The sequence below is a fragment of the Zonotrichia leucophrys genome, chromosome 8 (assembly GCF_028769735.1).
Source record: "Zonotrichia leucophrys gambelii isolate GWCS_2022_RI chromosome 8, RI_Zleu_2.0, whole genome shotgun sequence".
Classification (NCBI taxonomy): Eukaryota; Metazoa; Chordata; class Aves; order Passeriformes; family Passerellidae; genus Zonotrichia; species Zonotrichia leucophrys.
In genome coordinates, this window is record NC_088178.1 from 548,646 (window position 1) to 618,929 (window position 70,284).

A 70,284-nucleotide genomic window follows, 5' to 3' on the forward strand; every position below is an offset into this window, starting at 1 on the left:
GCACGTCCTAGCCTCCAGGGTTTGCAGCACCATGCCAGAGGTTTCCCTGAAGGTTTTCCTCTGCTCAGCTCTGGGGAAGAACTATAAAACAAAGGCTCATAAATTAATTACCTAAAAGAGCAGCAGAATGTTATTAGATACTTGGGAGTTAATTGCACTGATGCTAATCACATGTATTTTAAAGGAACCAGCAGAGATGTAATATGTAATTCCACAGGTATTCCACAATAATTTAGCAATTTCATTAATTTCTGCTAATATCTTTTAAATCCCCTGCCCACTTCCTCTCATGTTTCCTGAGGGAAAGGGGGAAGAAACTTTTCCAATCGGCTGAATCTGTTGCAAACTCACTTTTGTTGGCAAAGACACTGTTTTATTTCTCAGTGGATTTAATTAACATTAGAGTTATCCCTCTAGAGAGGTGACAGGGTGGCCAAGCAAGACTGCAATTGCCTAGTCCTAAAATTGGAAGTCTGGATCAGGGATGGTTGAAGTGTTTTGGACAGATTGTGATGGGCTGAGAAGATGGAAACTGAAATGATTTGTGGATTTAGGTCAAACTCAGTAAGCAGAGCCAGGGGAAAATGTGGGAGAGAAAATGTAAACAGCACCAGGCATTTTATTCCATCTCCTCAAAATGCAACATTTTCTTTAGAAAAAGCAAAAATATCCCATTTCAACGTGTTTGAGATGCAGGTTTTCTGCTTGTCTCCTTGTGCCTCCCCCAGGGTCAGGCAGCTGGAGAAATGATTCCTTTCCTTTCTGGGCCCACTGCTCAGTGAGTGCAGGGCACCAAACCTCAGGACGGCACCTGGGAGTCCAGGGGAGGTGGACAGAAGCAGAGACAAATGATCTGGGCTGTGTGAGAGCTGAGCCCCACCCTCCCCATGCTGGCACAAAAGAGACCACCAGAAGCCATTGCTCTCATGGGGCTTTTATTGTTTGGCTGGCCCTCGCCTCCCACCCTGGCTGAGCCCCTCAGCACCACCCACCTGCCTGGGGCAGCACATTCTTCCCAGCTCTGTTCTGGGGTTTGGTTGGGTTTTTTGTTCTTCTTTTTTTTTTTTTTTTTCCTTTTTTAATATTTATTTTAAAAATATAGTAGCTGTGGAAAGCAGCCTTCTTTATAAATGCTCGCTGGCAGAGTGAAATGCATCCTCGCCATCCTTGTTCCACATCCCTCGTGGGTGCCCCTGCCTGCCAGCAGCAGTGCTGGGGCTGGGGAGGCTGCTCGGGCTGCTGCAGGCAGGGAGGCTCTCCATGGCAGGGAGAGAGAGAGACAGGGACCCTTCTAAAAATAGAAATATTGTGCTGAGTCGTTTGGAGTGAACGAAATACATAAAACACCAGCATTAGATTAGCCCTAGCCCGTCAGATATTGCTCCTGGCAGAGCTGGTGCAGGGCGCTGGTGGAGGCTCAGCCCTCCTCAGCCCGGGCCAGGGCAGCCACGCCAGCCCCAGCCCCGCTCCCCACGGCAGGGCTCCCTGCTCACCCACCTGGAGGACACTGTCCCCAGGGCAGCCTGAGAGCCCCCGGAGCCGCTATAAATAGGAAACTGTAAACACAACCATTGGAGATAAGAGACATCTACGATCACAGGGTTTACTGCTTGAAACGCCCCACCCTCCCCCCAGTCCGCACCCCTATGCCCTTGTCCCCGCCCCGTAAAAAGGTCTCCAGTAACAAAATCTTCGATCCAGGCTTGGAGTAAAGGTGAGGTGCTCGGGGAGTAAAAAGGGACATTGCAACCTTAGCAGTCTTTGCTCGGGAGGGGAGATGGTGGCAGGAGGGGGAGAGAGGGTCAGCTGGTTCAGGTCCTTCGCAAGTCCATTTGGTTTGTGTGGAGGACTCCTAGGGTTGTACCTGAGATGAAGACGTCTAGAGGACACTCCATAGCTCAATTGGAACGCTGTTGGTGTTCCTGTGCCCAGAAGAGCCCTCACTGCCGGGATTTGTCTGTCGTGCTTGCAGCGGGCAGCAGGAAAGCAGCGGCATCCCCCTTCCGCTCGGCACGGGGCCGTCTGAACCACCGCCGGCCCGGGGCACCCTCATGTGTCCAGGATCTCGCTGGTGGGCGACGGCTCGTGGGGGATGCCCTGTGCGCTGTGCAGGGTCTGGTTGTGCGAGAGGGAGTTCTGCTGGAGCTCCAGGGCGATGGCGTTCTGCGGGAACTCCTTCACCTGCCGCTTGTACTCCAGGAAGGTGCACGCCTTGGTGGCGATGGCGATGATGTTCTTGCCGATAAAGATGGTGGAGACCCTGCTGTCCTGGAACAAGATCATGTTGATGGCCCGGATGAAGATGGTGACGATGTTGATGGTGACCAGGCTGAGGACGGGGTAGAGCATCATTTTTTGCGGGGCAATGTGCTCCCCTTGCATGCTGATCTCACTGAGGGACACGCAAGGCAGGATCAGGAGGAGTATGTAGCAGTAGAAGAACATGAGCCCCTCTGCCCAGATGGGCAGGCCGGTCCTGTGTGGCTCCCACAGGTTGGCCTGGATGTCCAAGATATCCAGCAGGTCGAGGGCCACCCAGAAGAGGCGTCCCCGCAGGTCCTCTTTCTTCCGAAAGGTCCGTATGTACTCCATGCTGTCCAAGGCCACCAGCACCAGGTAGAGCCCCGGCACACAGATGGAGAGCAGCAGGGTCAGAGCTTTCCTGGCCACCGTCTCCAGGTTCTTCTTGTCCGCTTTGTAATTCTGAAAGATGAAATACAGCTTGATCTCCAGCACGAAGATGTAGAGGAACCACAGGATCATGGCGTAGCCCCGCTTGGCCGTCTTCACCTCGGCGCCCACCCACACGGCCACGTAGCGCAGCACGATGAGGAAGCAGATGTCCCCGACCAGCACGATGATGCAGACGCCGATCTTGCGGGGCCCCTGGTTCTGCTCCACCAGGTAGGCGTCCATGAAGGCCATGCTGGTCATGATGACGATGGTGGTGAGGCAGACGTGGCGCCGGTCGGGCGGCGGCAGCACCATGGCGAGGCGGGCGGCCCTGCGGCCCTCGGCGCTAGGGGAGCGCTCCCGCCGGCGCGGCGCGGGGGCGCATCCGCGGCCGGCCCAGGGGCCCAGCGCCGCCCTGTCCCCCGCCGCCGCCCCGGGGAGAGGCGCCTGCAGGAGCAGAGGCTCGGCTGGCAGCCCCACCGTCCCGGGGCTCGGGGCTGCCCCTGCAGCGCCCACGGCAGCCCTTCGCCCCTCAGCGGCCGTGCCCTGCAGGCACCGTGCCTCTGCCCCCAGCCCAGGGCTGGCTGAGCAGCCCAGCCCCAGGCACCCTCCGCCGCCAGCAGCCAGGGCTCACGGCTGTGCGGGGCCTCCTGGAGGAATGGCCCTCCTCGCTGGCGGGTCCCCCATCGCTGTCAGGCTCTCCAGCAGTCCTATGGCACTAAGACGCCTCCAGGCTCCAAATCCTGGTGTAGATCCCTGAAAACACGGCAGGTGACGGGGAAGAGGGGGAGCTCTCCCTGCTCCCAGTGAGATCCCACGTTCCTCCGGGCTCTGGGGGGCTCCTGCTGTGTCCTCACAAGCAATCACCTCCAGGCCTATCCCCGCAGGGCTGTGCTGGTGTCCTGCTGCTCCCAGCCGTACCTGCATCCCTCCATTCCTGCAAAAGACAGCAAAGAGCGAGCGTTAGGCTCCCTCTGAGAGCTGACCATGGATGGTGGCAGTGACACTCCCGCAGCTCCAGCACACCACGGTGTAAGCCGGGCTCCCGCCAGGCGCCATCCCACCATGGGGCACCCACCGCAGCCCGGCCTGTGTGTGAGGGTGCAGAACAGCTTTTCACTGAGCCCAGACACAGCACAGGCTGTGTGTGAGGGTGCAGAACAGCTTTTCACTGAGCACACACACAGCACAGTCTGTGTGTGAGGGTGCAGAACAGCTTTTCACTGAGCACACACACAGCACAGTCTGTGTGTGAGGGTGCAGAACAGCTTTTCACTGAGCACACACACGAGGGTCCAGAACAGCTTTTCACTGGGCACAAACACACCCCAGCCTGTGTGTGAGGGTGCAGAACAGCTTTTCACTGAGCACACACACACCCTGGCCTGTGTGTGAGGGTGCAGAACAGCTTTTCACTGAGCACACACACACCCTGGCCTGTGTGTGAGGGTGCAGAACAGCTTTTCACTGAGCACACACAGCACGGGCTGTCCTGAAGGGATCACAGCCTGCTGCCCTTCCACAGGCACTGCCTGTCCAGAACTCCTCAGCAAGCTCACACCCTCTGTGCTTCTGCTGTTCCAGCTGCACCAACACAAAGCCACACACCTGGTGGGCACCCACAGGTTCACAGCATTCCAGGTATCCCTGCTCCAGCAGGGACACAGACCCACAAGTTACTGCAGAGGTCCCAGCCTGGACAGTTCTGCTTAACTACGGCCCTGGGATTCCACCAGTTCCTGAGCAGCTCCCAGGGTGTGGGGCACATCCCTCCTCGAGCAGGGTGAGGTCAGGGCTGGCACAGGGGACAGGGCAAAGCTGTCCCCAGGCTGTCGTGATGTCCCAGCAGCTCTCTGGACTGGTTCAGCTGCTTGTGGGCACAGCTCCTCCTTGTCATGCTGTGCTTGCCTAATTAATTTGTTAATCTTTTCTGTGCAGGGAATGCACTCCCAGAAATGAACAGGTAGGTCCCAGTGCATGCAAAAATGTCACCGAACTGCTCACGTGGAGACAGACCCTGATCACAGCCACAGAGGCTGAAGGGAAGAAGCCAAGCTCAAGGAGGTGTAAGCCATTAAAAACCTGCCCTACTTTGCAGCTGCTTATGTTTATAGGGCCTCATTTAAATAAGAGCTGGATCCTTTCCTGCTTCAGGGAGACAAGAAGAACAAAGAAGAGAAAGTGGGAAGCCAGATGAGTCAGAGCCAGCCCTGCCTTGTGCCTGAGTAGGTGGACAGGAGGGATGCACGTACCTGTGCCCTGGTTTAAAAAGGATGTGGTGCTCAGCAAACGTTAGCAAGGGACTTAAGGCTGCTGCTCCAGCCAGGACCCTCGGGATGCTCTTCTGAGTCTGCCAGCAAGGAAAACTGGCACGTTAAAATAATTTCTCAAGCAGGAATTGCTCAGAAAGAAACCGAAAAGATGTGGTGGGAATTCATGAGAAATGCTGCATGGTGCTTCCCAGGCAAGGCAGTCCCTGCAGCCCCACTTGCCAGCGTGGCTCTGCAACAACTCAGAGCTGCCGTTTGGGGCTTCAATTTGTTCTTTCTCGAGGTTTTGGATAAAAATATACGGTCACTGCTGCAACTGGCTCAAAACTCATGCCAAGTTTTACAGAGGATTTATAGCCAAGGATAGACAATTCCAGATAAATTAGCTCTTTCAGGAGGGAATGGTGGCTTTTTTTTTTCTTTCACCCTGTAAGTATTTATGCCTTCAAAAGACGGCGGTTATTTAAAGGGCAGTGGGTCGCATCACAGCACAGCAAGGTACAGAAGCAGCTTGCTTGTAAATCCTGCCCCCGTGCCCTGGAGTTCCTGATGTGCTCTGGGGAGCTGGGGGAAGGCACAGCTCTCTCCTCATGCCTACATGAAACCAGACAGGAAACCCTTTGGTGCCTCCTGGAGAACACCCAGGGCACCGAAAGGTGTTAATTCAGTGTTTACAGCAGAGGCCAACAGGTCTTTAACCACCGCTGCTGAGCAGATCGTTTGCAGCAAAGAAAACAGGCTCAGATGGCAGATCCTTCCCCGCTGTCTGCTCCTGAAGGGCTCACGGCAGCCCGGGCTGGGTCTGACAAACATTTCTGGTGGTGCCCTTTGAGAGGGGAGGAAGGGACTGAGTCACAGCGCTCGGGGACTGCTTCCTCCCCGGTCACACCACGCACTGCCCAGGGTGAGCACCTCTCTTGCCTTGTCCAAATTGTTTCCAAGCATTTGCTGCAGTGCAAGCCCTTCTCCTGCTTTCCCAGGAGCTGGTGATTCCCCCACCCCTCACTCCCTGGTGTCCTTTGTAGATCCATGGAGCAGAGCTCGCCAATGTGAGTGATGCCTGACCAGCCTGTCGGGAGGGGGCACATAAAACTCTCCTGGGAGGACTACTAGACAAAAGCAGGTCGTTTTTAAACAATCATTACCTGGTAACCTCTAAATGACCACATTGGACAGTACATTCAGGAAACTGCCTGAGAACTGTGCTGAGTAAGCAAGACAATAACCACGTCAGACAGCCACAAAGCACATCTGAGGCAAATATTTGTTCAGACGAGTATTCACAAAACTTCCTTCCTGCAGGAATTCTTGTAAATAAAAGGCAGCCCACCTGAACACAATGGGCTTGGAGTGCTATGGATATCAGTGAGCCAGGCTGGCAGCTTCCTAGAGAAGGGATCTGACAGCTTTGGCATCCCTCTTGGTGCCAGGACTCCCACAAGCAGGTGATGAAGCGATGCTTCAGTCTTGGCAACTACAGGCCTCCTTACCAGGACAAAATTCAATCCCTAATTGCTTCTTCTCCTCTACTTCTACCCTACCCAAACAGCCCCAATGCACTGGAGTGAGCAAATGACCTCAGTGACACTCAGTGTGTCACCAGCTGAGAAGGCAGAGCCCAAGGCCAGCATCCAGCCCCCCCAGGGAAGGGGAATGGGAGCAGCAGCCTGTCCCCTCTCCATCTCCAGGGTGTGCTTGGGGACACCCCATTTCCCAGCCCAGCTGCCCTGCAGGGTGGGAGAGGCTTCAGTGGGAATGGAGGGGGCTGCTGGTTTCCTGGAGAGACTCAGGGGTCCTGCAGATGAGTCCAAAGCCGGCTGAAGGGCAAGGTTTGCACTCTCACCGCTGCCCTGCTTCCTCTGGCACCAAGGGACAGCAGCAGCATTGGTGCAGCCAGACCTTGCCCTATTCCCCTGGCACCTCTACTCTGACTCAGAAGTTATTTCTTGGTCTTGCACTTCTTTTTCCCGGCTCTCCTGGATCTACAAAGCACTGGTGGTTACCCAAGGACGTGTGGTCACAGCCTTGCTCCAGCACCAGCCCAGGTAGTCTGGAAGAAAACCAAACTGTGCTTTTGCCTGCGATGCCTGTGGCTAATTGCGGTGATTAATTACCGCTGGCTCTGCCCTTTCAGGCTGCCCATCACCGAGCCCTCCTCTCCTGCCTCTGTTCAGCCCCTCCCTGCAGGATCCGCACACAAAACCCCAAATCCCAGCCCGGGAGCCTCGGCTGCAGACAGCCTGCAGGGCTCCTGGAGCCCCTGCAAAACATCGTCATTAACAGCACTTCCCAAAGCCCAGCTCTACCTGGCAAATTAATTTAAATTATTTATGTAATTTGGATCCTGTCTATTTTAAAAAAGGGAGTGAGACAGAAGTATACACAACGCGCTTCCCAGGTAATTAGGATGCCGCATTGCTTAAAGCTTCATTTGCACTTTAATTGCTTTGATTTATTCCACTTTTCCCGAGTGTAAATCCAAAGCTCTCCCTCACTTGGCCCTTCAGCCCTCTGGAGAGCTGCTGCTCCACCAGGGCCTTCTCCCACCTGGCAGCGTGGGCTGAGAGGAGGTGATGGGCACAAAAACCTCTGCACAGGACTCCAGGGCAGCTGTGGCAGAGGCACCAAGCGATGGCACCACTCCCTGGCAGCGGGCTGTGCCCCAGGGAGCTGCAGCCAGGGCCCTGAGACCCAGACTCCCTGAACCTCCTGTGACCATGCACCACGCTGCTGCTCATTGCTTCCACCATTTGTGACTCCCTGAACCGCCTGTGAGTGTGCACCACGCTGCTGCTCATTGCTTCCACCATTTGTGACTCCCTGAACCACCTGTGAGTGTGCACCACGCTGCTGCTCATTGCTTCCACCATTTGTGACTCCCTGAACCACCTGTGGGTGTGCACCACACTACTGCTCATTGCTTCCACCATTTGTGACTCCCTGAACCTCCTGTGAGTGTGCACCACACTGCTGCTCATTGCTTCCACCATTTGTGACTCCCTGAACCAGCTGTGAGTGTGCACCACGCTGCTGCTCATTGCTTCCACCATTTGTGACTCCCTGAACCAGCTGTGAGTGTGCACCACGCTGCTGCTCATTGCTTCCACCATTTGTGACCCCCTGAACCAGCTGTGAGTGAGCACCACGCTGCTGCTCATTGCTTCCACCATTTGTGACTCCCTGAACCACCTGTGGGTGTGCACCACGCTGCTGCTCATTGCTTACACCATTTGTGACTCCCTGAGCCTCCTGTGAGTGTGCACCACACTGCTGCTCATTGCTTCCACCATTTGTGACTCCCTGAACCACCTGTGGGTGTGCACCACGTAAGGATGGCGCTTGCAGGCAGGGCAAGCTCTGTGTTGACTAAGATGAAACTCTAAACCAGCTTTTCCTCGAGCCTCTGCAGTTCAGCCTCACTGACCTGGAGGTGAGGTTCCACCTCGGCCACCCCAGGCAGTCTCTGGGGACCATCAGAGGCAGGCAGGGAGGCAGGGAAGGGGGATGCTGCTACCCTGAGGAACAGGGAATGTGGTATTGCACTAAATATCGCAAGGGAAGGTCGCTGTGGGCAGCGGCTCTGCCCCGCCTCCTCCAAGGCAGCACCGGGCTCTCCAGCACATCCTGTGAAGGAAATGAGATTGAGGAAGATTTTTCCGGACCCTGCCCACTAATTGTGTCTGAAGGAGGAAGCAGCCCACTTGCTAATGACTGCAGATAATTTACTGTGTAGGCCCATCAAGAGATGGAGAGAGAGCTGCAAACTGTTCCTAGATCCTGCTCAAAATCAACAATGCCATATCAGACAAAGCCAGCTGCTGCTTATACCAGTGAGTGCATCAACTGTGCTCTCCTGCTGCAAACACCCTCAGTCCCCTTGGGGTTCATTTCAGCCCCCTTTCCCAAAAACAAACACAAGCAGAAGGTACCAGAACTGTTGCCTGAATAGGAAAAAAAACTCCTAAAATTACCCTCTCAATCACATTGCTTTGGTGATGGGGTGGGGAAATGCTGCTTGCCCAAAGCAGAGCCCTGCACAGGCTGGCTGCATGGACAGATGGATGGATGGACAGATGGCCTTTTTGTTCCCAGATTTGTCCCCCACAGCCATCCTGGTCAGGGCTCTTCTGCTGACACAGGCAGCCGCAGCTGCTGGGAACATCTCCCCATTCACAACCATGCTGAGTTTGATGATATTTGACAGACATGTCAAAAAAAAGGTGCCTTTTTACATGTTCTGGGTGTTTAAAAATAGTTAAAGGTAAATGATTCATTTTGACTTGTACATAAATTGTGAAATTGTAATACTACATTTTGGTTTTACCAACACAATTTACCATTTTCCCAGCAAAAATGCTTCTGCAGAGGAATTTCTTGGCGTTTCCAAGTTGGGTGCATTTTCAAGATTTTGATCTAATCTGGACCAAACCCCAGATATAAAAGCATCGAAATCCCCCACAGTTCATTGGTTTGTTGCCAAAAAGGGCACAATTGGCAAACATCTGTCTGAATATGTTTGCCAGAGTGAGAGATGCACGTGGAGTTCAGGGAGTGCAGGTTCTGCTCACTGAGTTATCCCCACCCTCCTGCAGGCTCCTCGCACTCTTTATCCCTCTCCAGCAGAGCTTTGCCCACTGGTCCTGGGGCATTTCCCTCTCTGCTACCTCGGGAATCCTCCTGGCCTTGCTCCTCTGCCAGATCATCAGCATCTCCCTGTACCGCTGCCCTCCAGTGCCAGTGCTCCTGCAAACGCAGGATTTGCCCCTGCTGGGGGAATTTGACCCAACTAAACTCTCTTTTTGTTTCCTTGGTTTGGGGTTTTTTGTTTTCCAGGCTTCTCCCTCCTTTTTGGGAGATGCTGTTGGATTTTACATGTTTCCTCCAGCACACTCCCAGCTCACCCCAGAGGGAGCTGTCTGCAGCTCAAACCAACACCCTCACTGCTCCTGTCCCTGCCCACGAAACTGTTTGGCTTTGCTCTGAAGGAGCTGTGCTATCAAAAAGGAACAAAAGGACTTCCTGCCCCAGGCGTGGCAGGGCTGAGAGTGCACCTGCAACTCGCAGTTGGACAAATCACCTCACTAAAACCCAGCAGCACACCACCAGCTCTGACCCCTGCTGGATACAAAGGTCTCTGTCTCTTTCTGTCCAGGCCCTCCTCAAGTGGTCAACAAGTGTCACCTGCACACAGAGACCACAGCTTGGATTTTTCCTGTGCCATCAGTAGGCATGAATGCAAACACCAGGAGCGGAGCACAAAGCTTGGATCCGATTTCAGTAGCCTGAGGATGTACTTTGGTGTGTGACTCACAGCCATGTCCTCAGATAACCTCCCACTGTCAGTGCTGGGGGAAAGGAAATCATGGAGCCAGAGCAGAGTCCTCACACAGATGCCTTCCCCCAGTGCCTGCTGGAAATCCCTGCAGATGGAGGATGGAAAGCTTCCTGCTCTTGCTCATCTTGTCCTCACTCTCCTGGGTGCTGGCAGAGAGGTACAAACTTTGCTGAGTGCTGCTCCCAGCACCCTCACCCAATGCACTGGGTGCCTGAGAGCAGGTGGGAGAGGGAATCAGCTAATTAAAATAAAATGAAAACTGGAGTGTGAAGCTATAAATAGGAGAGCACTGGGAGTTTCCTGGTGCTAAAAACATGCTTGTGGGGAAGGAGATGCTGGAAGCTCTAGGGCAGAACTCTGGAGATCTACCAGGGAAGATGCATCTGAGCTCTGCTGGCACCTCCTGCCTGTGTGAGAGGGTGCTCAGCCAGGGATGACTCTGCAGGACAGGCTGGAAGGATCTTCCCCTCTCCCTCTCCCTCTCCTCTCCTCTCCTCTCTTCCTCTTCCTCTCCTCTTCCTCTCCTCTCCCTCTCCTCTCCTCCTACACAAAGCAGGTGGCACCTCTGCCCTGCCTGGGAGTGGCATCCAGCTTGTCCCTGCTGCCAGGCTGTGGTGGCACAGAAACAACTGTGCCCCTGTAATTCCCTTTGCCCCCAGCACAGGGTTAGTGGAGGTGGGATGAGCTTGGCAGGCTGCTGCTGCTGCTGCCACCAGTCTGGCCTTTGATTAAGAGTGATTGTTCTGCTCCTAATTAACAGGAGGCAGCTGCTGGCTGTTCTGGTGGAATGGAGAAGCAGAGCAGGGGCTGTGATGATAGGAGATTGTGTCTGCTGGCTCCCACTGAGCCCGGCACGGCCATCCTCTGCCCAGCCACACACCTGGGCTGTGGGACACGTCCCTGGCAGGGACTCAGCACTCCAGGGCTCAGCCTCTGCAGGAGCAGCAGATGTGGGCAGCCAGATGATCCTTGGGGTGATTTTGCTGCTCTCTGTGCTCCCAGGCTACCCTGAGGTGGAATGCTGGTGATGCCTGCCTGGTTCCACAGGGTTTATTTCCCAGTCTGCCCCTCAGAGACCCTCCTGTGACAGCAGCTCTCGTCCTCTGGTGACATGTGGCATCCTGCTGCTCCCCCAGGCCTAAGGCAGCCATCTGCCCTGGGAGCAGCCATGCTGCTGCTCAGCTTGCCACGCTGACAGCTGAGCCAGCTCCCCAGGACATGAGAAGGCATCTCAGCTTCTTCTGCTCCCCAGGGCACTGACTCTTGAGCAGAAGCAGGGTGTATCCCAGTAAAAGCTCCACCATTAACATCATGGCATTTTCCTGAGTGGAAAGCTCACCTCAAACCTTTGTAATACAGGGACAGCACACAAGACAGAAGTGATGGGCAGCCTGTGAAATCAAAGGACCTTTGCCTTGCCATACGGCTGCTGAATTTATTTTGGCAAGGCTGGTGCAATGTTAATTATTGATGTGAGCAGCTCGATGCTGGTTGTCAGGAAGCCTGAGCAGCTTGAGAACTGCTGGTGGTGCACCCGCAGCAGACAGCTGGGAACCTGTCTGAAATCACAGCTGGGGCTGCACATGGGCCTCAGGGTGCTCTGCTCTGCACTTGTTCTCCATCATGAAGTCCATGTGAAGCCAGTGCCAGCTCCCTCTGGAACAGCCTCTCTGGCACTGAGCTCGAGGTCACCCTCCTCACCCTGCCCATGCCTCAGCCTCTGGGATGGGGCAGTGCTGGCATCTGCTGCTCTGCCATCACCTGGGAGATGACACTGCACCCATCTGACACAGTGCAAGAAAAATAATGGCAGCCCTGGGGTCACTGGGAAGACACTTCTCTTCCTCTGGTTTCTAGCCTTCTCTCTACCAGCCATCTAATAAATCTAATAAAATCTGTCTTGTTGATGTCTAATTCAATTCCAGCAGCCAGAGACCAGGCCCCTTCTATCACTCAGAGACCTAACCAGCTCCCTCCTTGGAATATGAGCCAGTCCAAGGGCTGCTACAGGCCACTCCAGAAGAGAGCAATCACCTGGGCTCAGGACTCACTCTCCCAATCAATTACATGTTTATAGGTTTTCCTTGGGTCACACCTAATTGAACTTTTAGCTGCTTGAACACTGTGCTCAGAGGCAGCTGGTGACTTCTAGGCTGAAGTCTGGGAACTAAATGAGGTGCCTTGAGTGCCACCTGAAAGGAAAGCCACCCCAGCACCTCCTGCCCATCCCTGGGAGCCAGGCAGGAGCGGTGCTGGGAGCTGCCACAGCCCCTTGCACATGTGCCAGCCCAGGAAGGGGCTGGGGGGCTGAGACAAGCATGGCCTGGGGGATTTGAGGCAATAACTTGTGTATTCCACTATTCCCTCTCAATGACATCCATCCCCAGCCAGGTGGGGACGATTCCACCAGAGCAGCTCAGACCAGCACAAGTGCCCCTGCAGGGGCGTGAGCTGTGGGTCAGACAGCACCCCAGAGGGGAGTGCTGCTTTTGGGACTGAGGCTTTTGTTTGCACAAACTTGGCTGTTCAGGCTTTCCTTGCTAATGAAACTCTTGTCCTCCTTTAAACAAACCAGGAGCAGGGGCCATGCCCGAGGTGTGGGAAGCTCCCAGATTGCTCCTTGCCAGGTCCTGGGTGAGGAGGAGCTCAGATGGGAGATGGGAGATGATGGGAGATGGGCTCCCCACCTGACAGCACAGGCAGGTCCTGTCCCCAGGAGGATGTGACAGGAGGATGTGGCAGGAGGATGTGGCAGGAGGATGTGACACTTTGCTGTGCTGGAGCTTTCTGCCAAACAGATCAAATATTTACGGCTGCTCTCTCCAGCAAGCCACAGTGACTTATTTGTTACAAATTTACATGCGTGCTTAAAGACATCTTTATGTTCCTCCTAAGTATAAAAGGTATATTTCTCCATGTAGCATTTTGCCAGTCAGAATCAGCCACCCCATCCAGTATGTGACTGCGTTTGTGCCCAGCTTCAGTGCTCATTTTCCTCTTGGTAATGATTATCATTATATGAAGAAAAATGGGTCATTTACAGCGGTTTCTCCCCAAATAAAAGGCTGTGGGATACAGGATATCATTAAAATTCTAAACCTGACTTCCAACCTCAAAAGCAGGCTCTTGCTATTCGGGTCTCTCTGTGGAGGGAGGGAGGGAGGGAGGGAGGAGGGGAGGTGGGAAGAGGGCTCACGATGAATGTGCTTTGCCCATGGAATCTGTGGCAAAATAAATGTGCTTTGCCCATGGAATCTGTGGCACCATAAATGTGCTTTGCCCATGGAACCTTTGGCACAATAAATGTGCTTTGCCCATGGAGTCTCTGGCTCAATAAATGTGCTTTGCCCATGGAGTCTGTGGCACAATAAATGTGCTTTGCCCATGGAATCTCTGGCACAATAAATGTGCTTTGCCCATGGAATCTCTGGCACAATGAATGTGCTTTGCCCATGGAATCTCTGGCACCATGAATGTGCTTTGCCCATGGAGTCTGTGGCACAATAAATGTGCTTTGCCCATGGAGTCTCTGGCTCAATAAATGTGCTTTGCCCGTGGAGTCTCTGGCTCAATAAATGTGCTTTGCCCATGGAGTCTGTGGCACAATAAATGTGCTTTGCCCATGGAGTCTCTGGCACGATGAATGTGCTTTGCCCTTCCCTCCTCATTCCTGATGGCAGGAAGATGTTCCCTGCGCCCATGCAGTGCTGGCTCTGGATGTGGGAGCAGATCTCCCACCTCCATCCCTGCTCCCCAGCATGCTGCTGCCCCACAGGCTCATTTCCATCTCCTGGCATCCCCAGAAGGGGCTCCACGGGGAATGTTTTGCTTGGAAAGGCTATGCAGCTCCTGTGCAAGCCTGAAATTGCTGTGTACAGAGCTGTAAGGCAAAGCTAATCCATTTTGCAGCTTAGCCAGCTGCTGAAAGATGCTGCTTGAGAGTGAGGAGCTGCTGTTTTCCTCCCCTCCATGAAATGGGAGGGACAAGGGATATTCAGAGGATGAGAGATGGAGACTGACCCAAAATGGCTAATTTAGAAGCATCTTTTAAAAAATGAGACTTGCCCTGAATTGTTAATTTTTGAAGTCATTCCTTTCTAAACATGCTCAGAATGGACTAATTTTTCATTCTCTTTTCCAGCATCTGAAATCAAATTGTGCATGGGAAGCTGTCCTGCTGCTGATGCCAGCCAGGCAGTCAGGCCATGGCAGTGAGGGCACCCCCAGCTCCAGGGGACAGCCATGGGGCTGTGAGTGCATCACAGGTGGGGTTTGGGGTGTCCCCAGGGCAGCACAGGGAGCATCTCCCCTCCCTGGCACTGCTTGGGGGTGTCAGAATGACAAGTTAGTTTTGGTCTGGCAGAGAGGCTGAAAATTCAATATAAATTATTTCTGTTTGGCAGTCATTTAATTATTTGCACTTGGGGTTTGGAGCAAAATAAAACAACTACAAAGAGTGGCTAGGAGCAATCCTGGGATGCTTTGTTCAGCCTCAGAAATATTTCCTTTCTCTCTGGGGTCATTTTACCCTCCCCTCTGCTGATAACTTTAGATTGCATTTGAAGTAACAGATGGCTTGGACTTTTCAGGAACAATGAATGTGGTTTGCTAGAAAACACAGATCCAGGGGGAGAGGATTCAAACCTCACTCCCAACTGATGCCAAACAAAGGGAAGAGCAATAAAACCCCTTTCTATCTACCAATGGCCACAAAGTCATTACACATATTCTCCCTCACTGGGAGGGAATCCCTTGCCTGGGAACGGGGGATGAAGTGTGGAGTGGAGACATTTCCCAGTTTTCCAGAGAGAACATGTGTGGGATTTTTTGGGGTCTCCAGATGAGGGAAGGAAATGATGAGTCTGACTCCATGTTCTTAGAAGGCTGATTATATTATATTATATTATATTATATTATATTATATTATATTATATTATATTATATTATATTATATTATATTATATTATATTATATTATATTATATTATATTATATTATATTATATTATATTATATTGAAAGGATACAGACAGAAGGCTAAACAAGATAATAATGAAAAACCTGTGACTCTTCAGAGTCCAACACAGTCTGACCGTGATTGGTCATTAAGTAAAAACAATTCACATGAAACCAATCAAACAACCACCTGATGGACAACCAATCTCCAAACCACATTCCAAAGCAGCAAAACACAGGAAAAGCAAATCAGATAATATTGTTTTCCTTTTCCTCTGAGGCTTCTCAGCTTCCCAGGAGAAGAATCCTGGGCAAAGAGGATTTTTCAGAAAATATGATGGTGGCAAACATGAAATGTGGTAAATGGCAGGTGTTTCTCACTGAATTTTCAACTGCATGAGGTAGAGGAAAGCTGATGTTTGCAGAGCATCCCTCGTGTACAAAACAGGCAGTGCTGAATCCCAGCTAAGGATGTGGTGAGATTTGGGGAGGCTGTAGGGACCAGGGGGACACCAGGGCCACTGCTGGGCTGGCAAAACCTCACCTGGCTGCAGAGGCACAGTGAGTGCAGCTGCCATCAGCTGCTATTTGAATTTGCATTCTGAAGCTGCTTCTGGCAGCCCTCCCCAAGCACCACGCCAACGTCTTGCACTGATTTTTGCACCATCATTTCCCTCTCCCACCCCTGCTCAGCCCCAGCCTTTCCCACCCTCTGGCTGGGATCCCTCCCATGGATCCCCGTGGCCTCACGAGGCAACAACCATTTCTGCTCAGGGTTCCTGGAAGCCCAGGTGCCCCTGGAGGAGGTGAGAGCCGGGGGATCCTCACCACCACTCCTCCAGGGGAGCTCTGCTGTGTCCCTGTGCATTTCAGCTCTTCCCTGTATTTACAGATCTGCCTCATTAAGGATGGCCCCGCTCTGGGTGGTTAATTGCTCTGTAATTAGCTAGCCAAGGTCTGTCACATCATGCCTGCACCTTGCAGCCACCAGCAGGCTCAGCTCTTCCCTGCAGGGGCATCCCCACGTCCTCTGCGAGCCCAGGGGGGCTGGGAATGAGCACAGAGGCCAAATGAGGAACAGAAAATCACGGATTTCTGTGGTCTGTGGGGTGCAGCAGGAATTGTGCAGCTGAGAGGGGAATCCTCCAACCCTGGTCCTGCCCCAGTGCCTGGCTGGCCCCTCTGGGCTTCCTGGGGCTGGGGCAGGCACTGGCCAAGGACTGAGCTCACCACAAACCCAGTGCCAGGTGTTCCCACCTTGGAAACAGAGCTGAGGGCTGTGCAGCTGGAACAGCTCTTCCAGGGCAAGCACCAGCAGCTCTCTGCTCTCTCCAGACTTGGAGCATCTCTGGCCCCCCAAGGACTGGTTCCAATGTGATTTCTGTTATTTCAGCTTTGCTGAACCAAGTGGATGGAGAATGCAAGCTGGGTGGTTTGCTCCTGGCTTGTCTGGGGGTGCCGCAGTCTGGGGGAGGACAGTGCTCCTCTTGTGGGGCTCCTCAGCTTGGCTGGGATGCTCTGCAGGGGAAGCTCTGCTTTTGGGATGGAGCTGCCCCACTCCCCAGCCAAACAAAGCCCTGTAGGAGTGGTGGGACCCTGCTTTCACCTTGTGCTGTGTCCTGCAGTGCCCCCTGAATCCCTTCTTCCCAAACACCTCTTGCCGGCCCCATTGTGTGTCACAGTATCCCCCTGCTCCTGTGGGATGGGCTGGAGCTGGAGGCTGTGCCCCATGCCTGTGGGGCCAGCTGGGGGTTTGTAAGCACATCAGCAACCCCTGATGTCCTGCCAGGTGAGCTGGCCCAGGCAGGACATCCTTTCCACCTCCTGGACTTGTTTGTCCACAAGAAGTGAGGGCAGCTTGCAGTGAGAGCTGGGGGGTACAGCCCCTCTGCAGTGCTCAGCCCTGCCTTGTGGCTAGGGCAGGGGGTCCCTTGAGCCTCCAAAGCTCCCTGGTCCTGGGGGAATGAGGAGCACACTGGTCTGTGTTCCTACGAGAATACTGAGCCACCTATGGCTCTTTGGGCACATCTTTGTATTCTCCTCCCATGGAAAGCTGATTTCTTTGTGCTGCGCTCCAACACAGCTCGAGTACACTTGCAGGAGAGACCACAGCGAGCTGGCTTTTCTCTCCTCTGAGGGGGAACACAAGGGAAATTGTGCATGATGTTTGTGTGAGCTGTGCCCTGCAGGACCCCTGTAAGCCTCGGCGCCTGGGCTATGGCAAGATGGGGAGAGCACAGCCAGAGTCAGCCTGGCACTGATTTGATCTCAGCTCAGCTTTAAACTGATTGGGACACACACAGTGCAATGCTGATTTACTCCAGATTATGCTTAAATAATAACTATATACAGCTTTTTTGAATGAATTACACGTGTGTAAACACACCCCTTCTGTAAATCCAAACAAGGGCTTGAAAAACAGCTAACCATTCATCACCACAGAAATCTGCCACTGGTGCTGGGATTCCCCTCCTGTGGCTCCTACACAGCCTGGCCTTCAGCAGCCAGCTGAGCACCACCAGCAGGAGGACAATGCAGAGAAGCAGGAGGGAGAGGGGGAACCTTGTACAAGAAACACGGGGCACATCTGTCCCTCCCTGCCAGTGCCAGACCTGCCACAGCAACCCCAGCTCCTGGGAATGAGCCATCAGTCATCCCTGTGTCCTGCTGGACAGCACTGGCTGCAGGCAGCATTGGGGACAGCCTGTAGGAAGGGATCCCACATGGTGACATGCCACCATCATATTTTCTGAAAAATCCCTTTGCCAGGATTTCTCTCCTGGGAAGCTGAGAAGCCTCAGAGAAAAAGGAAAACAGTAATTATCTGATTGCTTCTCCTGTGTTTTGCTGCTTTGGAATGTGGTTGGACATTATTTATCTAACATGTAAATTGTTGTTACTTAATGACCAATCACAGTCCAGCTGTGTCAGGACTCTGGAGAGTCAGGGGTTTTTAATTAGTGTCTTGTTAAGCCTTCTGTAAGTATCCTTTCTCTATTCTTTAGTACAGTTTTAGCATAGCATTATTTAATATAATATCACAAAATAATAAATTACCCTTCTTAGAACATGGAGTCAGATCCATTCCTTCCTCCTCCATCCAGGAACACTGAAAATACCCCAGTGAGCTTCTCTTTGTGATGGTGAGCTCCAGAGACAGGAGGCTCCTCGGTGCCAAGCCAGTTTCTGTGGGCTGCAGTAACCCCCAGCAGCAGGGAGTGTTTTGGGATCCTGCAGCAAGGAGCAGCATTACTCATTTTGGGCAGTCCCTGGAAAAGTCTCCATTTTTGGTACCAACACTACGGATCAGGAACATGGGAATGATTCATGAAGTCTAAGCTGAGCAAGGCCACTCCACCTTCCCTTCCTCTACTGCACTGAAAGTAACAGAAAACAGATTTTTGGTTTTTCATTATCAAGCTGGAAAAAAACCCCAAAATGAAACAATCAGCTGTGGGCTCTGAACCTGACTCTTACACTGCATCCCCAATTTAGCCAGGAACCAGCTCATTGCCTGAGAGCACCCAGCAGCCAGCAGGGTTTTGCTGGCAGCTGCTGCCTTTCTCTCTCTCTATCCCTGCATACTAATATGAAGTAAAATGGGATGGTAATTTAATCCTATGCCACTAGAAGCAAAGCATCACACAAGCCTGCTCATCCTCTCCTCTAAGTTTAGCCCAACAGTGTATTAAAAAGCTGCTACTGGATTCTCGCCAGCCCCTACTTAGCTAAACTACCTGACTCTGCAGAAAAGCAGAAAATTCTCCATTCTGTGTTATTTCTGATCCTTGGGAGAACGACCCACATCCATCAGGGAACTTGACCCCCCACGGGGCCTGCAGGAAGCCAGTGTAATTTGGAGAAATGTGTGGAGTGACAAAGGCTTTCCTGTGGCATTGGGCATATTTCCTGCTGCCTGGAGCTGGGCTGCAGGAATCTCAGCTTGGAGCTCCTTCCATGCCTTTGCTGCAAGCCCATACACAGTAATGAATAAATCTGTCCCTGCTCACTTATAAATAGTTTATAAAAGGTTCATAAATAATTTCTAGATGTTTTAATGAATAGTTAATCAATTGTTGCCGGGCCCAACAGGTCAGCAGATTGCTTAAATCCATCAATTACAACGGCTGCTGATGAGCTTATGAGCATCAGTAGGACACCACCGACGTCTGTGATGGGCTTGTAGTGGCTATAAAGGGTTAATAAGTAATTAATAAATTATGTGAGTGCTCTTTTAATTAAGAGCTGTAGAAGGCCATTGAAAAATGCATTCCTGGAAGAGCCACAGGCAACACAGCAAGCAAACATCTGGGCCTGGTTTTGTAACCCTGCCTCTGAGGAGCAAAGCTGGCAGCGAGGTGCCAGCCTGGCCCAGCAGGCAGGAGCAGCACATTTCCCTCTCTCAGGCAGATTCCAGAGCAGCAGGGCCTGTTCCCAGTGCCCTCTTGGAGCCTGGAGCCTGCAGCAGGGAGCTCAGCCTGCCCATCCCCACCTGCTGCAGGAGCATCCTCCGTGCTCTGGCTGCCACGGGTGAGGTACCAGAAAGGCAGGGGATGCATGGATGCATGGAAAACAAGACAATTCCTGGTTTACAGGGCTCTGGCCTTGCTCTTCCCTGCTGGGGGGTTTGGGGTGAGCAGCCCTCTCTCCCCAAGGGTGGGTGGCACATGAGATGCCACACTGAGGAGTTGTGCTCTGGCAATAACACACTTGGTGTTTGGCCTCCTTAGCAGAGGCTCTTTATTATCATTAAGCACTGCATATTTCTGGATGATAAAAGCAATTAAGTGTAAAAAAAGGTAATGATCCATCCCATATTGCATCCAAAAGATATGAAAATCCCTCATAAAATTATCACCCTACTACAGAATGGGACCTAAATATCTTTATAATGTAAGACAGAGAACTTTGCTTACAGTCAGAACATTTATAAGGCATTCAATTAGCCACCAGAGGGTTTCTTAGTATTACCCAATTCTCCACGAGCACAGAGGCAATTACAGCAGATTCTAACTTTTTAAATTAAAGACAAAAGGCAGGAGAATTTGGATAAAACCTCTTCCAAGGCTCACCCTGGAACATACATGCAGAGGAAATTTCATGCAGATCAGGCTTAATTTACTGCACAATTTAGCTCAGAGCAAAGCGAGACTCTTCCCACTCCTTTGCTGGAAGATCCTTCTGCAGGGGAAGGGGACCAGTACACAATGTACTGCACTGTGATCTGGTCCTGGGGATGCCAGGGCAGGGTGCCAGCCCTCATGCCACCCCCTCTGCAATGTCCCCAAGCCCTTGGGCAGGGATCCCGACCCCAGCTGCTCTGGGGGATCCATCCTGGGCACTCCTGTCCCCCTTGTTCCTCTGGATGCTGGCATTGGGTGCCTGTGCCTTCAGCCTGGGCTGGCCCAGGGCCACTCAGCCCCTGCACACTCCTCCATGCATCACTGTGCCATCCTGCCCTGCCCAGGGACCAATTTAGGCTGGAAATAAGGTGTGTGTCTGTAACGGGCAGTTAATGGTGAGGGTAATCAATCACAGCAGCAGATTAGCGAGGACATGATGGATTTCCTGATTCCGACACCTTTAAATCACAATCAGTTTCTGCTTCCAGAACTGCTGGGGCTGAGCCAGAAGGGATGGGCTCAGTGATGCATCACCCAGTCAAACCTGCCCACAAACTGGCGCTGTGGTGGGAGCCCCCATCCACACCCACCTGCCATGGGGTGCCAGGGCTCTCCTGCCCTGGGAGAGGGCAGCAGCAGGAGGAGAAACCCTCCCTGCACGGGGGGCTTGGATCACTTCCTGATCTATATTTTGAGAACATTTCAATGGATCAAGGTGTCAGATCTGTAGGGCTGCCAGCAAACACTATTTTCTTTTAATAAGGAGAGAGCAGCAGGTCATTTCATCTGCTGTACCTGCTCTGCTCCTCTGCTGGGGAGGCAGGGCTGCACTAGCACCTCTCTTCTCCTTTCAGGGTGGCTGGGACTCCCTTTCCCCTCACCAGGAAGGCAGCAGCATCCCAGCCCTGCAGCTTGTGAGGCTCCACACCCCCTACACATTCCTGGGGGTGTTTGCTTCTCCAGAGCTGCTCCTCACCACCACGGCCCCACAAAAGCACCAGTGGCTGCTCCCAAGCAGGAAAACATCACTGTTCCCTACAAGGTACAGCTGAGGAGGGGTTGTTAAAAATTAAATTTAAGAAAGAGGGTAAAATAACTCTTAAGTGTCTGTAGGGAATGCTGTGGGCAATGGAGATGTGGATGTGTTCTTCTGTGCTCCGGGCAGGAAGTGTAAGCAAAATGTGGAAAAGCCCTGATAGTCTGTGTGGGGCTGTGCCTGCAGATTCCTATTCCCCGATGAAATGCTCTGAAATTTGTCCAAAAGATCAGAAATGGGCTAAATCAGCAGCAGTGCTTCTTTTTGTGACTCAGCTGGATTTCTCTGGCTATTCCCTGCATCCCCTGGGCTGCAGCTGGCCAGAAACATCCCTGTTCCTGGGGCAGGGGGAACAGGGGAGCAAGAAGGGACAAAAAGAGAGAAACCATGGCAGGAGCTGGAAGCAGATGTCTTTAAGATCCCTTCCAAACTGTGCTCCCCAAGACAGGCGTGCCGCGAGCGGCTTCACCATCAAGGCAGGAGTCTACAAAGGGATCCAAAGCCATGTCTATCGCTCTGCTTTTGGCTCCCCAGCTGCCAGCCTGGCTTGGCTCACAGGCAGGGCCTGTCTCCAGCCACCAGTGCCAGACACTCCTCGCTGGCTGCCGGCGCAAGCCAAAATCCTCCCGCGGCCGCTGCAGCCTGTGCCTCCCCAGGAGAAGGGATCACAGGGCCCCACATCCCACAGCAGCTGGGCAGGAGCAGCTGAGCGAGCCCCAGCACAGCTGTGTGTGCCCTCAGGCTGGCACAGAGCTCTGGGAACCACTGCGTGGTGGGGAGGGAAGGACAGGCTCCTCCTGGCACGGCACATCCAAACTCTTGTGAGGAACCAGCCCTGCTGGAGCAGTCTGGGCTCTTCCTAGGACAAAGTGTGCAGGGGAGGGAAGCAGCACAGAAAGGTGAAGTGAAAGTTAATACAGCTGCATAAACCAGCTCTGACACCGCACGGGGAGGACGCAGGAAAGCGTAATGCCAGAAAGGACTTCTGGGCTTTTTCTGAAAAGCAAAGCTCACCACTCCTTTTTCCAAAGCACTTGGAAAACCTGAGCATATCATGACTCCCTCAGGGCATTCCCTCACAACCTCTGGCATTCTCTCCACGGGTACCAGACAAAGGGCATGCACACTGATGAATCCCACGCTGAAGAGCATTTTGATGCTGCTCTTTTGCCAGCACTGAGATCACTACAGAGGGGCCAGCTGTGGGAGGCAGGGCTGCAGGCAGCATCCATCCCCTGCCAGCATCCCCAGGGCCTGACACCCATCAGCATTTCCTTCTACCCAGTTATCCCAGTCAGCACTACAGCCGTGCTTTGGCATTTCTTAGCTGCTGCTGCTCAAAGAAATCACGCTGTGAATAACATGGGTGCCCATGCTGCCTTCCCCATGCCCAGGCAAGGGAGAGAAGGGCTGGGAGTGTGCAGAGATTCCTCACTGAGACAGCAAGTCCTGCCTCTTGGGGCACTCAATTCAGCAAAAAAAAATAGGGAGGGGAAAAGAGCGTGTTTACAAATCTATATATTCATACCTATATGTATGCCATTATGCTAAGTCATGGTGAGACAAAGTGGATTGGCCACAGTCTTGACGTGCTAAAATTAGGTTTTATGTAAAATAAGTATTTGCTTCATGTAGGGCATGTTGGTATTAAGATTTATTTTCATCCTGACTTACATTACTGCTTGGTATGATTGGGCAAAGCCCAGGGCACATGCATATCGTTTCCATTCACAACATCTACGTGGATTCATGACCCAGCCAGCTGAATTGCCTTGCAATCTTTTTTCCACTGCAGAAAGCTCAATAACCGTATCAGTCTCAGAGCAAAAAGAGACCCCATGTATTTGCTCTGCAAGAAGAGCTCTTGAATGGAGTTGTAGGAGGCAGGGAAAGCATCACAGCAACTCCCTCACTCCCACTGCCCATGTGGACTCATTTCCCAAGCAGGTGTCTGTGGGACTAACAGTGGATGCCAGGACAGCAAATGTTAGTGCAGTGCTTGCATAAACTCCAGGACAGCCCCAGAAAAAAAATTCCAGTGAGTTTGTTTACTTCAACTGTTTAACCAAGTGGCTTTGGCAGTTTGCTGTTGTGAAGAAAGCATGAATTGAATGCTTACAGACGTGGGCTTGAGGGCCCTGTGCTCCCACAGCCATAGAAATAGCTGCCATCAACAGGTAAATAATGTTAAATAATGACTTTTATGGCCCCTGGGGCTTTCCTGAGGAACCTCCCCTTGCTGTGGGGGAGCATGGGTGGTGGGGACACAGCGTTTATCTCATGGGAACAAAAAAATCCATCACTAACAGCAGCCAGGGAACTGCGGCTGCCCTGGGGAGCAAGGAGAGGGGATGAGAACAGGGTGGGAAGAAGCACCTGCTTATCTGCACAGGAGGGGAAACAGGCACAGTTTGGTTTGTGCTGCAGAGGCAGGGGTGACAGGAAAGGCACCAGGTGCCTTCCAGAGACCCCTGCTCATCCTGCAGAGAAAAAACGCCGGCCTGCAGGTGGGAGAGTCACAGTTAGTGCAGTAGGAGGATGGTGTAGGTTTATAGAAAGCCTTTCTCAGATGGGCAGAGAGATTCACAGAGGGCTGGCTAAGCCCTGGGTTCCTCAGGTCAGGGCTGAGCTGTGACAGCCTGATGAAGTGAGAAGATGAAGGTGAACTCACTGAGAGAGCCTGGCCAGGGCTTTGCAGGAACTGGCACCCTCCAGTTTTGTGATAAAAGGACACACTGAGGGTTTGCTATGCATCCCCCTGAGAGTCATTTTGGAGCACTGCTGCTCCAAACTCTGGAACACTGAAGGGTTTGCAGGAGGCTTCTTTCCAGGTGGAAGCTGAGGTGCAGATGCTCAAACCAGCTCTGCCTGGATGTGGCTGAAGAAGGCTTTTCATGTGCCAGTTACAGAACTGACATGAGGACATGCTGCTTTTGTTTGCTTTTTAAGAAAGAATGTTATCCAAAAAAGCCAGCTGCAGAGAATAAGCTTCTATTGGATACTCGTGGAGCAATCACCACTGGCTTCAGTGTAATTCAACAGAAAGGTATGAAAAACAGGCTGGTAGTGAGGGCTTCATCCTGAAGAGGAGAAAAGCGATGAAGGGATCTCCAGCCTCTCCCCTTTGGCTTGTTGCCCACTTTTCCAAGGATGCAGCACCCGGGGCACAGGAGCTGTGGGCTCTACAACCCCAGCAGCCTCAGCCCACAGAGCTGCTGTCCCCTGCCATGGCTCCCTGCCCTCCTGCTGCTGTCCTGGGGCCGGGGGCTCCCTGCAGGACACTGCAGCCCTGCTCCCACCGCCCTGGGACACACCAGCACCGCTCCATTCCATACACGTGGCTGTTTAAAAACATCCCTGCCGTTCCCTCCCAAGTGTCAGCATCGACCTTCACAGCTGCCATGGCAATGAGCACCACAGAGGAGCCTATAAATAACATCAGTGTGCCACACACTGGCCCTTTTATGAGCCCCACTCTTTTTGATTTACTTATATGCAAGATATTTTACAGGACAACCCAATTAAGCGTGACAGACGGCTGACGATGAATTCCCAGTGACGACTCGCAAACACTTGGTTCTAAACCAAATAAAAGGATGCAGGAGACCAGTGGAAGCTACTGGTGTGATTTTGTATTACCTCTACACTGGAGAATACCCCAGGGGAGGAGATGGGTAGAGCTCACCAGGCTGGAAGTTCAGGAGGGTTCTTTAGCTCAGGGCAAGGGTCCCGCTGAGTTTCTAGGGTGCTACAAGATCCCTGCAGCCTGGCTGCTCCCAGTTTGGTCTGCAGCTCGACCTGAGCAGGTCACTGTGCTGCCAATGGAATGCAAAACGTGCTGGGCTCCCCTGTGCAGGACAGCAGGCATGAATTTTGTGTGAGTGGAACCAAAAGCCCTCACTCAGGGGTGCTTTGGTGGCATCAGCACACACTGTGCACCCAAACTCAGGCATTTCCCCTGCAGCCAAGCTGCTCATCCAGGCTTCCACCACTTCTTCAGCATGGGCACTCCTCACCCAGCAACCACCAAAAGCAATGCTTCACTTGGCTGCTTCACCTGACACTCTCCCATCCCAGCAGTAATTCCTGTATTCCAGATCTATATTTCAGATCCAGATTCCAGTAATTTCTATATTCCAGATATCAAACAGAAGAGCCAGGGCTTGCATGGCACATCTCTCCCAGCCCCTGACAAGTCACAGCTATCCTGGGAAAGCCTCTTTCACTCTCCAGACCCGCTTCCATTTTCTGGCCCAAACAAATAAACAGCCCTCATCCCAGAGCTACTCCAGTCTGACCATTTTACCATGATAGCATCTTTCTCATGTACACCACTGTACTTCTGGTTCAGGGGAGAGCATTCCCCCAGATACAGGTGGAAAAAAGGGGTTATTCACTGTAGGAATTACTGAAGTTGCTTTCTGTGTTCCTCTCTGGGCAAGGCAGTGCCTGGATCCTGCCTGAGCCCTCTGTGAGGCAGGGGCAACAAAGCCCCCATAGCACAAGGGGAAAATACAGAAAAATACAGGCTCCTCACTCACAAACAAACACAGCAGCATTTTTCAGCTCTTATTGGCTGGAGCCCAAATATCCATTTTTAGATTTTTGATATTGAATGATTTAACAATATTGAGGAAGGCAGGGGGCCTCACGAAATCCCATTCAGCCTCTTGAAAACCCAATCTCCCCACAATTTTTCAAACAGAGGAAGTTTTGATCAGCTGTGGTTTGGTGTTGAGTTGACACCTGAACCCAGGTGGCTGCAAGGTTAATGAAGATCAATGAGTCCCCACAGTCACCTAAACCACCCACGCTCTGTGATTACTCGGCTCCAGGTTTATAAATTCCCCCCAAATCCACATTAAGGCTGTCAGTTCTCCCCTCCCATTCAGCATTTTCTCCCTTCATGTCTACAGCATTTTTCTCCACTCTTTATTCCCTTCTCCCTGCGTAGTTTTATTTGCCTTTGCCAAGGAAATGGAGCGTAGTGCAACTTTGCAAAGTTCTTTTGCAACTATAAATTTCCTATACTCCCCCTGCCAGACTTGGGCGTGAAGAAGGAGTTCAAAGCAATGCTAATCTCATGAAACTCCTCTGAATTTGACACAAGATCTGTGTAGGACTGCAGGGATTCATTGCCAAAGCCTGTTTATCAAGAGGACAGAATTATTTATGAGGTTATGAGCCCCACCATGACCTCCCCCCTGAGCGAGGGAGGCACAAGCATTGCCCGAGGTCTGAGGGCACACAGTGCTACCTGAGGGGAAAAACTGCGCTGGTTATTGGTTTGGATGAGTTGTGTAGCTGCAGAAAATGTGGGAAGATCAGAAAAGCCAAGAAATCAAAGGAGGAAGCAAAGACAACACGAGATTGATTGCTGTCAGGGAAATAAGAAGTGAACAAACCAGTGATTGTATTGCTGTACCTTGCAGAGGGATGGGGAGGAGTGGAAGGAAGAGGCTCCCATTCCCAGGGAGCCCAGGGTGGTTTGCTGCTGTGCTGCACACTGAAAACCAGCAGTCATGCTCCTGAAATTCAAGATAAATAAGGGGAACTCACACAAGAGTAAACAAGAAGCTGGGTGTTTTGCAAACTGATTAAAAGAAAGCTTTAACACAGGAGCTCCCAGCTCCACAGGTGAGTGAATCATGTGGAGCCCCCCAGGAAAAGGATGTGTGGCAGCAGCACAAACTCCAGTGGCACCCCTGGTGCCAGGATTCTGAGGGCAAGGGGAGGTGCTGCTCCCAGAGCCACCATGCAGCAGGCTCTCCTGGAAAGAACAGGGAAGCTGCTGCCGGCCAGGACCTTGCTCACAAACTTCAGCAGGAGCTGAAACCCCAGTTCTAGAGGAGAACCACAAGGTTCCAACCCACAGCAGGGAGCACTTGCTCGGACACAGACCGTGACCAGCCTCAGCACGAGGTGCTGCCAAAACATCTACAGGAATTTCCTTTGCTTTTAAATGCAGGCATGCACGCCCACAAGGGTCAGCCCAGGCTGTCCTACCTTTAATAACCCAGGAGCTTTAATGACAAAGTTCATTTCAGACTAAATTGGGCCTCTGTTGGGAATTTAGCTGACTAGAGACTGGAAAAGTACAAAGCCGTGGCTAATTCCAAATCCTGCACCTGCAAGATAGCGTGTCCTTGGGCCTAGCTGGGTATGATAACGAAGTGGACAGAGAGACGTGAGAAGTAGAGAATGTAGGCCCAAAGGAATGAGGAAGAGTTGATGGTATAGTTTAACCAATAGATTGCTTGGCTTACAGAATATTCATAAGCTTATTATTTGCTGTATAAGTGTTTGATGCTTTCTTCAATAAACTGGACCTGTGATGAACCATCTGGTGTCCTGGTCCCCTTCCTTCGACAGGCCTCACTTTGGGAGTGACAGGCGAGGGCAAGGCGCGGCTGTAAAGGAGCGAACCCACACGGCCTGGCTGTGCTGCTGCTGCAGCAATGAGCCCATGGGAAACAGAAAAGTCATCCCAGGGCAGCAGCAGGGGCAGCTGGAGCTCTTTGCTAATTGCTGAGGACGAGCAGGGACCTGCCATTTGCTGTGTGTGTGTGTGGGAAGGGTGAGGGCACGCTCGCACTCTGCCTGGTTTGCAAACAGCACAGGGGGAAAAGTTCAGCTGGAATGCCTGAGCTGGAAAAAAGCAGCTACATATGAGGATTAGTAACACAGCTTTCTTCTTAACTGCAGCTACTGGAGGCTCCAGAGATGTGCTTGCCTAAGCAGGGGATGCTCTGAGCCATTCAATGGTGCTGGCCCAAAGCAGCTCTGGGGGCTGTAACACCTGGGGAGAGAGCGAGGCCAGAGTGCCCCAGCACACTGAGCCCTGCTCCAGCTGCTCCAGCAGGGAGTGAACACCAGGAGTGTGGCATGGCCTGAAAACACACACCTCCCCACCTGTGGTGGTGTTCACAGGCGTCTCAAGATGAGGGAAGAGACAAGAATGTTGACTCCATGTTTCAGAGGGCTTGATTTATTATTTTATGATATATATTATATTACAACTATACTAAAAGAATAGAAGAAATTATTTCACCAGAAGGCTAGCTAAGAATGGAAAAAGAAAGAATTAATAACATAGGCTTTTGACTCGGACAGAGAGTCCGAGCCAGCTGACTGTGATTGGCCATTAATTACAAACAACCACATGAGACCAATCACAGATGCACCTGTTGCATTCCACAGCAGCAGATAACCATTGTTAACATTTTGTTCCTGAGGCCTCTCAGATTCTCAGGAGAAAAAAACCCCAAAGAATAGATTTTTCAGAAAATATCATGGCTACACCCATCTGCCTGTGCAACAGCCAGTGCAGCAGTGGCACATGGAGGGGCTTCTTTCTTTTGGGAGGCCAGGGTGTTCCTCTGACCCTTCTAGCCCTGAGACCATGAGAAGTCTGGATGCTTCCAGTGTGCTCATCTGTTTGTTCACTCCAGCCTCACGACCTGAGGAGCCCACGTGAGGAACCCAGGGAAGCTGAGGATTTGTTACCTCCATGGCTGCAAGGACCTGGATCTGCTTCCAGATGCCTCCTCTGGGAGAAAGAAAAGGTGTGATGGGCTCATGCAAACCAACAAAGATTTCCTTATGTATCCCAAGCACCAAATCCACATTCCAAGCAGGCTCTCTGTGGATGCTCTGCCCAGCTGGACTCTCACATGGGTTTGTCTGCAGAGCTGCCACAGTCTCACACTCTGCTCTGCAGCCAGATTTTTGTATTCTGTGCTGATTTCCCAAGGGTCTCCATTTGGGCTTATCATGCCCACAGGGATCAATAGGGCTGCAGCTGCTGTCCTGGCACCTGCAGCCAGCTCTGCTGAGCAGCACTGTGGTCTGCTGGATAGAGCAGGGGCTGGCAGCCAGGGGCATGGAGAGCCAGCCCAGCAGTGCCAGGAGCCTCCACTGAGGGCTCAGTCAGGCTGATCAGTGTCCTCAGAGCCATGCCAGGCTGTGCCAGCCGGGCACTGACACGGTGACCTCGTGTCCTGATCACCAGGGACAGCCCTGCGGGTGCAGCAGGCAGAGGAGAGCAGGCAGGGTCCATTCTCCCACCTCAGCCTTCCCTGGGCTGGTGAGGCTCAGTGCTGGAAGCCTACAGCATCCATGGCCAGGATCAAGTGAGAGGAATGGAATGAAAACAGCCAGGGCAGGCCTACACTGTGGCAATGGGCAGGTGGCTGAGATATCTCCTCTGCCCCAGCTCTACATTTTGGGACAGGCCTGGGAAGGAGTCCTGCAGAGAGGCCTGGTGGCTGCAGAGCCATTGCAGAGCCTTTTCAATCTCCCTGAGTGCTTCTGGCCTTTGCCAGCCTGTTCTTGGAATTACAATTCCATGGAATTACAGGTCCAGCAACAGCCATAGCAGAGAGCAGGAGCCACCTAAAGTGATGCAGACCCATAACTCTGGGTTAAAATCTTGATTAGCATCAGCTGCATTCCTTTTTGTGGTGATCCTGTGCTCCACAACGGATGCACGCTTCATGTTTCACCACCACCTTCTCAATATCTGTATGAATGCCTCCCTGTGCTCCTTCACGCTTTGCTCCATGGTCCCTGTGCTTGGATGTGCAGTGCAGGCACTGCCCAGCACAGGCATTCCAGCCTGATTGGCAGCAGCAAAGCTTTGTTATTACAGCTCTGTAATGATGCCATGCCTTCAGTCTGGAGGAGCTGGACCCACAGTGAAGCACCCTTGTCCCTCAGTCACTGCACAGAGCCACAACAGCATCACCTGGGGTGCCACTGGAGCCAGGCCCACTGGCACATTTCCTTGCCACCACACTCCTTCAGCTGTAATAACACTCCAGTGGAAAAATTATGGATGCACTTTGCCAGGTGCCTGTGTTTGCAGTGATGGATTCTGCATCTGGTTATTAACCTCTTGCAAAAGCTCGGTGTTATCTTGCATGGAAGTAATATTGAGTTAAACAGCTGGTGATAACTTATCTCCCATTATCCACGACTTCATTCAAGGCCAGTATTTACTCACATCCCAGAAGCATTGCTGCATTCCCAATGGCACTGTTTGTGGAGTCAAACGAGAGCAATTTTTAATAGGTCTTAGGCACTCAGAGGACCATGTTACCCAAGTGCCTCCTAATCCTGAATGTGCAATACGAGAAAACTCTGCAGGGGTTTTACAAGGCCTGGACACAGTGCACATCTGCAGAGGAAAGCTAATCTGGAGGAGGAAACCCAGCTTGGGGAGCACCTCCTGCAGCCACAAAGGTGCTGACCCGAATTCCCCACCGCCTGCATCCTGCCCCAACCCTTCTCCATGCTGCTGTTTCTCATCCCTCCTCCCTCACAAGGCAGTCAGCCATGGGCCAGCAGGTCCCAAAAGGTCCCAGCCACCAGTGTGACTCTTTCACTTCCCTTTTTCATCCTCTAATTCAAGCAAAGGATCAGAAGAGACACCCCCTGGCACTCCACTCGGCCACTCAGACGAGTGTAGGTTGGTTACTCCCAGCTGAACAAAATCATTCCCTGGGCTCTCACTGCAGACACCGTCAGGAGTGTGTCAGGGGTTTGCTCCACAGTATTTTTCCAGGGAGCCCATTCTCTTCTTTATTACTTTTGCTGATGCTATCACAGTGTGGCAAAGCCTTAGGCAGACTTAGACCCTGCTGTGCTGGACGTGGCAGAAGGAATGATCAGAGAACAGAATTTGCATCCAAAAAAATTAGATCTCTGCAGTATAACTTCTCCCACCACTATCAAAAGGACTGGGATGGAGACTGGGCATTCTGAGATGAGTTCCCAGGCATTTCCCACCCACACAAGCACTGCCAGGCACTCAGCAGAGCTCCTGCCTCAAGTTTTCAGGTGTGAAGGCAGTTTCCCAGTGAGCTGCACAGCCCGGGCTCCACTGATGACCTCTCCTCTCCTCCACACCACCACTGCTCCACACTGCAATGAAAAACCAGATTGTGGTGAGCCCTGGAGTGTTTTATGATGCCACTGGAGCTGGTGGAGCCAGCGGGGCTGAACCCTGATCTGTGAGCAAGGGCAGCCCCTGGAATGGCCAAGGACTGGCAGGAGACTGCAGTTAATGCTGAGCCTAAGCTGCAGGTGGCAGGTACATTTAAGTGTGTCCCCTGACTCAGTACCCAGCTGTGGTGAGTTTATAGCTTTTGATACTGTTACATTCATCACAAGGAATCTCCCAGTTCCTTGGAAATACAGCATCAAGCTCTCCAGGGCTGGATTCAGTAGTTTTATTCCCAGGTAATAGCCCTCCCTCATTTATAGCTATGTCTAGACACATGGTGAGGAAGGTGCTATAAATGCTTGATGGAAAAACCCTGTCTACCTCCTAATTCCTGCATTTCACATCCCTAGAAATTCACAGAGTACATGGTTATAAAGGCTGTGCTCACACACATGGCACCAGCCCAGTGTCACAGCTCGCTGTCCCTGCCATGGGGACACAGCTGGCCCAGCCCAGAGGGTGGCAGGGGCAGGGGGCTCTTTGTGCCAGTCCTACAGGGGCTCTTTGCTCTGGTGCTACATTCTGCCTCGAGAAAATGGCCAAGTGAGAAGGAAAGAAGGAAGAGAAGCAGCAAATCCCCTTGGGAAGATGCAGCAGGAGCAGCTCTGCTCCTCGTGGCGTTTCTCAGCACTGCCCTTCCAAGCACCAGGCAGGACAGTGTGGAGAGGAAGAAATTAAGCTCATATGTAAACAAGAGGAAGGAGAGGACATGTTAATTCCTTTTTTTGGGGATGCTGATTCAATATTAATCAAAACCAAGAAAATTAACATAACGGGATGAAATCCTACAATGTTCAAGGCCTCTATGAATGTCAAAAAATCACTCACTAGGGTTAAAGGCTGTGTTTAATGCACCCATAATTCCAGTGGCATAATTCCTTGTGCAGAGTGAGTCTGACTACCTGTTTTACATCTCCTCAGGGCACTGGAAACAACTGGGGCCTCTGAGCAGGGTGAGAGTGGTCAGGGTGAACAGATGCTGAAGCCTGGGGATGATCCCATGTCCCCGAGGGATCAGGGGACATCACAGGCAAGGAGAATTAAATCACAGCCCCGTGGAAGATGATGGTGGTGCTGAGCAGGACCAAGCACACACGAGAAGGGGCTTGGGGTGGGGCTGATCCCATCCCACCTCAGCCAAAACACTGAATCATAGAATCATTTAGACTGGAAAAAGCTGCTAAGGCTGTAGAGTCCAACCACTAACCTAGCACTTCCAAACTCACCACTGAATGACATCCCTAAGTGGCACATCATTTAAATCCCTCCAGGGATGGTGACTCAACCACTTCCCTGGGCACCATGTTCCAGTTCTTGACAATCCTTTCTGTGAAGAAGTTTTCCCTAATATCCATCTCAAATCCCTCCTGGTGAACCTTGAGACCATTTCCTCTTGCCCTATCTTATTGCCTGGAAGAACTGGGCAACTCCCACCTTTTTTTAGAGCCTCTTTTCAGGTGGTTGTAGAGAGCTGTGAGGTGCCCAGTGAGCCTCCCTTTGTCCAGCCTGAGTCCCCCAGCCCCCTCAGCCACTCCTCATCAGATGTGTGCTCCAGACCCTTCACCACCTTTGTTGCCCCTCTCTGGATTTGCTCCAGCACCTCAATGTCCTTCTTCGAGTGAGAGGCCCAAAAATGAGCTCAGACAAAGCAGAGAGGCAGGCAGGGACTGATGGTGAGTGAGCTGTGACCCACCTGGGGTGCTCTGCTGCCAGCAGAGGTGGTGGTGCCAGTTGTTGCCGACTGCTTTTCAGCTCTTATGTGTATTAATGCACTGCACAGCACTTGCAGCCTTCAAGATAAAAGGTACTTTCACCAGCACTTCAGTGGCTTGTTTCCTATTATAGGTCTGGTTTTGACACTCCCCCACCCTCTTATCTAACTTTCTCTACAAAGCTCTTCTCACTTTTTCATCTCTCTTCTGTGGTCCCTAGCCAGGGAAAAAAACAAAACAACAAAAACAATACCTACACATTTGTTTCCTTTTTGGAGAGCTTGAGCTTAGTCAGACACAGTGATCTAGAGACCGGAGACTTTCACAAAGGTGATTCTATAACAAAGAAATATGCATCCTTTGCTGTAAACTCTTCTCTTCAAATGGCTTGGTACTTAAGGAAAAAAGGCCTTTGTTTTTTTTCTTTATGTTTTTAACGAGCCTAGTGAATGTTTTAATTAAGTTGGATAGAAATTTTCACAGTGACTTGATGTGAAAATGTGAGCCTTTAAGAGTCGCCTTTGATGCTTGAGTTATGTTTTAAACACTTGATGAGTCCTGCAGAGCTGGTAATCCTTTTAGCATAGCTAATAGCTGTTGCTGGAGTGCTCCTGCAATCCTGTTTTGTGTCTGTCTCCCGGGCTGGAGGCCCCTCCAGAATGGCAGCGCTGCACCCTGGAGCTGTTGGCAGCTGCCAGAGCCAGGAGCCCCCACAGCTGAAGGCTCCAGGGCTGGTGGATCTCTGCTGGGAGCCTTCCCACACTCACAACAGGCTGATGCTGGACAGCTCCGGGATCCCTGGCAGGAATGACACGTCTCTGGCATTTCAGAGTTGTGCCAGGGACGGTCAGAGGAATTTATGAGACCCTCCTCCTCCCTATCAGCCTTCTGGATGGGTCACCTGGTGCAGCAGGAGCTCAGGAACGCTCCCCCGACCCTGCACTCAGCAGTGGAGCTCACACCGCAGCCTGTGTGTGCCATCCTCTGCCGTGTTCAGTGTTGCTACCTTAAAATAAGACTTTTCATTATCAAATATTTTGAGTTCGGTTCTCTCCAGACTTGGCAAGCCACCCCACACCTTGTAAACAGGCTTTCCTCTGCTCTCTAGCTCTGGGTTTGCTTGAAGGATAGGTAGCAAACTGACTTTGGGGAAATGCAAATGCCTTCCACAAAGGATGCTGCAGGGAGAGATGAAAGCCAACTCCATTTGCATTAGTTCTGTAACTGGATGTTTTCCCTCTCCCGTTTAGACTGTAGTTCACACACCACACACACACACGCACACATTTTCGCCACTGAGCTGTTTGCTGTCAGCTGCTCCTCCCAGGAGTTTTGAAGAAATCCCCATTTACACACAAAGCTGCTTGTCAGGGCACCGGCAGCAGGCTGCCCAGGCAGAAGGAGCATCCCTGGAGCAGGGATTCAGCAGAGCCCTGCCGTGGCCTTTTGGGCAAGTGCCCCCTTGCTCTGCAGCCCTGTGCACACCCCAAGCCTGCAGCAGGACCCTCCTGCACCGCCCCCGGGTGTCAGAACAACAAGAACACCAAGCTGAGGAGCCCCAGCCCGGTGCACAGGCTGTGCTTTAAGGTGTCCCACAGCAAAACAGCAAGCTCTCAGTCTGGATCCATGAGCCAAATAACAGAAGGAGCAGGGCTGTCTCACAGGCTGGTGTGTGCACAGCACTCCTGGGATGGATATTCATTCACCCCACTGCTGCTGCTTCTCCAAGCAAGGCCCAGAGCCACCCTTGCATCTCCTGCAGGGCACAGTGAGGCACCAGAGCCCCAGCAGGACACGGGGAAGCAGCACTGGGGCCTCACTCGGTGCCACACCGAGCTCCAGCTCAGCTGCTGTGCCAAGCCGTGCTCGCTTCCCTCAGCGCATCGCTCTGAGACCCTCCTCCACCATTTGCACGGCTTTTTGTACATATTGCCTTTATTATTTTTGTACTTATTCCCTTTATTATTTTTGTACATCTTCCCTTTATTGTTTTTTAAAGGGAGCAGGGGATGCCTCTCTGGCAGCAGCCAGAGGAGTTTAAGAACAGTTATGTTCAGGCAGCCTTGGAAGCCACCGAGGTAAAGGGGATGGGGCTGGAGATCCTAGAACTGCTAGCGTCCTAACCAGACGCATTTTCTGACTTAAACAGGCAGCCAAACATCTGCTTTCATTCTGACAGCAAGAGCTTCGCCTTGGGAAACGGATAAAAACCCAGGGAAACCCATAAAAACCCAGTTTATATTCAGTCCCGTCTCCTGTTGGTTGTGGCAAAACCCGTAGAGAGCCCTAAAATTGCAGAATCTGTGCTTATTTCACCTTATGTCAGCGATGCTCAGGAGAAGGGGATTTCTGAAGGAGGATTTCTGCACGCAGTGATCAGACCCCCGTACTCACATGCGTTCTTGCAGATAAACCCAGGGCACCCTTAGGTACACAACAGGCAGCTGGGGGAAGCCCGGTGCCACCTGCAGTCCATGCCCACAGGGCAGACATCCCGATCCATCCATGCCCACAGGGCAGCCGGGATGCGGCCCCAGGCAGGGCCCGCGGAGCACAGCAAGCCGGGGAGCTGTGCAGGGGATCCTGTGGGACTGAGCACCCACGAGAAGGCGGCTCACAGCTAGAGCCAGCCAGGTTCCCGGCACAAACCACCATGGGACACCTAAAGGCTCGTGCCAGCTGCCCAAGGAGAAGCGTGACAGCGGCATGTCCAGAGGGAGGACCCCAGATGTGACGGGTCCCCAGAGCGATGAGCTGGGCTGAGCACACCTTCCCTTCCGCAGGGCACAGCACAGATCGATACCCCACGCCCACGGCAAGTCACAGCTCAGCCGCACAGCCCGGTCGATGGCGACAGTCTGCCACCGTGCAGGGAAAAGAGGGAAGAGGCTGCAAACAGGGATTTTCCACGCACAGGGAAGCGCCCCGGTAAAACCCGCACCCGGTGCACCCCAGCAGCACCCCCGGCCCTGGGGGCACACCGACTCCGCCGGCGGCAGCGCCTCCGCGGCCGGGGAAGGAGGGGGAAAGTCCCGCTCAGAAGGCGTTCAGCGCTCCAGGGAAACCCGACCCCGTTCTGCTGTCTGTCCCCGGCTGTGCTGCCTCTCCCGGGGGCTATGTCCCCTCTCCCACACTCGCTTTCTGAGGCCGACTGCGAAGGGAACGCGATACCAAGGCGGAAACGGGAGCATCCCGAGCCTGCCGGCACTCAGCCCTGCCACACGGCTGAAGGAGTCCGCGTTCCCTGTGGAGAAGCGAGCTCCAAAACGCTGCTCAGCCTCCAGCCGAGGCCTAGCGGGAGCATCCCCAGGAGCGGGACGGGCTCCGCGGGGCGAGACACCCGCACCCGGAGCAGCAGCGGGCTCCGGGCATGTCCTTCGGGGCTCCCCCGTCCCACCGGCCCCTCCCGGGGCTCCCACGCCGAGGCCAGGCTCCCCGAAGCCAAGTTTGGTCCAAGAGCAACAGAACCTTCTCCCGCAGCAGCCCGAGCAGCCGGCCCCGCTCTCCGCCCGGCCCCTCGCCGCTGCGGCCGCTCCGAGCGGGACCCCGGGCCCCGGCGCTGTCCGGCCGGGGTAACGGGGCTGCGGCCGCGCCGGGGAGCGGAGGGGAGGGGAAGGCGAGCGGGGGCGAGGGCGCGCAGCCGGGTCAGCCCCACGGCCGCAGCACCCGCCGGGGGAGCGGGGAGCCGGTGCCCGCTGGGACCGCAACGGGAAAACTTGCGGCGCGTCGGGAGCCCGGCGAGGATGAGGGGGGATGCGCGGCGGCACGGCGAGGCCCCCGGTGCCGCCGGCCGTGCCTTACCTGCCGGGCCGCTCCGCAGGCTGCGCTCCGCGCCGTAAATCCGTGTGCCGGCTGCGGAGCCGGGTGCGGCGCCGGGCGGGCGGGCGGGTGCCCCCCCCGGGGCCGAGCAGCCCCGGCCGCCCGGCGCTCAGCCCCGCCGCCCCCGCCGCGCTGCCCGCCGCCCCGCCTCGCCGCCCGCCGCCCCGCCTCGCCGCATCGCCGCCGCTGCCGTCGGGGGCTGCGGCCGCCCCGCCGCCGCTCGCCGGCCCCGCGGCCCCGCGCCGCGCTCCGCCGTCCGCGGGAGGCGCTGGGGGCGGGCGGGGGGCGGCGCGGCGAGGGGGCCGTGCCCAGCGCCCCTCCGCCCCGCGCTGCGGGCAGCGGCCCCGCCGGGAGGCGCCGGCGGCACCCCCGAGCCCGCCGCCCCGGCCGCAGCCCCGTCCCCCGGGGGCTCCGGGGGTTCCTCCGCCGCCGCCCCGCAGCCTGGGCCCCCCATCCCCGCTCTCGGCGTCCGGGAGCCACCCGTCCTCAGGGAGCCCTTCCCTTTGTCGCTGGGTCAGGGACTTGTCCAGGAGCTCGGCACAGCCGAACCCATCCCTGGGACCGAAGAGCGGCACCAGAATCCAGAGCCTTTGCCTCCTTCCCCCCGCCTCCATCCCTGCGGGCCGCGGTCAGTCCCCGAGCCCCCGAGTCCTCAGCGCCCACCTCTGAAGCCGATGCCGCTGCCAGAGCCCAGAACTCGCTGTCCCCACCCTGGGGAGCCCCCTGGACACTGGGGCTCTCCTGGCCTTGCCCCGCAGTGGCTCGGCAGCTCCCAGGGGAAATGGGCAGTGTTCTCCCGGCCCCACGGCCCCACAGCAGAGGTCGCACACCGTCCCGCCGCTGGCACAAGCCAGGCTCATGCCCTGCCTCAGGGCCCCTCCTGCCGCAGCTCTGAACTTCCCACCGCTCCCAGCCCTGGCCAGGCACAGGTACGATGCTTCCCCGGGAACATTGCTGCAGCAGCTGCAGCCCCAGCGGCGCCGAAACCAACCTGTCATAGGTGGGCTTTGCGTGGGGGTGACCGGCACGGGAACGGATACTGCAGGAAATCTCTTAACTCCACAGATTTTGGCTTTTGGCAGCAGCATCTGAAGAGTGGTGAGTTCTGCCCTAGACATCTAGCCTCAGACTGAGTGTTTTCCTGGGGTGCAGAACTGGTGATCCAGGAGAAGTGACTCTTCTGGCTGTCCTCCTCAGTGAGGATGTGCAGCACTGAGAACCGAGGGGCAGAGGGACACCAGGCTGAGCCCTGCTCGCAGCCTCACCCACTGGCGGGCTCACAGCTCCTCACCGACAGGGAACCACATCACCTTCACACCCTGCGAGGGGAAGAACTGTGCCTTTGTGCAGGAATGGGGGACCCTTCTGTATGCAGAATTGTCTGGCCCAGGAGCTCCCACTCCTCCCAAGCTGCAGCTGCCCCTGTCAGGGCTGGCTGCCTCAGCTCCGTGATGCGGCTACAGTTCTGGGATTTCAGCACTGGGATGCTAACTGTGGGAGAGTTAGCAAAGCCAGAGAAACCAAGTGCTCCCGGAGGCAAAGCCTGGAGGCTGCTCTGCACCAGCTCACCATGCAGAAGCTGGGTGTCTTCACAGCCTCTCGTCTGTAGCCAACGCTGCTCCAACTGAAAGAACCCTGTGGAGTTATGGATGGGGCTTGGTGAGAAGGGAGCCCTCCCAGGCAGTGGGATGAAAGCAGATTAAGGCTGCAAGTGTATTTAGACGAATATGAGCTTAATCCACTAACCAGATCAATCAAAGCTGCAAGTGATGCTTTTGCCCTGGAGTGTCTTGCTGTTCTGTGCCAGTTCACTGCAGGAAAAGAAGCTCTGCCTGGCATGTACAGCAGCTTTCCTCCTACATCTGGACTCACTTTATCTGTGCAAGCCAGCCACAACTCTAATTTCCAACCATATTAACAAGCAGTACTGTAGATTGCCATGAGGGACCTGTGTCCATGCCAAGTATGGCAGGCAGGCCTCACTTCTCAGTTGGAGCACCAGTGTGGCTGGCATGGGAAGTCTTGCAGAGCAGGGCAATTTGGAGATATCTCTGTGCAGTTCTGGTCACTTATCACACTTATGCTGAATTATGCTTCGCTTTTACAAACTCTAATGGTGTTACTCCAGCGAGGCAAAGCCAGCTCTTATGCTAATTTGACTATTTGTTAGTCTCATAACCCTTACTTACATTTACTGTGCAGCTTAATATTGTCAACATGCCTTAATTTTGGTGTGAGAGTGGTTTTATGGGGAATTATAACAGTAGAGGTTAAATTGCACAAATGCAACTTCCCAACAGGTCCATACCCGTGGAGTTTATGGCTGAAGAGATTTGTACATCGTCACACCTGACCTTATGGACACCACTGGTTATTTCTGCCTCAGCTCTTGTGTTTGACTTGGCCATATCTACTAATTTATTCATCGAGGGGTGTTTCCACATCACTTGTGAGCCCTGTGAGAGCGTGTCTCTCCACACCACAGGTCTGCACTGCCTCACCTCCCAAGAGTGCTGTGACAGGAGACTTTGCAGAGCAGGGAGCACACAGGGCATGAGCTCACAGAGCTTAACTGTGAGTCAGCACGGGGTCATTTGAGCCAGTGCAGAACAAGGTTTATGGATCTTAAGGGTCCTTGTTTGGAAATACACATTAGTTGGTTGTCTGTGTCATAAATCTCCCCATTTATCCCGCTCGAGCTGGATGAATAATTGGAGAGAGGTTTGTGGCTAATTGATTTGCTGATCAGTGGAAAGAAATCATGAATAATTTATTTGATGAATATTCCTCAACCATCCGTAAAGCTGGTCAGTTACTGAAAATAATTAGTTGCAAACACTCAATTTTTCAGCCAATGGCTTTGTTCATTGGTAAGAGCACCTCACACTTCCCACCCTCCAGAGTGGATCCCCATGGATTTCTGGATTTCTCCTGAGCTCTGTGCAGGTAGAGGCTGTTCTTCAAAGCAGCCAGGGGACTTCACCATGGCAGTTCTGTCCATCCATCCTTCACAGCTCACACTGCAAAGCTCCCTTTTCCTCCCGTGTCTTCCAGGCTGCACAGAGCTTTCCAAGCAGGCTTCTGCTGACACCTCCCCTTGGGATCAAGGCTTCCAGCAGTTTTGCCAGTGGAAGGGGAGTTTGCAGGTGCAAATGTCTGTGACACCACCAGCTGTGACAGCATCAGCTCCTGGCTCTTTCTGCATGGCAGTTTTGCTGTCTTGGATGAGTCCCACACAAGGTGGGACCCGTGAATCCAACCTTTGGAGCAGAGGTGCTGCCTCTCACAGAGCTGGGCCAGCTAAGGGACGGAGCAAAGGCACAACAGAGGAGGAACATCCTGCACCAGCCAAGCCCTAATTCCTTTTTCTAAGCATAAACCCTTAAGCAGGCCACACAAGCGTGTCATTTTTCCTGTATCTGCACGAGTCCTGGTTCTCCCTTTGCAGGCATCCTCGCAGCACCTGGCACAGTAATCAGGCAAGGCCTGCATGGCTGCCTCTTCTGGGTGCTAAAAAAAAAAAATAAAATAAAAGAAGGAAAAAAGAGACTCTTTGGTTTCTCTAAAATTGCTGTTTATTTGCCAGTTTTTGCATGTTAAGATTTCTGAGAAAACAAACAATCTCCAGAGGCTTCTTGATGTTATTTGCCTTCTAGCAGAAATCCTATCAGCTTCTCCTGTGGTTTTCAGATGTGGCGGGGGCAGCTCCCTCCTTCCTCTTTTTTCACCCCTAAGCAACACGCAGACACCCTCCCCACTGAATTAACATCATCTTTCCTCTGCAATATCGTCTGGGAGTGACTTTCTTGGCTCGCAGTCGCACATTTGTTCTCTCCCGTGCTGGGGATTCCGAGCAGCAGGAGTCAGGATCTGCCGGCGGTGTATGAATCCTGTGCCAGGCTGCGCTTGTTTGGGAATGAGAATCTCCCAACCTCCTGCTCCCGTGGAGCGATGCAGGAGCCCCTGCAGAAGGGCTGCTGTGTTTAAGCTCAGTGGGAATTGGACACTGAAGAGCGCAAGAGCTCCCTCCCTGTGGGAAGCCCAGGACTTTGTGCCAGCATCCGCAAGCCCTGTGTGCCATGGGGCAGTGATTTTTGTGGGATCTCGGCAGTGCCCAGCCTGGGCAGGGCTGCTGAGTGCCCTGGGAGCTGAGCTGGCTCTCGGGGGGCCGAGCCCGCCCGCACAGCCTGGCACCGAGGGGCTAATTTCATTATGCGATATTTGGAGCCAGAGCCAGGACTTGAATTATGGCTTTGCTCTCCTTGCTGGCTCTCAGCAAAGTCACGTCTGCTCTGCTCTGTGCGGTGCCCGTGAGAAAGCGGGGCTGTGACACAGAGGCTGCACATCCCAGGGGCTTTGAGGCTGCTGTCCCTGCCTCGGGTGCTTAACCCGCTCACCGGTCGCTGTTACCAAACTGGGGATTCGCATGTGGCCATTGTGAGCCGGAGAGAGGGGACGTGTCCCCGTGTGTCCCTGCTGCAGCTCCGCCGCTCTGAGCAGCCCTCAGGGCTCGGGGTGCAGCCCGGGGTGCGCCCCAGCTCTCGCAGCAGTACCCCCTTCTGCCTTCTTTTCTCCTTCCTTCCTTCCTTCCACTTCTTTCGCTTCCTCCTTCCTTCCCCATTCCTCCCTTCCTTCCCCTTTTGCACTCGCACTCCTTCCGCCACTTCCGCCACTTCCTTCCTTCCCTTCCTTCCTCCTTCCTTCCTTCTCTTCCTTCCTTCCTTCCTTCCTTCCTTCCTTCCTTCCTTCCTTCCTTCCTTTCCTTCCTTCCTTCCTTCCTTCCCTTCCTTCCTTCCTTCCTTCCTTCCTTCCTTCCTTCCCCCCTTCCTTCCCGTCCACTTCCTTCCTGCCGCTATCTTCCTCCTTCCTTCCGATTCCTTCCGCCTCATTCCTTCCCTCACTTCCTTCCCCAATTCCTTCCTTCCTCTTCCTTCCTTCCTTCCTTCCTTCCTTCCTTCCTTCCTTCCTTCTTCTTCCTTCCGCCACTTCCTTCCGCCACTTCCTTCCGCCACTTCCTTCCGCCACTTCCTTCCGCCACTTCCTTCCGCACTTCCTTCCTTCCTTCCTTCCTTCCTTCCTTCCCTTCCTTCCTTCCTTCCTTCCTTCCTTCCTTCCTTCCTTCCTTCCTTCCTTCCTCCCTTCCTTCCTTCCTTCCTTCCTTCCTTCCGCCACTTCCTTCCGCCACTTCCTTCCGCCACTTCCTTCCCCACTTCCTTTTCCGCTCACTTCCTTTCCGCCACTTCCCTTCTTTCCCTTTCCGCCACCTTCCTTTCCGCCACTTCCTTCCCTTCCTTCCTCTCCTTCCTCCCTTCCTCCTTCCTCCCCTTTTCTCTCTTTCCTCTCTCTTCTCTTCTCTTCCTCTTTCTCTTTTCTTTCTTTCTCTCTTTCTTTCTCTCTTTTTTCTTTCTCTCTCTCTTTCTCTATTTTCTCTATTTTCTCTATTTTCTCTTTTTTCTCTATTTTCTCTATTTTCTCTCTTTCTTTTTTTCTTTCTCTCGGGCTGTTCTCCCCCTTGCTGCTCGCAGGGATGGCCAGCCCTGGCTGCTGCCGGTGCTTGAATGGATTCCTCCTTCCCCTCGCAGCAGAATCTCCTGGAAATCAGCGCCGCAGATGAGACTCCTGGCCCTGTCAGCCTTCGCTGTGGCCCCAATAAAAGCACCAGGACATGCCCCGGGCTGAGCTGCGAGGGCAGCAGCTGCCTCCAGCACAGCCCCTCAGCAGAGAGGATCCTGCAGCCTGTGCCGGGCTTGGGCGAGCCGGGCTGGTCCCCAGAGCAATGGAGAGGAGCTGACTTGTGTGCGAATCCTTCCTGCGGGGTAAAGGGCTCTGCGAGAGATGTCCCGAATGCCCAGCCCGCCTCGTCGCCTTTATCTTCGCAGCGCTGTGGAGAGAGCTTGCCTGGGAGCAAAGCACTGATGCGTGGGCATTTTTCACCTTCAGATTTGCCGCTGAGCTTGTTTAGGTGGAGGATGGGCTTAATGGTCCAGGCTTAGCAGAAAGAAAGGGGAAAGTTTGCTCAAGACAACCTAATTGATCTTAATGAGACAGGAAGGGCTTTGTGCTGCAAACACCAGTGTTTGTTTTGTGAGTTTAATGCATTTTCTGGCTGGGTTTGATTACTCGGGGGAAGTCCTCTGGCCTAATAAACGGAGCCACAGGGAATTGGAACTGACAATTTCAGTTGTTGCTCTCAGCCCAAAAGAGCTCGGCCTTCCAGGGGGGGAACAGAACTGGGGGAAAGGTAATTGCAATGGATTCAATTAGCTGCCAATTATCAGCCAGCTTTGGCTCTGGTGGGTGGGCAGCAGCCAGGGCAGGGTGCCCAGGGACAGGGCACACCGCCTGGTGTCCTCCAGCGGGGTGACACCGAGGCCTCATGGGCGCCCAAAGAGCCAGGAAACTGCGGGAAGCTTTGTGGGTTTTACGTCCAGCTGATAATGATCAAAATGATTGTTGTCAGAGGGAAAATTCATTTTCAAACCCTGGGCTTTTGGATTGTGGCTTTCCTAGAAAATGGTGTATTTTCTGCTTTCCTCTACATAGAAAAATGGAGCCACAATGTGGTTTTGTGCTTTTTATTGGTATCTCCTTAAATGGAGGGGGAAAAAATGACTTTGAATCTCACAGCTGCTGCTGAAAAGGTGGTTCTCTGGAGAGCAGTGTTTCCACGGAGAGATTTCTTCATGCCTGTTAACAGCTGCTTGTCCCCATGGGTTTTCTGCGGGGGCAACCATATCCAAAGCTGTCCCAAGCCAGGAGTGGGACAAGGAGGTGCTGTGCTCACGCCAGTGATGCACCTTGCTGCTGAAACGGCCCTGGAGATGCCAAGGCCTGGCTCGTCCTGTGGAAACAAGGGAGAGCCAAGGAGGAGGGGAGAGCCAAAGCACAGCAGGCAAAGCAAGGCAAGGCAAGGGAGGAATTGATAAGGCAAGGTAGTGGAGGGATAGGCAAGGAATGGTGCTGGGGAAAGGCCAGCACAGCTCCCACAGCATCCCTCCAGCCACTGGGGTCAAGTGATGCCTTCTTATGGCAAGGCAAGGAGGTGGTGGAAGTGCAGCAGCTTCTTAGTGCTTCCCTTCTACACAAGAAAAACATGGAGAAAAAAATCACTGCAGCCTTTCCTTTCCTTTCCTTTCCTTTCCTTTCCTTTCCTTTCCTTTCCTTTCCTTTCCTTTCCTTTCCTTTCCTTTCCTTTCCTTTCCTTTCCTTTCCTTTCCTTTCCTTTCCTTCCTTTCCTTTCCTTTCCTTTCCTTTCCTTTCCTTTCCTTTCCTTTCCTTTCCTTCCTTCCTTTTCCTTCCCTTCCCTTCCCTTCCTTCCCTTCCCCTTCCCTTCCCTTCCCTTCCCTTCCTTCCCTTCCCTTCCCTTCCCTTCCCTTCCCTTCCCTTCCTCCTTCCCTTCCCTTCCCCTTCCTCCCCTTCCCTCCCCTTTCCCCTTCCCCCCTCCCAGGGCAGGGTTTGAGCAGTGCCCAGGGGCTGTCCCAGGGCACACCGTGCCTCTGCATGCCAGGGAGTGCCATGGGAGGCAAGAGGGTGAGAGATGACATTCTGGTGCGTGCAGTTCCGAGCTGCATGGAGGCAAGCTGTCCTGAGGACAGCATGGCTGGCTGCACATGGAGAAAGCAGGAATAGTCATGCCATGCCGCCTCTCCACTCAGAGCAGTTCCGCTGGCTTCGGCAGTCCCAGCAGCCCATGGCTCAGCTTCCTTCAGAGGGGAAAATTCCCCTCTGCTGCTTTCCTGCCTCCTTGCACAAGAGATTTGTTCTGCTCATCACTTCTGCTTCCCAGACTAATTTGCTGCTTTTCACATTGATTGCTGTCTATTTTCCCTCTCTGCCTGTTGGTGGATTTGGGGTCTTTACTGCTAATTACTCTTCTTGCTTCTCTGCTGGGGGAAATACTTCCCTGTCCATTTTTAACTGACGTTAAGGGCATGAAACAATATTTACTAGAGATAAACATTTTTAAATCAGTCAGCTTGGACAGGCTGCTTTGGCTTGCAGCTCTTGTCAGAGGCTAGTGATGCCCTGAAATACTTCTTGTACCCAAACCTGTCAGGGCTGAGACAAGGCACAGTCTCACTTTGCAATTTATGGTTTGGAGAGCAAATGCACGGCTGGGGACTGCAGGCGAGACAAAAGCTCCCTGCAGAAGCCCAGGCAGCTGCAAAGTTGGGCTATATTTAATTTCAAATGCCTGGAGGGTTCCCGTTTGATTTCTGGGAGGATTTCAGGCTGAGAGCTAATAGGGATATAGTTGAGGAACATGTAAGGCTCTTTGCAAACAGCGTACAGGCACCTGCTGGGCTTTTCAGGGGAAGCTGGGATGGTGCTGATTTCTCTGCTCAGCGAGGAGTCCCAGGCAGGAGCAGTGCCAGGGGAAGGCAGATGGCACAGGCCAGGGTGACTGCAGCACCACACAGCCCCCAGGCAGGGCAGTGGGCAGGCAGGCACCACAGACTGCCCAGGGACAGCCTTGGAGACAACCAGCGGCCTCTTGAGGCACCTAAGGAAGAGACAAATGGTTCAGGCCCAGAGATGTCTGAGTCCCAAGAACTCCTCTTTTGTGAGGGAGATCCATTAGTGAGGTTTATTATTCCAAACCCCTGGCTGAAGCCAGGCCCAGGCCCATGATATTTTCTGAAAAATCCTTTCCTTAGGATTTTTCCTCCTGAGAAGTTGTGAGACCTCAGGAACAGTGTAAACAATGGTTATCTGCTGCTGTGGAATGCAACAGGTGTATCTGTAATTGGTCTCATGTGGTTGTTTCTAATTAATGGCCAATCACAGTCAGCTGGCTCAGACTCTCTGTCCGAGTCAAAAGCCTTTGTTATTAATTCTTTCTTTTTCCATTCTTAGCTAGCCTGCTGATGAAATCCTTTCTCCTATTCTTTTAGTATAGTTTTAATATAATATATATCATAAAATAATCAATCAAGCCTTCTGAAACATGGAGTCAGATCCTCATCTCTTCCCTCACCCTCAGACCCCTGTGAACACCGTCACACTTGGGGGCTTTGCAGCCACTGGAAACAAAGAAAAGAGGTTGGGAAATCTCGCCAAACTCTCTGTTAGAAGGTTGCAAGCTCAAGCATCAGAAATTAGGCAGGGCTGGTTTTATGGTAGTTGGTTTGACCTCTGTTCTGCCCCCGTCGACATTGCCATGCAGAGTTTAGTTAAATGATCACTTACTCCTTCCTCCTGGGGCTTTTCTCTCATTTCAGTGCACATGGAGCAAAATTAAATTGCATGGGAACCACAAATCTGGCCTTTCCCAACATCTGAGGACTTACCTCACTGCCTGAGAGATGGTTTTTTAGCAGAGCTTTTTGTCTGTAGGATCCTAAATGATTTGGTATCAGTTGCAGTCCCACTGAACTCAGTGGCTAATCAGCTCCTGGCTGTAAATGAGCAGCACATGGCATTGCTGCCTTGCTGCCCCCAGTGCAAGGCTTTGCGTGTGGTGGGGCTTTTTCTATTAAAGCAGCCTGGCTGGTAAATGCCCCAAGAGGCTCCTGATTCACATGCTGCAGACCAGGCTTCAGCATTAAAAACTCATTTAAAGTTCCCTGGCAAAGTGCGTGAGTCAGAAAAGCTAAATTGTGTTAATTCTGTCTGGAATGTCCCAAGGATCAGCCAGGCCAGGACGCTGCTCTGGGTTCCATACCCTGCTCTGTGCTAATGTGCACTAATTTTCCTGGGGAGCTGGAGATATCACTGTTGAGCAGGGCTATTACAAATAAGTTCCTGGAGCCTTGTGCAGGGGAAAATGGGTTTATTTTCTGCAGAGAGCATGGGGAATTTGCATCTCAATGAATGCTTTTTCCTTGAAGGAATTTTTCATTATAGGAGAAATAAATTCTTCTCGTGGGTAAACTGCTCCAGCCACCTCACCTATGGGATGTGTTTTCCCAGAGATTGCAGCCTCATCCCAGAAGTGCTGGCAGGGAGCTCTGTGCTCTGACTGCTCTGCACAAGGGGCTGGAGAGGATTTCTCTGATGGGCAGAGCTACCCAGTGTCTACCTGAGGCTGAAAATACCCCAGCAGCTGGAGCCATGGGGGGCAGAGGGATGGGGGCTGGGAGTTTTAGCTGCATGGGAAGACATGGCTCTGAAAGCAGCAGATAATCGTGGTGCTGATGAACTGCATGAATCATTTAGAAGGATGTAATCTTGCGCCATATGTTACATGTCAGTATGTGGAGAACGTGTCACATCCATTAGGAGAATAATTGCACAGTTCATCTTTTTTTGGAAAAAAAAACCAATTAAAATCATTCCTAGACTCGGCAGCATTTGCAGGGCAGAGCCAGGCTGTGTTCCTGTGGTGGAGACTGGGTACCAAGGGCAGGCACCTGAGGAAGCATCAGGCTGGGTCAAAGAAGAAGAGAAAGAAACAGCTGGGTGGAAAGGAGGGAGAGGAAATACTGCTGCAGAAGGTCAAGAGAACAAAATAAAACATGAGCCTTTCCCTAGGTATCTGTGAGGAGGTCAGGATGGATGCCAGGCCCTGGGTGTAGGAAAGCCAAAGCTTTTGAAGACTCACATCTTCCCCATTTCCAGCCAAAACTGCTCCAGACTCTGGATGTTGTTAAGGCTTTCCTGTGAGATGAAAAGCAGCCCTGCTGCTAGAGATGCCCCCTTGCCAGGCAGGGCTGTGCAGCCCTGGGGAGCAGGGTGGGTGGCACAGGCACGGGGTGAGCAGCTGTGTCCCCAGAGGACCCCCAGGCTGTGGGGGCTGGCAGCTCCTGTGGGCAGAGTGTCCAGCAGGGATGGATGGCCCAATTGTCCTCCCATGGGTGCCAGGAATTAGTTTTCATTAGCAGTTTTCCAGGCTTTTAGGCAGTCAAGCAGCCATGCCTGAAAGACTCTGGGGTGAGCTGTCATTACTGCACAAAGGTAGCTAAGCTCCCAAATCCTATTAGTGCAGAGGAGAGAAACGCTGGGAGTGACCTGAGGCAAGGCAGAACCCAGCTGTGACAGCCAGGGAAGGGCAGCATCACCTTCCTCACGCCTCTCTCACCCCACACCAGCAAGGCTGGTGGTTCTTTCTGCCTCAGGCAGCTGACCTGGTGCTGCCTGCACCCCTCCAAAGCCACCTGACCTCTGTGATACCCAGCATCCTCGCTGGGACTGCCCACAGCATCCACCTCCTGACACCATTCCCCAGGCTCCTCTGCCTGCTCCTCCCTCCACAAGTGCCTTTATACACGGAGGAGCTAAAATCCAGCCCCAGGCTCCCCCATCAAGCACGGCTCTCCTGCTAACATTGGCTTGGCAGGTGAAGGTTACTGTGCAAATTAATTGTATTTAGCCCCCCAGGTTTTTGCAAGCCACTTGATTCAAGCATTGCGTGACATTTCTATTTTTAAACAATAATGCTGCCTAACATCAATGAAGCTGAAGTCAAGAGGCAGAAAAATTGGCCAGGCTGGAAACTGCCACGAGCAGGGAGGGAATCATCACCCGTGGCTGCTGCCCTGGCCCAGAGAGGCCCTGGGATGTCCCAGACCAGGGCAGGGAGTGATGCCAGGTGGTGAGCAGTGCCCAGGGTGGTCCCTCACACACACACACGTCACAGACATGTTTTAGGAAAAATCCTTAGGATTTTTCCTCCTGAGAAGCTGAGGCGCCTCAGGAACAAAATGTAAACAATGGTTATGTATAATGCAGCTGTGGAATGCAACAGGTGCATCTGTGATTGGTCTCATTGGTTGTTTCTAATTAATGGCCAATCACAGTCCAGCTGTCTGGACTGTCTTGGTCAGTCACAGGATTTTGTTATCATTCCTTTTCCATTCTTAGCTAGCCTTCTGATGAAATCCTTTCTTCTATTCTCTTAGTATAGTTTTAATATAGTTTTACTATAATATATAGCGTAAAATAATAAATGAAGCCTTCTGAAACATGGAGCCAACATTCTCGTCTCTATCCTCATGCTGGGACCCCTGCAAACACCATCACACACACACACACAGAGCTGCTGGATGGGACAGGGCTGCAGTGTCACTGCAGGAGGCACAAGGAGGGCTCCTGGGCACAGCCTCTCCTGTCCTGTGCTGCCAGGAGCTCCCTGCCCTCTCTGCAAGTCCTGCTAGCAGCACTCACTGAGATACTTCTGATTTCTCAGGTTTAATTCACCCCCCTGCTCCTCCCCCTGTCCAACAGCATTAGCCCAGGAGGCTTTTAAAAGTGCAGCAGCATCAGGGCACCTTCAAAGAAACACATTTCCTGCAGTGAGCAGGCAGCAGCTCCTCTTCCCCAAAATCCCAGCAGTCAGAGATGCTGAATCCCTCCCAGAATGAGCATCCCTGTGGGACAGGGCTCTGCTGGGCTCCCACACTGCCATCTTCCACCTTCCTGCACTGACTTTTGGGTCCAAAGGGCTGAAAAGAGTCACAAAAAGGAACGGTGGCTGATTTTTCTCTCCAAGCAACTTTTATACTTCTCTGATTGCCTGGACTGTCCCTTGGGCTTTTAAGTGATAAACTGACCAAAAAACCCCACAAAACCCCTAAAAAACTAGTGGGGTTTGCCATTTTTGTTTCCCTCTTCATGGCAGAGCCATGCAAAGGGCTTAACCAGCCCCCCCATACAGCACAGGGGAACAGTGTCTGTCCTGCATCTCAGCCCCTAAACTGGGCACACCAGGAAAGTTTTCATTCACCAGAAATTCCAGCAGAATTTGAAAGAAGAAAACGCCATCACCTGGGGGGGACAGTGGCTGTGGCTGGAGATGGGGAGCAGGGACCAGCTGGGAATTTGCCAAGGAAATGCTTGCTTGTCAGAGACATGTGGGGCTTCCTTTTGGGCCCAACACCAGACCAAGATTTTGGGGAGCAGGGGCCAATATCCCACCACCCAGTGCCCTTTCACTTTGCCTGATGGTGCAGGTGAGGCTGGAGAGGGGAGGACAAAAGCACAGGCACATCTAGTGAGCTTTCTGACACTTTCTGCCTGTTACACTCTCTGTCAAGCGATTTTCACCCCCAGCAAGCTCGAGGCAGCGTGCTGTGCAGTGAAGAATACAATAAAATTGAATTATTCTGGTGCGAGAAGTTTCCCTCCTCCCCATTTGTCAAGCTTTCTGCATCTCATTCCAGAGCAAAGAAAAATCACCCAGCAATCCATCAGGAAGGGGAAAAACCACAAAACCTCCCCAGCAGGTGTGTTGGATGGCACAGCACCTGAGCAGTCCCTGGGGTGCTCAGGCTCCCTGCCAGGTTCCTGCCTTCCCCCCAGCCCATCTCCCTGGAGCTGTGCCCCTCTGGCCCCAGTGCCAGGGGGTTTCTGACACAACAATCTGCAATGGAAATCTGCACTGGGACAGCTGCTGTGTGCTGCAGGTGAGGCTGCTCCTAGGGGCAGGTTTCCATTGCCCCAGGGGCACTGGAAGGGGGGTGGTGTTGCAGATTATGTGCTCTCTGAGCTTCCCCTCCGGCGTGCAGCGTGCCAGGGAACTCAGCTGCAAAGATGAATTTCATATTGATTTCTATAGCTCTGCTGAAATTCTTTATTAGGGAGCTGAGCAGCACACGGTGATGGAAAACTGCAGGGATGGCTTGAACTGCTGAAGGGTTTTCTGAAAATCGACAAGAAACTGGAAAAGCCACTGAGGAGGAGGAAAGTACTCTGCTCTAAAAAGCACAAATGGGGAGATAAAGAGTTTTGCAGGCTACGTGTTTCTTCTTTCTTCTGAAGGGAAATTACACCCAAATTCACATCTTCCTTCAGAAGCTTTTGATGAAGTAGCAATTTTTGAATTGAATGACTGCGTTAAAAGGTGTCCAACCAACTCTATTCTGCTTTACCACATCTGTTTTATCTGTGAACACAGACCAAGGACTTTCTTTCCATTCCCCCTTTTTTCTTTTTTTTTTCCTTTTGGGACTAGAAAAGGCCAAACTCATAGTTTGTTTGAAGTTCATAGCAGAAGCTGTACTGAACTTAGCAGGGGGTGAAGGAAGCAGCAAGATGTGGCTCAGGGGCTGGAGGGGTGAAGGGCTGGGGAACAGGACAATTCACCCTCAAGGCAGGGCCAGGAGCTGGACTCAATGGTCCTTGTGGGTCCCTTCCAACCCAGGATATTCCAGGAGTCCATGATTCTTTAAGCAGAATATCAGCAATGCCAGAAAACTTCATCCTTCCCTTGCAAAAGGGTCGACTTTGGCTGCTAAGGTTCTGTTCCCTGCCCACCCTTCCAGCTCCCTGTGTGTCCTGCAGTGCAGTTCATCTCTGGTTGAGCTGCACTCTGCCAGCTGGCAGGAGTTCCCTTGGACAGCCCCAATCTGTCAGCAGCCAAATACCTTGAACTCTGGAAGGTGTCGTTAGAGACACTAAAGGAAAATAAAGGGGCTGTCCTTTCAAAGGATTTTTTTCTTAAAAAAAATTAGTCACAAGCCTTTTTTCTGTTTAAATAAATTTAAAAGTCAGTGCTTTTTGGTATGGTACTGCTATTCTTAAAAATTGCCTTTTAGAGAGGTGCCTTGCCCACACCCAGTGATGGTACCTAGGGCTCTGCCTCAGCACCACTCTGGGTGCAGAGCTGGACAAGTCAACAAATCTCTGCTCTTTGTCTCCTCTGATAGTTTTGAAGGGTAGGCATGGCCTGTCATGGTTATTTTGTGTCATTGTCAACAAAACAGAACACTTCTTCTGTGGCTTGCAAACAGCAAATAATAATGTCATACCATTATGCAAGAAACAATTTGTGTGACTGGTAAATGGGAGAGGTTTCCATTGTGACCAGTTTGTCACTCTCCTTTATGACTTCCTTTGAATGGAACCAAGAATTCTATTGCTTCCCATTAAAATAATGATTACTGGGGGCAGGGGGAGGGAGGGTGTCACTGAATGCTTCACCACTTTTTTTCTCTTCTTTGGACTAGAAGAGGCAAATCCAACACTTTAAATTCTCCTCCAAGACCTTTGGCCAAAGGTTTCCCTCACTCCTGGGCAGCAATGCTCGGGAAGCCCTGGCTGGGAAAGCAATACCAGGAGCTTTGCTGCTGCCCTCCATCTCTCCATCCTCTCCCTCCTCTCTCCCAGCCAGCTGTGGGCAGATGCTGCTGCTCCTTGGCAGCCACAGGCAGGCACACCACAGCAACCCCTGTGCCCACCAAACCCACTCTCACATAAGCAAGGAACACACATTAATGTAATTATAAGCTTCCTGTAGGAGCAAATATTTAGCTAATGAAATCAAGGTAAGGAAAAAAAGAGCTTGTTTAAAGGAGAGCCAACCAGGCTTTATACAAATGACATCCTTCCAACAGCAATGTCATTCTCTGAGCCCATGGAGATCAGCATGGCCCCTCTGGCTGCCAGGTACCCCAGCCACGAGGGACCCCTGCACCCTGTGCTCACAGAGCAGGACCAGTTAGGCCCACATGTCAGTGATGCTGGTTCAGTTTCATCCTTTTTTTCTTTTACATATTCTCTGTATCCTTTACATATACACGTGTGGCTTTGTGGCTTCAAATTGTAGCTTAGTTTCAACCCTTTCCTAGGCAGGGAGACAAAGCAGATTCCAGGATCCCTGTGCTATCTTGGTCCTCCTTAGAAACCAAGGCTGAAAGCAGCTTTCCAGGACAAACTTTTGTGAACAGGGCCTGGATCTCATCCTAAGGGGGAGAGTGTAGAAGGGCCAGGGAAAAAGGCATCACCAGAGGTGACATCTGGGAGCACAACCCTTTGCAGGGCAGCCCCAGCCAGAGAGCCTCAGCCCCAAGAAGCCACGAGCAGGGCCAGAAGGGGTCTGTCCTGGCACTGAGCCCCCAGGCATCACCCAGAGGGGCCAGGATCTCCCCTGGGGTTCTCTCTGTTGGGCTGGGCTGGGCTTCACTCATTACACTCAGTGATTTCTCCTGGTATTTCATGTTTCTCTGCAGCCCCAAATCACACCTCAGTGAGGGTTGGAGGAGCCATTGCTCTGCCACGTTCCCTGCAGGACCAGTTCTCTGCATCCCTCACAGACCCCAGGCAACAAATGAGAGGGACTGTCCACAGGGAGAAGGAGAGCAAAACCTTTCTTGGAGAACTGGCCTTAACTGCACACTAAATTTGGGTTAATTATGAACACATGCTCCAAGATAAAACTTGAAGGAAGAGCTGAGCATCAAATACACAATGAATCTAATTAACGTGAACACAGCTAATTAGATTTGAATCTGTTCACAATATTGCACATGTGCTCAAAACTGCTGGCTTTATGGGAGTAATTAAAAAAGTTAAGTAGGGTTGGATTCACAAATTCAGCAGCCCCAACGATTTCTTTTTAGGCATGTGGCCTTTCCATATATTGTAGTTTTATTTTATTTCTTGAAGGAGCTGTTACTTGTGGATCATTTGTTCCCCCAGAACCTGACAGATTGGAGCTCCCAGAGGTGCTGCTGCTGTTCCTGTGGGAGGGGGGGATCTGCAGGAGGAGCCATTTGGCACATCCATTTAGGGGAAAAAATGTCTCCTGCCTGGGAGATTGCCTGCAGAGCAGCAAGGGAAGGAGCCCAGCAGCCATTTGGCCAGCTTGGGATGGTCAGATCCAAACTTGGCTCCCAGGGGTCTCCCAAGGTTGGGAATGATGAGCCCAAACAGCTGCTGCCCTTGCAGGCTGTCCTCCCTGCCACACTCTGGAGCCTGGGCTGTGGCTGCTGGGCACATCTGGGCAGCACTGGGAGGCACTGGAAATGTCCCAGGGCAGCCCAGGGGATGGGAATTGGCAGGGGGCAGCACTGCTGGGGCAGAAAAGGCAGCTCCAGGCTCAGGGGGTGTTTTAGTGGTGGGAGTTGGGTTGGGGATGCAGCACAAGCTCTCAGGAAGAATCAGCAGCTGCTCTGGGAGGCTGCAGGGGGAGAAGGTGGTGAATTTATGGCTGAAAAAATGATGTTTTGCTGCTTCTCATGGTATCTGTGGGTTAAGCAGCCTGCAGGGACAGCCCCTCTCCCTGGGAGGGAGCAACAAGGGAGGGAGCCTCTTGGAGCCCCCTGGGCTGAGCCCACAGGTGAGGATGCTCCTGGAGAAGGGCTGTGTGGGACAGTCAGCAAATTCCACTCGTCCAGCCCAAAGGCCAGGGCAGCTCCTGGGGTCCCTTGCGGTGTGCTGCTAGTGATGGAGAGGGTCCCTGCAGGTCATGGAAGTACATGTGTTAAATGAGATGCACCACAGACCTTAGAAAGGCTTAGCCCCCTAATGAAATTGGACTGAGTCCTTAAAGCTGTTTCTTTCACTTTTTTTTTCTGTTTTTTTACATCAATTCTAAAGGTGAGACTTTTTAAAGGAACTGTGCTTTTGGTCTGTGTTTTATGCTTCTTACTCCTGCTGCTACTTTTCACTGCCACAGAAAGACTGCTCTGGTTAAGGCTCCTGTCAGTCTCTTTGTAGCTGGAAATCCACTGCAGCTGATGCTGTTGGTTAAAGGCTGCCCTTGTGATCTCATCCTCTGATCAGGGCATCCAGCCTGGACCAAAGCCCTGCACAAACTCTGCACAGTGCGCACAGCCCCTGATCTGCAGTTCATGCCCCATTCCTGCTGCCTCAGGAGTCTCCTGCCTGCTTCTGGGGCCAGGTTTTGTTATGCCATACCTGAGGAAAAAAATCCGATTTTTGCTCAAGCTCAGTGTTTGCAAGGAGGAAATGAGCAGAGTGGGGGAGATGCAATGGAAACTTGCCTGGGAATTTTGGACACCAGCACATCCAGCAGAGGCAGTTGGCTTTACTTAATTAAAATGATCGTTGTGCTGAGATACCTAATTAGATTCAGGCACCTGTAGCCAAACAAGCGCAGTACTGTGCCTTGGCTCTGGTGGCAGTGCTGTTGCTCTCCCTCCTGGCACCGTGTCAGATGGATGCTCTGCTTCCCTGGGCCTCTGCACCTGCTGGGCCCTTCTCAGGGCAGCCCTGCTGAGCAATTTTCCAGCAGGGACAAAAATGAACTTGACCTTTTGCGTGCAGCTTTCAGCCAAAGTGCTCGAGAGTCTGGGTGATCGAGAAAGATCCTCGGTCACCACCCTGGCAGCAAACACTCAGAGGCCACTGAGACAGCCCTGGCAGGGCCGTGGGTTTCAGGGAAGTTGGGGTTTTAAACCCCCCAGGCCCCAGGCGGGAGGCTGGAGAGGTTGGATTCGTGGGATGTGTGCCTTGTTGGGAATGCTCAGCTGCACAAACATCTCCGGGCTGTGAGGAGCTGGGCTGGGCAGTGCTGGGAGCTGGGCCAACACTCCTGCTCCTGGGGGGGACAGGGCTCTCAGGGGGCCCTGTGCAGACCCTGGGCCTGCCACCACAGTGCAGAGCTCCCTTCTGCCCCAGCAGCAGCTCCCAAGCTGCCTGTGCAGCCCTGGCGCTGCACACAGAGCCCCCCAGCACTGTGCTGCACCCTGCAGACCCTCCCGAGCTGGGACAGGGTCTGCAGGGCCTGCCTGGGGTGGCTGAGCTCAGCCAGCTCTGTCAGGCCATGTGTGGGAGCTGGCTGGACTCAGGACCAGCAGATTGCCAGGTGCTGACACACAGCTTTATCTTCCAATTGATCCAGAGGCAAAGGGAGCCGGGAGTTAATGAAGCTGGCTGTGGATTTAGACAGGTGAGGATTGCTTGTGTTCCCTTAATGGGCATGAATCACCAGAGATGGCTTCCTCTGCCTTGCTGCTGGAATGCAAGGGGCTCCTGCAGCCCCACAGCCCCTCATGAGATGCCACAAAGCCATGATGCAGCTTGGGCCAGGCAGCTGCTGCCAGGGGGACATCCCCACCTCTGGGGATGCTGCACAGAGAGCACAATTTTGGGTGCTGGGACAGAGAGTGGCACCCCTGAGCTGCTGGAACAATCTCATGTGTCACCACGTCCTGAATTTCACTCCAGCCCACCCATCTGTCATGGCTTGGCTGCAAGACAGAGCCGTGAATGAGTGATCTTCCCACACAGAGCAGAGCGGGAACAGACGGGAATCCGCCCTGCGCTTCCAAAGTGGAGGTTTTGATTACCACAGAGCACAATAACTGACAAGCTCCTTGTGGAGTAATTATTGTTGTGAAAGTAAAACCAGCAGCGCCTGCCTTCGCACGTGCTGCGAGCGCTGCTGTGTCAGCACGAGGAGCTGCTCCAGGAGGGGATGTCTGACACAAGGAGGCCTGTGGGGAGGAGTAGCTCCAAGAGGGGATGTCTGACACAGGAGCAGCTCAGGAGAGGATGTCTGACACAACGAGGGCCTGTGGGGAGGAGAAGATCCAAGAGGGGATGTCTGACACGAGGAGGGCCTGTGGGGAGGAGGAGATCCAAGACCAGGATGTCTGACATGAGGAGGCCTTTGAGGAGGAGCAGCTCCAAGAGGGGATATCTGACACAAGGAGGGCCTGTGGGGAGGAACAACTCCAAGAGGGAATGTCTGACATGTTATCTTATTGCTATTATATTCTTAAAGAGTCCATACCTTCTAGCTGGTCTCTGTTCTCTGTAGTGCAGTTCTTCATGGTTTCACAGGACCTCCCCCAGGGCTCTCGACCCACCCCTTTTATCCCAGCTATCTTTACAAGCTGCTGCCCAACTAAGGACTTTGCAGCTGTGACTCATTTAGAATAGCTAGGACCCACTTATCCAATACATGGGACTCTCACTACATTCCAGTTGTTGTATTCTTATTGCTGTTATACATATATTCAGGCCCCCACACTGACACAAGGAGGGCTGTGGAGGCCCTGGAGGGCTTCTCCTAAGCTACACTCCATTGGCTCCTTCCTCTGTTCCTATGCCTGAACATAGGTGTTCCTGAGGCTCTCCCTCCCTTTTCCCTGATTGGGCCTCACCTTGATACTGCCTGGAGACCAAGGTCAGCCAGGAGGCCCCTGGGGGAGAGAGCAGGACCTTGGAGGGGAGTGTGTGTGGGAGAGGAGAACATCCCACCACCCAGCTGAATTAAACATCTATGGATATTATGCAAAAGCCTTTTTGCTTCTTTACCCTGGACTTTACTAGCAGCAATTCAAGCTGCAACAGAGGGCCTTTGGGGAGGAGGCACACGGGGCTAATGGGACAGGGAAGCGTGGCCACGGAGCGCTGGAGCCTTGGTGTCCGCAGGGCGCGCGAGCTCCTCCGGGAATGCAGCCAGGGCTCCAGCAGGAGATCCTGTACGTCACGGTAATGGGCCTGTGTCTTACAACTGCACTGTGTGGGACTGGCTGAGCTGTGTCCTTCCTGGGGCTGGGAGCTGATCCATGTCCCTGCTGGAAGCCTCTGACAGCGCGGTGATGCTCACAAGTGTCAGAACCCAGGACATTGCTCTGGCTGCCCTGGGTGATTCCAGACCCTGGCAGGGGGCTCAGAGACCTTGGCACAGAGTCACAAACACCTGTGCCTTTGATTTTAGCCCATGGCAACAATTCCCAACTTTGTGTGAAGGTTTACAAGCCACAAGAGTAGAATAATAGTTAATTTGTCACAGGGTGAAAAAGTAGAATTTTGGGGATTTAGAATGGGGGTTCAAGGGGCAAGATGGAAGAATCTGGGTGTGTCCTGTCCTTCTTCTTCTTCTTGTCCTCCATCTTCTGCTGTGATGGTGACATTTCTGGATTGGTTTAGGGTAGAGACAGTGTGTCTAACATAGGAGATAGGTATTGGAAAATTATTGTAAATAAAGTACACGTAGTTCTTAGTATAAAAAGTTACCACCCCAAGGGCAGGGACTGTGCCACAACCTGACCTGCTGGACAGACCTCAGCAGGTCAGAGAGAGAATGGAACAGATCAGAGAAAATAAACAGCCCTGAGAACCAGAGCTGAGGAACCTCGACTTCTCCTTCAGTCGCAGGGCTGGGAACAAAAGAGACTTTTTAATGCCTTGGGGATCATCTCAACCACAGAAAGCCGAGAACAAGCCCTGGTGCTGGCAGCAGTGCACGAGGAGGCTGCAGGAGACAGGCATGCAGTTTGCTCCACGTGCCCAGCCCTCTCCTTCCTGTCAGATGCACAAATTGGAGTTATTGCCACAGTATTTCCCGGGCTTCTTGGAGCCAGAAGCACATCAGTACTTATTTGGTTTAATTTACGCTTAGTTTCCTGCACGGAGCTTCTTGCAGTTCTACGCCCAAAAATATGTTCGGAGGAAAAGGTCAGGTCTTCAGGGCCCAGCACTCTATAAAGCCCACAGTAAGGGAATATAATAGAGCAGATAGAGCAAAATTGGTTTCTCTGTTGCTGAAAACCCCTCAGGTCACTGGCTTGTTTGCCAGGCTCTGAGTAAATCATTTCTCTCCATTTCAAGTGCTTCCCAAAGTACTTCCCAGGGGGTGCCCAGCACCTCCCCTGCCCAGCTCAGAGCTGCAGGGTGCAAAAGCCTCGCTCCCAGGTCTGACAGTAGGATATAACTGGGTTTGGAAATCGTATTCGACCTTTCTTGCTCGCAGAGGCTTTGCTAGTGGCAAAGTGATATTTCTGTGGGGGAGAACACCCTCTTCATTACTTGGTGAGCAGCTCACTCACTCACTGCTACTGCTTGGGTAGCACCAGGCAATTCTGGAACCAGTTCTTGTCCAAGTCCATTCCATTTCAGAGCAAATCAAACCCTGGCTGTTTCCTACCAATTGTGTTTCTGGCATGTGAGGAGCAGAGGCATTTCCAAACAGAGATCTTCCCCTTGAATGCCAATGAGCACTGGGTTTCACAGAGCCTTCAGAGACCTTCCCAGAAGGTTTGACATACTGGGCTTTTTTGAAAGGGGTGGGGGAGAGATTTTCCTTTTCCTCTCCTAGCTTGGGCATCCTTTTCAGACCAGCAGTGGGTAGGATGGCTCTCAACTCCCTGGCATACCCAAGGATGCCTTGCCTTTCCCAAGAAAAAGAAGCTGGTCCATCCTCCAGTGGCTGCCAAGCTGGGGAGGGATGTACAGGGAAGCTGGCATGAGCCTGGGTTCTTGGGGGAAAAACTATCTGTCAGGCTGGGTCCTGTCTCCTGAGAATCTGAGTAAAACCTTGAACTTGTATTCAGGAAGCATCCAAACACGCATGTGTTATCAGACAACTTCCCTCCCCGAACTCATTTGCAGAAATTAATTTCAAGTAGCATTCTGGAAAAAAAGAAATTCTTACTGTTTCAGTAACCAGAGATGTGTTTAAAAAATAAAATCCTTATTTCACATTGAATGGAGCACTTGATTCCCCTCATAAGCAAACACGTTGGTAAGCACTGCAGAACAAACCCATTCTCATTTAAATTTAGCTTGATTTCTAAATGAAACATTTCTAATAGATCACTGGAGCCTTTCAGGATTGTTTCTATTTAACATTATGACTTAGCAACTACCACATTTGGTGAAAGGAAAAACACTTTGCCAAATGTACAGTCATTCAGGCGAGCCTGAAATGGGGAACAGCCTCTGAACAGATGGCCATGTTTTCTGAGCCTTGTTTGGGCCCACTGACACTGAGGTTGAGCTGTTGTCCTGGATGTTTCTCCCAGGCATGGAAAAGTCCCAGTCTTTCTCTGCATCCATTGGAGGCTGGGTGATGTTTGGCAAGACATGCAGGCAGGGGACCAGTGATCGTGGGGAGGGCTTTAAACCTCTTCCCCATTTCTCCCCCTGCCTCCCACACCATAAATTATTCACTTCATTGCAGAGATCTCATGAATTATTGATCTCAAATTTGGTGTCTCCTAGCAACATGTTTACTTCTTCCATTGCCATCCTTGTCCATCTCCTGGACACACGGGATGTCTCTGGCCCCTCTCCAGTGGCTGCCCTCGCTCCCCTGCCCCAGGCCAGGTGTCCCAGCATGGCTGAGCCCCTCTCTCTGCCTCTGCAGGGGATGTGGGAAGAGCTTGCTTGAGGCTCTGAGGGTAAACTCTCTTCTGAGGGCAAAACCTATGGGCTTTGTGCCATTCCAGGAAGGGTCAGTGCTCCACAGGGGATGCTCCAGCCTGTCTTGATCTGGATCCACTGCTCCAAAGCTGCTCCCAGAGCCCAGGTCACTGTGTTTGAGTCTGGAAGTTGCCTCTGGGAGTTTCCCGCCTCTTGAAAAACAGGGAAAGGAGGACGAAGGAAAACAAACCAGCAGGGTTCAACTTTTTCTAATAGTGTCGCTGCAAGGGGGAAAAAGACACCAAAATCACCTCTGTCTTTTAGCAAACTCTTTTGTTTGGTCATTTCCCTGGGCAAGCAGATGAGAAGGAGCTTTGCAGCATCTCCCAGCCACAGGGTCCCCAGTACCTCCATCCCTGCAGCCTGCATGGCCACTGCTGAAAAACCTGCCTGCAGCTGGATGGCTGTGCAGGTGGGCAGCAGCTGGATGCCGTGCAGGTGGGCAACAGCTGGATGGCTGTGCAGGTGGGCTGCAGCTGGATTGCTGTGGAGCTGAGCAGCAGCTGGATGGCTGTGCAGGTGGGCAGCAGCTGGATTTCTGTGCAGGTGGGCAACAGCTGGATGGCTGTGCAGGTGGGCAGCAGCTGGATGCTGTGCAGGTGGGCAGCAGCTGGATGGCTGTGCAGGTGAGCAGCAGCTGGATTTCTGTGCAGGTGGGCAGCAGCTGGATGCTGTGCAGGTAAGCAGCAGCTGGATGCTGTGCAGGTGGGCAGCAGCTGGATGGCTGTGCAGGTGGGCAGCAGCTGGATGGCTGTGGAGGTGAGCAGCAGCTGTATGCTGTGCAGGTGAGCAGCAGCTGGATTGCTGTGCAGGTAGGCAGCAGCTGCAGCCACCTCTGGCAGCTCCTGGGAGCCACCTCTGCACCCAGCTGTGGGCGTTCCTGAGGAGGCAGGGTGACACTGCAGGATGGAGCAGGCTCCCTGCCGAGTGCTGCTTCAAGCCATGCCTGGTTAGGCAGCTCCTTGGCACAGTTTTCTGCCTGCAGGCCCCACGCTCAGATGAGTGGGACCCAAGTTTATTGGGGCTGTCCCCGTGCCACACAGGACTGGTGGCCACTGAGCAAAGGGAGCCTCACATCCCCATCCACTGATCCTTTGTAGTTCCCTCTGAGCTTCCCTGGGCTTGAAGTTAGGCTTGGCTTTGGGGCTGGCATGGCTCTGCAGGGTGTACTGGCAGAAAATCTTTCTCCCCAGCTCCTGCTGGAGCAGTCCCACACTGCTGGTACCTGACAAGACCCCCAGTGCCTGTGTTAGGAAGGGGCTGATGCAGCCCCATGCTACAATCTCCTCTAAAATGCCACCTTCTCTCATGCATAATTCAGAGGTTCCTCTAAAAATAAAGTTCCTCAGGCAGCCTCTGAATCAATTTGCCTCCTGATCAGGGAGAGGTGAGGAGCTCTCTGTCCCTGGGGCCGCTTGCTCGAGGCCTGGCCGAGGTCCCAGCACTGCACTCGGGGAGCAGAAACCCTCCTGGGCCAGGGCAGGCTCACAGGCACTGCTGGGAGGGGGCATTGCTGCCTCTGCCCTTCTCTTCTGCAGGGACAGCAGCCCATGGCAAACACCCAGTGACCCTTTTTATTTCTGGCCAGGCTGCGCTGTCCTGCCTGTGACAGCAGTGACAGCAACGCCCTGCGAGCTCCAGGGGACCCTGTCGTGCACAGCAGGAGCAGCAGAGGCTGTTTGCTAACAAGGCAGCAGCAACGAGATGGCTGCACTGGGCTGTTACACGTTGAGTTACACACACAAATGCCTGCTGCCAAATCGAGGGCTGTGCAAGGTAGAACACGGGAAACCTGCCCATGGGAAAGTGTTCTGAGTGAGATACATCACCCCCAGCATGAGGTTTAATAGCCCTAGATCAGTTTTAACCAAAAAGGAAATCCCAGCCTACCTCCCATGCCTCCAGCTCCCCTGAGATAGTTTGATGGTGTTCTACTTTCCTGAACCCAGGAATGCACCTAGGTCCTAATCTGCAGCTAGTGGTCATCATTATTCATGTTTAGTGACACTCAGTGTAACACTTAAAACACCAGAAAACTCTGTTCCCTCTCGTTTGATTGGGGTTTTTTAGCATGCTGGCAACCCAGAGATTATTCCTAGAAATCCTTTTCTGATCAATGGACTGATAAAGACCTTCCTTATGCTGTCAATTATGCCAATTACGTTTCCCTCTGCCTAGGAGGAGGCCCTGCCAGTTTGCCTGCGAATCTGCAGCAATAGCAGGGATTTCCATGGTTGGGAGGGACAGGTGGGCAGCAGAGAGGATGCCAGTTCTCCTTTGGTTAATGGCCTTGCTGGCAAATCCCAGCAAGAGCAGAGCATGACCAAAGCAGCCCAGCAGTGCTGCTCTGCTCTTTGGCCCTGGCTGTTTCCACCCCGAGCAGCCGAGAATGGGGGCATTGCTGAGGAGTAGGAAAATGATGGGCAGCAGACACGAAGCCCTTTGCATTTTCTGCCAGTCTGTTAGTCACTTCCTGATTTCCCAGAATAGCAAGCAAAAAGAAATAGTTCTTTGCACTGGGATGGCAGTAATGAACAGGTCTGGAGGGACTCTGTGCTCTGCTTGGGCAAGGTTGCTACCCTGAGATGCTCTGAGTAAAGCACTCCACTGCATGTGCCAGCATGTCCCAGGGCCAGCCCAGGAGGCTGTGCTGGGGAGGGAGGCAAGGGCAGGACAGATCAAATCCCTGCATTTGGACATGCTGCCTCCTTTCCTGTGGTGGCTACTGCAGCCCTGGGCCCAGCACAGGGTGCAGGGAGTGCTGAGCATCTGCATGGCTCTGAAATCTTAGCAAGTCATTGAAAAGAACCCTGTCCAGAGACTTGCAAGCCTCCTCTGGATCCTGTGGGGCAGGACTGTGGGGATGGATGCGGTGACAGGCAGGGCTGTGGGGATGGCTGCAGCAGACTAACAGATCAGGGGACTGCAAATGTAGACGGGAAAGCACAAGGGGACTATGTAGACAATGACTCTTAATTTAAAATATTGTTTCCAGACTGTGGCTATTGGTGTGGGACTTCTCCTCCTGACACTTTTGAAGCTGACCTCATCTCATTTTTCCTGTTTTACTCTGATCTAACTCCCTGGGAGACAGTGGGGTGAGCCAGGGTCTCGCTGGAGGTCAGGGGTCTCCTTGCTCAGCCTAATCTTGGGTCCAGAGCCCCCCAGTGTGGCCTCAGGGAGGCTGGGCAGTGGCTGAGATACATCACGTGTGACAGGAAATCAATACCTAGTTTTAAGATACTTTTCTATTGCTGTTGATTGCTGTATATTATATTAAGAGCCCTTGAGGGCTCTGTCTTGGAAACAGTGCTCTTTAATATCTTTATCAATGGCAGAGCCAGTGAGATGGAGAGCACCTCAGTGAGTTTGCAGATGACACAAAGCCAAGCAGTGCATGACTCAACAAAAGGAAGGAACTCCGTCCAGGGGCACCTGGACAATCCTGAGGGGAGGGACAGGAGACACTGAGGTGTGGGAGAGTGTCCAGCAAAGGGCAACAGGCCTGGGGAAGGCTCTGGAGCATAAGTGTGAGCAGGAGTGACTGAGGGGGTTTTTGGCCTGGAGAAAAGGAGGCTCAGGAGGGAACCCTATCACTCTCTACACATTCTTGAAAGGAGGTTGTAGCCAGGTGAGGTCAGGCTTTTCTCTCAGGTAATAAGGGACAGGACAAAAGGAAACGGCCTCAAGTTGTGCCAGAGGAGGCTTAAACTGGACACAATAAAAAATTCCCTCCCTCGTTGTCAAGCATTGGAAATAGCCTACCTAGGGAAGCAGGAATTCTTCCTCATCCCCTGACCTTCTCTGTTAGCCAAAACAATGCCTCTTGCTTTGCAGCTACTGGATTCAGCATGGAAAACGTGTAACTGAACTGGAGACAGCTGCTGGACAGGCACAGCTGTGTGCACCTGACTGTGCTGCAATCACAGCGCAGGCAGCACCTTCCCTGCTTGCACTGCCATGGCCACAGGAGAGGAGATCAGACAGCAGGGCTGTCACACAGGGAAAGGAGGGAGGTGGGAGATGTACAGGTTCAGCTGCACCATCTGGGACATGAAGATATTGAAGGGCATCCCTGGGTCCTTGGATGGTGCCAGGGTGGCCAGAGCTCCAAGTTTTTCCTTCCCCAGCATCAAAAGCACAAACCTTGTTGGGATCCAGCATGATTGAAAACCAGAGAAGTTCCCAAGCTTTCTGCACCAGATAAGGAAGCAAAGCCCTTGGCTGTAGAGCAAAGAGACAAAAGCCAGGGTCCTTGGAGTGCTGGGTGATGAGGCAGCTGTTTGCTCCTTTATAATCTCAGCAAAGCAGGCACCTGACGGGGATGGCAGAGCACAAGGGCCTGGCAGAGATGCCAGGGCGCTCTGCGAGCAGGATCACTGCAGCACCCTTGAGGGCTCTTTCATCTCAGGAACAGCAGGATTTGCCTTTTGCTGTATCTTTCCACATAATTACCGAGCCCTGCTGGCTGAAGCACTGTCAGGATCCCTCCCTGCAGCTCTCTCTGCACCTCTGAGGGGGTGGGCAGCAAGGGCTGAATGTCAGAGCACTCAGATTGAGCTCACCTGGGGGAGGAAACAGCAGGTTGAGGTCTCCACGGGCCATCAGCCCCCACAGCCAGGAGGGGAAGGCTCACACAGGCCCTGGGCTGCACCTCTGCTCTCTCCAGCGAGACACCGTGGGCCAGGCCAGCACCTGACACTGGTTCCTATGTTTTATCTCCTGTGAAACTGGTGGAGAGGGGGAAATTCTGGGCCCAGCCCCTCCCCATGTGTGTGCTGGCTGAGAAGGAGGCTGTTTGTGCAAGCCCAGCTCCCTGCAGAGTGATTTGGGCAGGGCTGGTGAGATGCTCTCCCTTTGCTCAGAGCCTCCTTGGGGCCTTTCTGAGCTGCAGACAAAGCCATCCCCTGTCTCAGGAGAGCATCTCTGCCACCCTGGGAACGTGCAGAGCATCCCAAGAGCCTGCCCTGGCAGCACACAGCTCTGCTGCTGTGCCTGCAGGGTGAGCAGCGTGTTCTCCCAGCCTGGACACACTCAGCCAGCCCTGGGCAGGGGCACCTGCACTCCTGGGCTGGGTCAGACCCAGCTGGCACCAAACAGGCTCATTTGGCCACTGGTGGGGTTCTCTGGGAGCACCACCTGCCTTGCAGTGCACTGTTGCCTTGCACAGGAGTTGTGTTTGCTCTGACACCTGATGCTGCCAGTGACAGAGAGGCTGTAGATGCTGCAGCATTCCCACATCTGCCCCTCTGCAGCCCTTCATCAATTTACCTTGAGGATATTTGTTTTAGCAGGGTGACCCATTGAGCACGTTCTGATGTCTCCTGCTGAAGTGACAGGTTTAACATTTCCCTTTAACCAGGACAGATTGTTACAAATTCCCATTGCCAGCACTGTGCAATAAACCACTTTTACCTCATGCTGGGAGAAGCCAGCGAGGCCTCACCGACACCAGCCTGGTGTGAAAGCTGGGGCAGAGCTGGAAGCAGCTGATGGTGGCTGCCCAGCCCTGGCACAAAGGCTGAGCCCCCAGGAGGGAGCTGGGGCTGCCTGGAAGGGGACAGGGCTGTCACAGCTGCCAGGGTGCTGTGAGTGCCACACAAACAACCCTGGCACCCCCTGAGAGTGAACAGGGGCAGAGGCCAAACTCCCCTTTGCCTCCTGCTCCAAAGAACCAGGGGAAGGCACAACAGTGAGCACCAAACTCTGTGGTGGTGGCAGCCCTGCCAGGCTGTGCTGCCTCCCCACATGCTGAGGGTGTCCTGACCTGCACTCCCTGTCAGAGCAAAATCACCTTTTGATGTCCCTTTCAAGTCCTGGTGGTGAGAAATGGCACAAGGTACCTCAGTACCTCTCCAGAGATCTGTTTGGGGACACAGGACCTCAAAGGAAGCTTGGTGTGATATATTCATTATTCCCATAAAAGTGAATTTCTCAGGTTTATTGCCAGATGGCTTCTTTGATAAGAACCTGTTCATTCACTGGGGTGGTCAGATCTGTATGACTTCATACACTGGGACAGAGAATGAGCTCTGCAGCAGCACTAATGCCATTATATCAGTTTTTCTGACCCTAACAGCCACAGGGTGTGTTTGCTGTTTAAGAAGAGGTTTTTAATGTACTTTGCATGCTTTAGCATCATTAATGGCTTAATGAACAAGGCTAAGAACGACTTTTGAGCTGGATAGAGGCTTCCATAGAGACATTTAGCACCCTCCATGGGACTGAAAAGATGGTTTCCCTTTCCCTTGAGGCGAGCTGGGAGAGGAGGAGCTGCACAGTGTGAAAGGAGCTGGAGATGTACTGCTGTGGCAGCAGCACTGGTGGGTCCTGGCTGTCCCCAGAGAGCTCTGCAGCTGATGGACCCCAGAACAGCAGGCTGCTGCTGCTCCAGGGGGGCACCAGGGGAGGGGTTGCTGCCTTTTGGGAGGGAGAGGGAGAAAGGAAGAGCTGTGGGGGTCCAGCAGGAGAAAAAATGCAGGAGACACAGCCTGGGACCGGGTGGCTGGGGAGAGGAGCTCTGGTGGTTTCAGGTCCTGCTGGAAGAGGATAAAGCTGCATGCTCTGCACCAAGGCAGCTTCTGGAGCATTGAACCATTGACATCTGGCACAGCTGGCCACGGGCTGTGACCCAGAGCCACGGGCTGTGACCCATAGCTGGGCAGGTTGGTGGTCCAGCAGCCACAGGCTGTGACCAGACCCACCAGGTTGGTGAGGTTGGTGACCAAACCCTCTAGGTTGGTGACCCAGACTCGCCAAGCTGGTGGCCCAGCACCCATGGACTGTGACCCAGACCCACCAGGTTGGTGAGGTTGGTGAGGTTGGTGACCAGACCCAGCAGGTTGGGGCGACCCACACCCAGCAGGTTGGTGCCCAGACCCACCAGGTTGGTGCCCCGACCCTCCAGGCTGGCGATCAGACCCTCCAGGTTGGTGGCCCTGCAGCCTGGGCTGTTACCCAGACCCTCCAGGTTGGTGACCAGACCCTCCAGGTTGGTGGCCCTGCAGCCTGGGCTGTCCTGTCCCTGCCAGAGCCCTCCAGGGGCCTCTGTGAGCTCTGTCCCTGCAGAGCCTGCAGCTCCTGGCTGGGCTGTGGGCCCTGGGGTGCCCAGGGCTGTTCTGCCCCCAGGGAGGGCTCAGCTGTCTCTGCCTGCAAGCACAGGATGCTGCTGCCAGCTCTGCTGCCTGTGGGATCCTTTCCTCATGCAGTGAGGGAGAGGAGGAACTGGGCACTGCAAGGATTCTCCTCTCCATACATTTGGCTGCTCACTGACACTGGCTCAAACACAAGAAGCACATCAATGAGGAGCAGCAGTTGCAGGCAGGCTCTCAGGAAAGCCTTTCATCCCCAAAGTGGGCCTGGCTGCATGACTGCAGGCTCACAGAGAAGCAGTTCTGCCTGGACACACAGCAAGAAGCAGAACAAGAAGGCTGTGGATATACTGGAGCCAGTCCAGTGGAGGCCAGCAAGACTTTGAGGTGGACTGAGCACAGGTGAGGAGAGGCCAAGACCACCAGAAGGCCTGGGGATGCTGCTGCTGCCTGGAACTGCAAATTGGGAGGGTTATTGAGGGAACAGATGAATGCCACACAAAGAAATTCAGAGTAAAGCTTTCCAAGGAAAAGACCCAAAGGAAATGAGTGCTTTCCACCATCTCTGCATCTCTGTGCTCCCTTCCTCTTGCCCCTCCTGAGCTGGCAGTGTATCTCACAGGGATTTTTGCTTCTACCCCTGCTGGTGCAATCTCTTTCCCTTTGAACAGCACTCCCAGCAGCCATCAGTGGGAAGGTGAGTTATGTGTGCTTTGTGAAGCTGCCAGCTGGAGCTGCAATGAACTTTACTTGCACCATCAATCTTGTGCCAGACCCCTCTCTCACCCACGGCTTGGTACAGCTTCTCTATTGCCAGAAAGAGTGGAAGGGAAGAGGCAGCACTTTGTCCTGCTCAGGAACAAGCAGCTCACAGCCTCCAGCTGGTACCTGGTGAGCACAGGTTAGCCCTAAGCCCCTCTTGGAGGCTTATCCCTCTAAAAATATCCCACTGGTGATTCAACAGGGCATTGATCATGCGGGCTTTTATTAATGACCGAGGACTGTGCTGATCAGCCAGGTAGCAAATACAGTGTAATTCTTCTAAAGTGCTGTGCAGCTGGGGATGAAGGCACTGTCAGGATGCAGAGGAATTATGAGTGCTCATGAGGAGTTTAATGCTGTGCACAAATGGACTGGTGATATCTTTGGATGAATAAAAAGGGAAAAGCTGAGGAGAGATAAGGCTGGTATTGGCATTTACTGATCTGCCTACACATCTAAAAGCCCAGGTAGGAAAACCCAGAGAGCTCAAAGAAGGGTCATTTCTAAAAGCCACTTTACAGGGAGAAACCTAATGGTTTCAACCCATTTAGTTTGTCCTGAAGATTGAGAGGGTTTGCACAGAGTTTTGTAAAAATCTGTGTGAGGAGATTATGCTTCCAAGTCTATTTATTTAAAGCCTTGTTTATATACAGGCCTTTTAAAGCGGGCAAAGCCATAAAAAAGATTAAGGACAGGATGCCCTAATGTTTTTTATGCAGGGAGTGTAATTGACCCTCAGATGTTCCACCACAACTCCAATCAAGCTGTTTCATCGTGTGGCATTTCAAAGACAGATTTTGATGACTCTTCAAAGAGCCGGGGTGTAGCTGGAACAAAGTGTCTGGAACAAGCTGGAAATGGTGCTCTGAGCACTGTCCTGTGCATGGGGTCTCTTGGAGCCTTTGCATGGAACAAGATGGGCAGTGGGCACTGTGCCCACACCCTGCCAAGGAGGGGCTCGTGGCACAGCAGCCTCCAGATGAGTGCTGAGGAGGAGGAGGAGGAGGTGCTGATGGCCCAGGAGAGGCACCAGCAGGACAGCCACCCCTGCACCTGAGCCCACAGGGCATGGGGAGAGCACAGGGGAGGGCACAGCTCTGCTCCTCTCCCCCCTTGCCTCCTGCTCCCTTCATTTTACCCTGCCTTGTTGCCAGGTAACTCTGTTTGCCCAGCATGGAAGGACTCTGTTTTCAGAAGAATTCCAAACCAAAGCCTTTCTTCTTCAAACATAAGAAATGATTAAGCAGAAACTTTGCCTGGTTTTTAGGTTTAGATTTTTTTTTTTATGCAACTACAGGCAGCAGGTAAAAAAAATAAAACAAAAAAAAAAAATCACCAAAGAAGGAATAAGCTTAAAAACTTTTGAGTACAAACCTGAAGAGATCTGTTTGCTGCTCTTGGCTAACCTCTTCTTAAAATTAAATCTGACTTTGAGGTTTCAAGGCTGTCATAGGTGTGGTAGCACTTGAGACAAGCAGAGAGTGAGCCCTTGATGTGGCATACAAGAGGAGAGTCCTGACCATGAGCTGATTTTACCTCAAGCACAACCCTCTTCTGCTGCTCCTCCTGCATCGTTTGCAAACTCCCAGAGGTTCTCCATGTTTTGTACACAAAACCAGGGAAAGCTTCAATTTCTCTCTCCTTTCATGACCTGCTCATGGGTCTTAGTGCAGGCTGAAAGTCAGCTTGAAAAATGTGCATCAAGTCAGAGCTGCCAGTGCTTTCTGAGGGAGCAGGTCACCTCTGTCACCTCTCTGCACGCTGCCTTCAGGGGCCTGGGCTTCCCCCAGCAGCTTTTCCTTTCCCCAGTGCAGCCCAGATTTATCTCTTATCTCCATCTAAATGCGAGGGATTTCTCTCCTGCCTGCCACAGCCCCATCAGAAGCAGATGTTATATCACAACACAGCCTGTGAGACTCTAATCAGACACCTAACAGGAAGTGCTTAGAATAATGAGCTGAGAAAAGCTCTGAAACTCATTCCCTGTGGCAGAGGGAAAGCTGGAGGGAGGAGAGTTTGCTGTGGTCCAGGGAAGTGCTGTGTTTCTCCAAAAGAGAAATGTGAGGCAGCCCCAAGCCTATCTGCAGACTATTACTTAGCAGGCACTAAATCAGGTGCAATGAGCATGACAGGATTTTTCACAAGACAGTGGGTCACTGCCCAGCTTGCCTTGGGGAGCATAAATAAGAGCATGGAGGGAAGAGTCCATAAATAACAGCAAAGAATTCAGAAGCTGCATAGACACAGCTCTGTGCCCTAACTCAGAGCAGCATCTCAATGTCCAGGCGACCTCCCTGAGCTTTGGGGTACACCCTCCTCATCCTCCTCATGCTCTGCTTCTGCTCCTGCTGCCTTGGAGCTGCTCCCTGCCCAATCCCACCAGTAGGCACTGCCCAGGATCCATCAAAGAGCTGCCTGCTGAGGGATGCAGCCTCCTTGAGCTCATGCAAACCAGGCAGAAATACATCATGCATGGGTTTAGACAGAGCTGCTTCTTCCCCAGGACATTTTAAAGCCTCTCTGTCTGTCTTGGCCTTGGGCTGGCTCAGGCAGAGCTGGTTTGCTGGCTGACCCCAGCTGTGGATGCTTTCCTTGATGTTTTCAGCAGTCCTTGCTTTTCCCCACCCACCTGCTGCTCGGGCTTCATCTTCTGCCTCCAAGGCCAAG

At 52.8% G+C, this 70,284-nt stretch overlaps 1 protein-coding gene and 1 long non-coding RNA gene across 2 annotated transcripts; one reads left to right on the forward strand and one right to left on the reverse strand.

Moving 5' to 3' along the window:
• Window positions 1–918: 918 nt before the first annotated feature.
• On the reverse strand, window positions 919–37,046 carry LOC135451195 (transmembrane protein 121). The gene is made up of 2 exons (XM_064720144.1): window positions 36,911–37,046; window positions 919–3,610 (listed from the first exon to the last, which is right to left on the reverse strand). The coding sequence occupies exon 2, from the start codon at window positions 2,986–2,988 to the stop codon at window positions 2,050–2,052; it is 939 nt and encodes a 312-aa protein (XP_064576214.1). The 5' UTR covers window positions 2,989–3,610; window positions 36,911–37,046; the 3' UTR covers window positions 919–2,049.
• Window positions 37,047–37,316: 270 nt separating this feature from the next.
• LOC135451292 (uncharacterized) lies at window positions 37,317–40,477 on the forward strand. The gene is made up of 2 exons (XR_010441266.1): window positions 37,317–39,413; window positions 39,983–40,477. It is a non-coding gene; the product is annotated as an uncharacterized LOC135451292 (long non-coding RNA).
• The last annotated feature ends 29,807 nt before the right edge of the window (window positions 40,478–70,284 follow it).

Coding starts and splice junctions, on each gene's coding strand:
- LOC135451195 (XM_064720144.1), bottom strand. CDS start 2,988: ATGGTGCTGCCGCCGCCCGACCGGCGCCACGTCTGCCTCACCACCATC.